The sequence below is a fragment of the Gigantopelta aegis genome, chromosome 4 (genome assembly GCF_016097555.1).
Source record: "Gigantopelta aegis isolate Gae_Host chromosome 4, Gae_host_genome, whole genome shotgun sequence".
In the NCBI taxonomy this organism is placed as follows: domain Eukaryota; kingdom Metazoa; phylum Mollusca; class Gastropoda; order Neomphalida; family Peltospiridae; genus Gigantopelta; species Gigantopelta aegis.
In genome coordinates this window covers 111652850-111724938 of record NC_054702.1, presented here as the reverse complement: position 1 = coordinate 111724938, position 72089 = coordinate 111652850, and the positions used below count along the sequence as shown (strand labels likewise).

The 72089-nt window shown below is 36.7% G+C and overlaps 3 protein-coding genes across 9 annotated transcripts in view; 1 reads left to right on the top strand and 2 right to left on the bottom strand.

The window, feature by feature from the left end:
- Positions 1–22499, top strand: part of LOC121371784 (syntaxin-binding protein 5-like) — a 93222-nt gene extending 70723 nt beyond the window's left edge. For 3 of the 4 annotated variants that reach the window (XM_041497923.1, XM_041497925.1, XM_041497922.1), the window contains exons 21-31: positions 10737–10856; positions 12762–12884; positions 14108–14248; positions 15179–15205; positions 16720–16820; positions 17478–17568; positions 18007–18115; positions 19497–19592; positions 20336–20460; positions 21122–21240; positions 21648–22499. In XM_041497923.1, coding sequence (XP_041353857.1) covers positions 10737–10856; positions 12762–12884; positions 14108–14248; positions 15179–15205; positions 16720–16820; positions 17478–17568; positions 18007–18115; positions 19497–19592; positions 20336–20460; positions 21122–21240; positions 21648–21785 — 1190 coding nt within the window. In that variant the 3' untranslated portion in view covers positions 21786–22499. The remainder of the gene's footprint in view (positions 1–10736; positions 10857–12761; positions 12885–14107; positions 14249–15178; positions 15206–16719; positions 16821–17477; positions 17569–18006; positions 18116–19496; positions 19593–20335; positions 20461–21121; positions 21241–21647) is intronic. The other variant, XM_041497924.1, reaches the window with a different exon arrangement.
- A 6882-nt stretch (positions 22500–29381) lies between these two features.
- LOC121371783 lies at positions 29382–53466 on the bottom strand. The gene is made up of 5 exons (XM_041497921.1): positions 51898–53466; positions 49863–49955; positions 49439–49467; positions 47478–48269; positions 29382–29549 (listed from the first exon to the last, which is right to left on the bottom strand). Exons 1-4 carry the CDS (start codon positions 53327–53329, stop codon positions 47850–47852), a joined length of 1974 nt encoding a protein of 657 aa, XP_041353855.1. The 5' UTR covers positions 53330–53466; the 3' UTR covers positions 29382–29549; positions 47478–47849.
- Positions 53467–69419: 15953 nt separating this feature from the next.
- LOC121371782 (adhesion G protein-coupled receptor L4-like) overlaps positions 69420–72089 on the bottom strand; it is a 57412-nt gene continuing 54742 nt past the window's right edge. For all 4 annotated transcript variants that reach the window (XM_041497916.1, XM_041497917.1, XM_041497919.1 and 1 more), the window contains 3 exons: positions 71794–71874; positions 71173–71229; positions 69420–69948 (listed from right to left, as the gene is read on the bottom strand). In XM_041497916.1, coding sequence (XP_041353850.1) covers positions 69703–69948; positions 71173–71229; positions 71794–71874 — 384 coding nt within the window. In that variant the 3' untranslated portion in view covers positions 69420–69702. The remainder of the gene's footprint in view (positions 69949–71172; positions 71230–71793; positions 71875–72089) is intronic.

The following is a 72089-nucleotide window of genomic DNA, read 5'->3' as shown; positions in this document are numbered from 1 at the left end:
ATAGTCAGTACATTTGACAAAAAATTACTATAATCCTCCTCTTCATTTGAACACTTTAAGAACATTTTAGTACATTTATCTGCATTTGTAAAAACTTATTAAAAATAATAATATTTTAATAGTTAAGACTAAGAGACTTCATTGTATGTTGACTGATTAAAAGGACCAAATTAGTGACAGTTTAAAAAAGGTTCTCTAGTTTCCAGGGGTAATACTCCAGAATTATTCAATGAGCATCTAGATTTGTTGGTAAACGGAAAGAAAGAAACAGGAAAGAAAGAAACAATTTTGGCTAGGAAAAAAAGAAACAGGAAAAAAAGAAACGGAAAGAAAGAAACAGTTTTATTTCATACTTTGTTGACAATTTTATTCTCATATATGAATTTCTTTGTATAATTTAGGTCATAAGCACTTGGTAATGTGACTGTTGTGTCCGACTCCATGCAAAAACTCAGGAATGGACTTGGAACCATTGACACGGTCCTGGCACATCATTGCATTTCAGAAATATAAAATATAAATAAAATCATATACAGTACAGGCACCCTTATACTAATGATTCTGAGGAATGGTGCTCCCTCACATCTTTTATATTGATATCATGGGTAATTAAGTTGGAAGCCATCTGGGAGGCCATATACTGGATAAAATAAAGGGATAGATCTGATTGATTTGATTTCAACTTATTGTCGTGCTTATATCCAATTAAGGTTCAAGCACGCTGCCATGAGCACACATCTCAGCTATCTGTGCTGTCTGTCCAGGACAGTGGGTTAGTTGTTAGTTGGTTAGTGAGAGAGAAGAGGGCGTAGTGACCTTACATCTACCCATTGAGCCCTTAAGAACTCACTCTGGGTTGGAGCCGGTACCAGGCTGCGAACCCTGTACCTACCAGCCTGTAGTCCGATGGCTTAACCACTGTGCCACCGAGGCCAGTGATAGATCTGAGGACATAAAGAGAAGGGATTATCCTTTGAATGGGTCAATTAGAGAATGGCTTCTTAAAGGGCTTCTTAAGGACAATGATAATTGAGACATTTAAAGAACCCATTGGATAGGTCAAGGACTCAATGTCAATTAAAACTCAATTGGGTAAGTTAATTGGGAAATATATATAAATAAATTTAAAAAAAAAAGGAATTTTAGTAAAAATGTAGTGTTTCTTTTCCGTTTTTTTTTTTCCTGTTACTTTTTTCCCGTTTCTTTCCTGTTTCTTTCTTTCCTACTCTTATTATTATTTTTTTTATTATTTTTTTTTTTATTACCCTTGGTCATTTTAGATCTTAGCTTGTAAAATTCTATTCCTGTGATATAATCTGTATATTCTTTTTATTTTGAATGTGTGTTTTGTTGATTTTATTGTCCATTTTTGTTTTCTTTTTATTTATTAAAATAGTCGTAGTTTTTCCATTTATTGTCATGAGATAATCATATTAAAAACTTGTTTCATTTTTAGTGTTAAATGATTTGTATATTATGTATAAATTTGTTATATTTTTACCCTTATCCGGCTAACTGGGGCCCGTGAAACTTGCGGGCAATTTTGTTTATAGACCTTTTTTTCATGGTCTTTTATAGCATTAGAATATTACATATATAATGTGTTTGTTGAAATGAAAAAGAATCTTTTCCAGTAAAGATATATGGGCATTGAATTTGGGGATTTGTTTTTAGGATTCTATTTGAGTCACACACATAATTTAATATAGCTATTTTAGAATTCTGTCTCACAATATTATGCTTCCGAACTAACATGTGGAATTTGTGGAAACACAGAATGGTGCTACATTTGCAGCCTGGTATTCATATAGGACTAGTAGGCCCACTGATATGTTCCATACAAGGAATAAATGATATTCTGATCTGACAAACAAATATTGTACACGTCCTCATGGGAGTTGTGGTGAGATGTTGCCACTGAACAACATGAATGACATTAATAGAAGTGTATTGTGGGTAGAAATTATATCACCAATTGGCAAACAACTATAAAAATGGTCTAATGTAAGTTTGCTACTGTTGTTGATAACACTTTCCCTTTAACAGTTGATGCAGCCATGAATTTGTCCATTTTGGCACTTTTATGTTAGGTGATTACATTATTTTTATACATTGCTAAAAGGTATGGAATTCAAATGGGTCAGCCAATCAAGAATATATAATGAAAAAAGCTGGATAAGGGATAAAAACATTTTTAATAACTAAATTAACATTTAAAATATAGTTTGTACCTGGTAATGTGAATATGGGGTAAAGATGGGTAAATAAACGGTACCTGATGTTTACATGAATAATGAACTGGCCCATCCTATCACAAATAAGGTAACGTGTAATAATACTGTAGTTTGTTTGAAAGCTGTATCAGTTTTAAGTGCTTTTAACTAAGCTGAGTAAATATTTTTCACAAAGTATTTATCTGTTTTAAGAAGATTTCCAAGTAACATGTATACCATTCATACAAGTATGTTGCATTATGTAACTAATTTATTAGTGTGCTGAAAAGAAAATGTTAATATTGCTTCCTATACAGATTACATAACAATGCTTATGAAACTATTAAACTGAAAAATGTATAATTGATGTGATGTTACATTGATGCGATGTACATCTACACGTATATGTAACATGATATAAACAGTATCATAATAGTGTATTTTGAAAGTTAATTTACAATCTAACTAAGCCAGAAGTAATGTCAAATAAACCCAAAGCAATACCACCCCGTTGTGAGTTCCTGGTTTATGCAGATGTCACTATGTAAGGGAGGCTATCACTCTGGTTTCCCATCACTCTCCTGAGACTCGTTCAAGGAGAGTAATTTTTACCTCCCCTTAACATATGAATTTATATTGTATAAGTATGGTAATATCTTATATAATTCCCCATTATCTAATTTGAATGGAGCAATTAATCACTCCCCTCAATTTGTTTGACAGCAAGGTCTGTTTATATGGTTATAGACTATAGCACAAGATGGTGTTTTAAGTTTACATTTCACACATGCTTTATGTGTCAGTTCAGAAGGTGAAAATTCATGTCAGACCAATAAGCACACGAATAGAACTGGAGCACTTCTTATAATTCTGAGTTCTTCTTTTCCAAGCACCTTGTATAATTTGTTTTGTTTTAAATCGAGATACGGACATTTGCCCCCAGTCCAAAAATGGATAGGTGGACATTTGCCCCCCAGTCGAAATGATGGCTAGGAAATTTGCCCCCCAGTAGAAATGTTGGCTAGGACATTTGCCCCCCAGTTGATATCTACTATATTGATAAAATTAAACAAAAACACTAAATATTGTGAACAACTTTATTTTAATTTTGTACAAAACAACTTTCATTTTGGATAAATATTTATAATCAGCTATGTAATTTTGGAATATATTTATTTCAAGCAGATAAATTAAGAAAATGTTATCTTAAGGTATTTGCCGTTTGTTTTATGTGACGTATGTTTTCTTGTTTATCAGAGCCTGTTCTCCTGTATTTTATGTATGTTATGTTTTATGTTTATAAACAGATGAGCTGTAAAGCTCAATGTTAATTAAGAACTTATTAAACAGTAATTTAAGTTGTTAATTAAACCAATTTTTATACTGGGGGGAAAATGTCCTAGCCAACATTTCTACTGGGGGGCAAATGTCCTAGCCAACATTTCTACTGGGGGGCAAATGTCCTAGCCATCATTTTGACTGGGGGGGCAAATGTCCTAGCCATCATTTTGACTGGGGGGCAAATGTCCACCTATCCATTTTTGGACTGGGGGGCAAATGTCCTGGATTCTTTTAAATCATCAGTTCCATTGTGCCAATAACTGGTCACCAATTAAGTTCTGCTGTTAGTTATTATCGGAAAAAGAAACTAGTCTACAATATTATTAACTGAAATGTCAAAGTAATTTCTTATTTTTCAGTGTTGTATTACTATGTTAACTTTGACACACACATTTAAAGTATGTAATTATGTGATATTGATACTTTCATTGGAGACAGCTGCTGCATTAAGTGTAAAGGTTTGAATATTTACATTTTATATTATTACATTTTGTTATCTGCTGATTTGTCTAGGCCTATTAAACCCCCATATTTGCATTACCATATCCATGAATTTGTACTTTTAATCATTACACTGTTTGTATGAGGTACTTAGATTATTCTAATTTTGTAGATTTGCACTATATATATATATAATTTATGTATAATTATTTATAACTGCAACAAACATTTAACATGGTTACATTGTTCAATTTACAGTGACATATCTCTCGGTGGACTTTTCAAGTTAGCATTACTTTAATATATAGTCACCTACTTATACTCAAAAAGGAAACCTTTGCTTGCATTGTTACCTGCATGGTTTCACGAAAGAAGATATTTAGGGCTAATTCATTTAGCTTTTTTCAGACTAAATAAGTTTTACTTTTTTCTTGTATCCAGATCGGATGTTATTGCTGTATATGTATCTGCAGTTTGTCGTGCCGTGCAGAGTAAAGATAACCAGCAAACGGTTGATTGAAAACTCAAATCAATTTGTTTCATACACATGAATCAGCTATATTTATTACTTTGCTATCTTTGTTGCTTAAATATCTGCTTTTTAAATATTGTTATTTGCATTTTGTTTTATTAGCAACTTATCATCTGCTAATGTCAAATGCCTTGAGATGTATTCAAATAGATACATTTCTCACATCGAAACATAAACACAAATTTGTCATGGAAATTTACAGGGTAATAAAATTAATGTTATTATTCAATCTAATTAAAATTATCTCCCCTATTACATGTGGATCTAACAGCAGCCAGTTGTAGCTCATGTCCACCAATCAAAACCTTACTTGCAGAATCATGCTAGTGATTTAAAAATAATTTGAAGACATTCCAAATTATCCTAAGGGTATACATGTTTCGTGTGAATTACGAATGCCTTAAAACATGTTTTATTTTATAAAATAAATAATTTGTAATGTAAACCTGAAGACTGATTTGCTTTTTTTTTTTTTTTTTATAAATAAATAAATAATTTGTAATGTAAAATTGAAGACTAATAACCCATCCCATACGTATTGGTATGGTTCGCTGTACTGCGGCCACTAAAATAGACTCGCCCGATATTTTTAGAATTTGTATGCTCCCAAATAACATTATAAAAGGCGAAGTGTGATTGGTCAATATTTAAATTAGTATTTACAGATGAAATGTTCCCTGGACATTGGAGACTACGCAGTGTTGTTAGCAATCTGATTAAAATTAGTTCTACTGGTCTAAATATGGCATTTGTAATTCACATGAAACATGTCATATACCCTCAGGATAATTCGGAATATTTTCAAATTATTTTCAAATCACTGGCATGATTCTGCAAGTAAGGTTTTGATTGGTGGATATGAGCTCCAACTGGCTGCGGTTAGATCCACATGTAATAGTGGAGCTAATTTTAATTAGATTGTGTTATTATTACATTTAGAAGAAAATTATGACCCAGAAGGGAACTAAATTTTGTACCCAAAACAACTAGTTTACTTTGGACTGACAACTGGTTACATTAAGGGTGATAATGATAATAGATACACAAGGATTATAATCATTACATTTTATAATAATTTTGTAATAGAACTGATGTAAAACTTTCTTGCTAAAAATCACAAATTTATAACTGAACTATGTCAGAAATGAACAAAAATAGTATTTTTTCATGAAAAGTGTTGAACAGAAATCAGTAATTTTAGTTTTTTGAGGAAAATTAACAACTAAGTGATGCAGTCTTTGCACACTAACCCAATAGAAGAATATACCGGAAGTAAAATTCTTGTAGGAGCCCATGGGCAAATAGAGGTTGGAACGAGAAATAGCCCAATAGGCATGCCAACAAGGATCGATCCTAGACCAACTGGGCTTTACCACTGGGCTACGTCCTGCCCCCCCAATTCAAGTAAAATCTAAATCAATAAATAAATGGTACTATTACTAATATTATTATGTTAGCCTTTGAGAGGATTAGATAGGGAATAATATTATTATGTTAGCCTTTGAGAGGATTAGATAGGGAATAATATTATTATGTTAGCCTTTGAGAGGATTAGATAGGGAATAATATTATGTTAGCCTTTGAGAGGATTAGATAGGGAATAATATTATTATGTTAGCCTTTGAGAGGATTAGATAGGGAATAATATTATTATGTTAGCCTTTGAGAGGATTAGATAGGGAATAATATTATTGTTAGCCTTTGAGAGGATTAGATAGGGAATAATATTATGTTAGCCTTTGATAGGATTAGATAGGGAATAATATTATGTTAGCCTTTGAGAGGATTAGATAGGGAATAATATTATTATGTTAGCCTTTAAGATGATTGAATAGGGAATAATATTATTATGTTAGCCTTTGAGAGGATTAGATAGGGAATAATATTATGTTAGCCTTTGATAGGATTAGATAGGGAATAATATTATGTTAGCCTTTGAGAGGATTAGATAGGGAATAATATTATTATGTTAGCCTTTAAGATGATTGAATAGGGAAGAATATTATTATGTAAGCCTTTGAGACGATTAGATAGGGAACAATATTATCATGTAAGCCTTTGAGATGATTAGATAGGGAACAATATTATCATGTAAGCCTTTGAGATGATTAGATATGGAAGGATATTAATATGTAAGCCTTTGAGACGACTAGATATTGAAGAATATTATTATGTAAGTCTTTGAGACGATTAGATGGGGACGAATATTATTATGTAAGCCTTTGAGATGATTAGATATGGAAGGATATTATTATGTTAGCCTTTGAGACGATTTGATAGGGAAAAATATTATGTAAGCTGTAGCTCTTGTGGATTTACTTTAATATATTTTCAGTGGTATAATGCAAGCATAGATTTCCTCAATTTTTAGTTATTGTCACTTGTATATTCATCTCACCTTAATAACCATGACTTGTGACTCACATAGATTACTGCATGAATGTCTTAACAACACATTCCAGCACCGGATGTACTCATATATACTGTGTTGGTTTTTTGTGTGTCTCATGTATACAGAAATATGACATGCTAATATCTAAATGTTTTCATACTTTTTTCCTTCCTCTTTATTAACTTGGATGTTGCATACCTTACCAAAATATAAGTGTGGGTTTAAAAACAGAAACGAAGCAAATCGTATGTAGGAACCTTTTTGCATACCAAATTTAAAATATCACGATGAATGTAACTTAATATGGATGACTTGGTATGATTAGATGAACAGCAATGACAGCAAAAAGGACATTATGGAAAAATAATTCAGTGATTTCTCTAACTTTATTTCGGTACATTTACCAAATTACATTGATGAAAGCCTCTATGAGTTTGTGACAGCATTTAATTTAATCGAGTTAAGGGAGTTGGGAGGTGGGGGTGGTGAGGGAACTGGTACATTTTAAATGTGAAGCCCCCCTAAATTTCTCTTCTAATTTGAAATGAAATATTTTACATATTTATATCAGGTAATACCAGTTGTTATATTTAAACAACAGAAAAATAGTTTGACAAGATTGGTAGCTTTTGTAAAACATTCAAACTTGAGGTAAACCCCCCAAAAGGCCATTGATGTTATAATAAACAATTGACTGAAGTTCTGTAACACCTTGTTCAACAGTCATAGCATCTGTGACACTTTTCATGACCTAAAAAGTGGATAAATACACAATATTGTGTTAATAGACCAGTTTAACTCATTTTACTTAAATATTAATATTTCAGCATTTGCATGCTGTTTAATCCCCAATTTCCTAGCACTTTTAACTATTGTATCATGTTTTATAAAAAAAAAAAAAAATTATTTAATGAAATTGAAAATCTTTTGTTTTCAACTTTATCTTGTTTGCACTCGATAAATATCTTCTTTTTTTTTTTTCTTTTTTTAATTTAATTTAATTTATTTATTTTTGAGTGATTTGAATGATCATTTAGTTTTTGAAAGAATGTCAAAAACATCATGTCTTTATATAGTTTAATGAGGAAATACAACTTGTTGTTCTATCTTGTTTCCTGGTGTTTAAAAGTTATCCTTTGGTGGATCCCCAGCAACTTGTGTCTAGAATGTATGTTACTATTATTTCCTGTTGTAAGGCATTGTTTAAAAAAACAAAACCCACCCAACAAGCAAAAACACAACCAAACAACAAAAAACAACAACATTCATTCATTAATAGAGAAGTGAATGGGTATATTTCTATTAAATTTGATTTTGCTAAGTTGAAAACCTTTAATCCATTTGAAAAATGTATTTGCTTGTCATATTTCATTACTTTCTCAAATCTGAATAATAATCCATGCTCCAATTCCAAACAGTGTTTTTCTAATTCTTGTTACATACGACAGTTTTTATATGTGTTTATTTTTTATGATACTGACACTAAAATATGATGGATGTTTATAACAAATGAACTAACAATGCTGAGCCAAATCTATCAAGTAATACATGTATTTGAACTTGATGAAAAATATGGCTTTAAAGGATTGTTCTGTGGACTGTCAAAACTGTATGTGCGCCAGGACACCCTACCAGGTTGAAGTGAAGTGGAACTTAAGAAAATGTTTTGGTGCATTGTTTTTAACTTCACATTTCTTTAGGTTTGAATTTTAATCATTGTTTGTCCATTTCTATGTTCACACAAAAGTGACAAGAAAGAACAACTTATTATCCAGACATGTTAGTTCATAAAGTTATTATATAAAATACTTTTCCACACAGCTCTTTGCACTGTGATTTTACATAATTCTGTAAATAATATTTCCATATACTTAACTTTTATGACACCCAATAGCCGATGTGTATTTTTGTGCTGTGGTGTCGTTAAACATTCATGATAAAATACAGCTAATTTATGTCAGAATTTAATGTGATGACACCCACTGAAATATTGAGCAAGTACTACAGGCTGCTATAAAGGAGTAATGAAGACATTTTACTGACTGGTGATGTATTTCATCACACAACTTTTTTTTCCAGTGTTAATAATGAATCTTTGAGACATTTCCATGTAACACATTGAGACAAATAGTGTAAATTTTCTGTCTTTGTTAGTTGCAGATAATCAAACCTCACTAGAGTGTCTACCAATATATTTGAAGAATCTACTTTTGTTTTAGAATTTTCACTGAACATCTGATTAAGGATGTAATTCTAGATGTGATAGTCCATGTTGCAGAGGTGCTGGTTTTCACAAAATCCTGTATAAGGCGTGAAGAAAATCAGTATTACATACTACCAGAATACTTTTTGACATGCATGTATATTCCCACCTGACAAGCCCCAATTATTTTTTTAGAATTTTTTTATAATTAAAACAAAAGTCTCTGTTTTAAAACCATCCACTTTATTCCAATTAAAAAAGAATATAAAACTCAACATTTCTTCTATATATTGCAGACATTGTCAAGAGTATACAAAATATAAAATCATATTTTGGCCTTTTTGAATTGTTTGTTGGGCTATAGGATTGTCTGAACAAAATCTGATACTGGTACATGACCAAACGCCGTATTGGTTTGGGTGTAATGTTGACTGTCAGGTGGTTTTAAAAAGATTCTAATCATTTATTAAATACTTTGAAAAAAATAATAACCGTTTAAAAGTATTTTCATTTTGATAAAGATATTTTTTTCTTCTCATTTGTTTTAAATAGTTGTAAACAATATTATCTCGTTACTTATGGTTAACAATGCAATACTTTTATCGGTGTTACATGCTTCATGTTAATTAAATGTGACTGATATAATCTATATGTGGTAGTAAGAAGCTTCAGAAATTGTGTTACAGCAGTTTCTGTAGAAAAGCGCACCTGTTAGTAATGCACTAGTTGGGTTGACGAGTGTTTACACTGGCCGGTAGTGCACGGAAATCACCTAGACAGACAGTAGACAGGTAGTCGAGCATTCGGCCTCATTTGTGTGTCGTCGCCATACAGATGTGTGATGTGTTACACCAGTTTGTCATTGTGCTGTTGATCAGTACTGGCAGATAGGTTTAGTTTCAAATTACATTTTGATTCACAGCTTTTCAACGGCTTGAAATCTGATGTATTTAATTGTCATTTCAAGTATTCTTTGTAGCATGTAGTCTAGTTACAATTATTTAAGTTCACTTGTGGTCGTTTGAATTACTTTTTTAATCATTTGTGACTGATATAATTTTACTTATTTTCATATTATAAACCAGTATTTTTATCATGACTTTACATTTGTACATTTGTTGGTTATACTATTACTAAACTAATTTTATTGATACATATTTTATTTGTGCAAATTTAGACATTAAAAAAAAAAAAAAGGTTTCTGAAGCCATTTAGGTTTAGCAACGTTTTAACATATATGTTGATTTGCAATATGTCTTCTGTTTTTGTGCATCCCTTAACTTTTCTTATATATTATCTTTAAAACTATTTCTTTTCTTTCTTGCATTGAACGTAAAAGTATATCTCGCTTTTATTAAAACATTCTTCTTAGAAGTGTGCGAGTTGGTTTCTAAGGGTTACTGTTAACATACAATAACACTGATCCTATAGGGCTTGAAAAAGTGAAGTATTGTAACATCCTAATCATTAACTGCTACTTATCCTTCTTTAACGTGATGTTTTGCGAGTAACTTGATACACAGTATGGTAGTGAGACAGCTGTGGGTGTTTTGCCTTACTGTATGATGTGGCAGTTGACTGTTTGTTCTGACTCTGTTTGTCTCGTCTCCACAGATCGGAATGAAGGGACGTCGTTCTCGCGCTCCCGCAGCTCCAGTATGTCCAGTCTGGAGAACGTCACCAAGGAAGCGATTCAGTCCTTAACGTTTGCTGATTCATACACCAGGAAAACAGGTGAACCTTCACACACATCTCCATTACAATTCAGTCCTTAACCTTGCCTGATTCATACATCAGGAAAACAGGTGAACTATCACACACTTCTCCATTACAATTCAGTCCTTAAAGGTAGAAGAAACTCGAACAAGAGATTTATGTGTTGGAAAGATGCATATCCAGACCACCGACACATACTGACACTTTAACAAATGAAAAACGCGTAATTTTAGAGTTAATAAAAAAAACCATGATTATTCCTGCTAACTGGGGGCAGCCATTTTGTTTTGTTTTTGTGATGTCCGGTGGTATAGCTTGGGGCGAAGTGACATCTGCTCCGTCCATCTGCTCTATGCACAGTGTAAACAAACACTCTAATTTACGACAAGGCGCTTCGCTTTCGTCAACCTGACTTGTAAAACAACATAAATGATTTGATGGTATAATAAACTATTTAACTAAATATATTTCAGTTTGCATCAATAGAACGAAATGGAGTTATAGTAATTTTCTTTTTTAAAAAATCCAAAGAAAAAAATGCATATTATTAGGCCTATTGGTATGCTACGTTCGAGCAAAAACGACCACTCACAATACCCAAGTGATAATTTTCTTTTCTTTGGGACTACGTAATTAGTCAGTTTTGTGATTTTAGATGGGAAAGTCTACTTAATCACGGGTTTTACAGAATTACTTACAGTAATAAAGCAGGACGGCTGATCGATTATGATTAGAGGGGTGTCCGTACTGTTAACACACAGAACCCTAGACACAGTGTCTGGGGACCGTCTAAATATACACCTGCCAATCAGGAACCACAGGTACGGGCCACAGAAAGAAAAGACCAATTAATTAAGAAAACACTCCGATTATTATTTCAGTCCATGGGTTAATTTATTTACAAACCATAATACAGTTATTTCAACACTTTGACAATGGTGCTTTATTTTGTATTAAAAATAATATATAAATATTGCTAGCTTACTGGGATGACTATTATTACAGAATATTGCGATGCATCTGCAAAAATCAGGTATGTTTTGTTTCTTCAGTTCGAAGACTAATCCCTGACGTGACATGTTAGGTATAACGTAACCACCAGCTCGCCAGAGGGCGTATTCACTGGGATGATACAAAATGGCTGCGCCCGTCATATATAATAGCCGTCACATTTAATCGTTTTATTAATTAACTATACGATTATACTTGTTGATATTAAGCAATAATGTGCATTATATATCGTTGAATATGCATACCAGGTCAAATGACTTGATTGTCCCTTCCTTTAATATTTGCCGATTCATACACCGGCAAAACAGGTGAACCGTCACTTATCTAGTCTTCTTCACAACTCTCCATTACAGCTGAGGTATAGCTTGTTATTGTTTAAAAATAAAAAGAGACCAAAAATATTTTTGTTTTAATAAAAAAAATCACGAAGAAGAATTCAAAATAAAATGAACTTTGTTATTATATAAAGTATGTTTCAAATTTAATTATTCACCAATTTGCACAGTTTTCGCTTCTTAAAAATTATTTTCTTAAATTATTATTAACTTTCTTTTACGTTCATCATGGTATGATTTTTTTTTGTTCATATCCAGATGAATGTAAAAGAAATAGCAGACAATACTTATCATTAAAGTGGAATCATACTTGCTAATAATAGTTCATATTTTATTGTGAATTATTTTTTGGTTCTCACACAATAAGTCTCAGTAAGACAAAGAACCAATATAAAGTGACGTCATCAGATATGACATTCCCTGACAACAGTATTGTGACGTTCATTGAGAAATTAGCCAACTCACGTTGCCGTGGCTGGACCAATGGGATGACGTTAAATTGTAACGAATGTAAAGGAAATATAATTATATCCTGATAACATGACTGTCCTTGAGTATATGTTTTGTTTGTTTTCAGACAACTTCACCTGCCCATGTCTATGGGTTGGCACTAGTCTGGGATCTGTTATTGTGATAGTGCTCAATTTACCCCCCTCAGGAGAACAAAGAGTTAGTCAGCCTGTTATAGTGTCACCTAGTGGTAAGTAATAGTGACAGTGTCACCTAGTGGTAAGTAATAGTGACAGTGTCACCTAGTGGTAAGTAATAGTGACAGTGTCACCTAGTGGTAAGTAATAGTGACAGTGTCACCTAGTGGTAAGTAATAGTGACAGTGTCACCTAGTGGTAAGTAATAGTGACAGTGTCACCTAGTGGTAAGTAATAGTGACAGTGTCTTATATATCCACTTAGGAGATAACCAAATAGAGTTTTTATTATCTCCGTATGTTACATCTATTTGTGGAGACAACACACCACCACTTGTCCTGTCGTTACTTGTTGTAGCAGCTTAATATATTCCGGTTTAGGAAATAGTTCCTCATAAAAAAAAATACTACAAAATTCTGATATGCTTTTTGAAATCTTTCTTTGATAATTACATGTAGGTTGACCTCTGTAGTATTTAAATAGCCCATTGGTTTGACGTTACTTGTAGGACTAACTGATAACAACTTCAAGTGGTATAGTACCACTTATATAACAGCAACACGAGGCGGTGCTCAGGTATTAGAGCTGTTAACTGAACAATTTTGTGATCGACCTATGTTGATTTTTTTACACGGTACTTTTCAGTTGTGAGCACTCACTAAAATGAGTAGTCACACGACCCTCTCGATAGTGTTGTATTTTTCACAGAATCTATTCTGACATAGAAATTGTGTTGAACTGCCTGAAGTAATTAATGGTGGTGTGTAACCTAAAGTGAGATATGATTCCGCCAATTGAATAGCTACAGTCTAACCCTAGACTCTTGAAAAGTTAACTTGACCTGTCCCACTTTCTAATGATGTCATTCATTCATTACAACTTATTTTCATGCTAGGGTTCTAGCATGCTGTCCTGTACCAAGCTGCAAACCCAGTACCTACCAGCCTCATGTCTGAAGGCTTAACCACAACACCACTGAGGCTGGTAATGTCATAAGCTTTGCTGGTGTTATTGTCGATTTGGTGCCCAGAAAACAATGTTATAACCAGTCACATGACAGAACAAACTCATCATTAGTTTACAGTGTATTTTCCCTAATATTTATGAATTGATTTTGATATTATGTCTGAATTTTTACATAATGTCAAATTTCCTGTTGATTACAGTCCTCTACAAAGTTGTTAGCATGCACATTTTCTGGACTACTGATTTGCCTAAGAAGAACCAAATACTACCAGAGCCGTTACAGAGCCTGAGTTATAATTGTGTTTTGCAGGTACAATATTTCGTTTAAAAGGAGCGATATTAGCCATGTCTTTTTTGGATTGTAACGGAGTGTTGATACAAGCGTCGTCGGAGGCATGGAAAGAGGCTCGAGACAACAAAGAGATGAATGAAAAACCTCCCAAGCTTAAAGGTAACCGCTCACCTTTCAAGCATGTCTTGTCATTTATCATCCCAAGAGTAAATTACAAATTATATACCCCCCCCCCCCCCCCCAATCCTCCAATGCCATATAACCGTAAATAAAATGTGTTGAGTGCATTGTTAAATAAAACATTTCCTTCCTCCCAACCCTCTGCCCAAAACCCCCAATGCATATAGGTTTAGTACATAAAGTACTAGTCTGGGCAATATACAGTTTAAGGATGTGAATGTATTCACTAGATAAGGCAATGCCACATGATTCGAATATCTCATATTAGAGTAGCCACAAGAATAACTGACTGCACATCAACCGATGAAATTGTAATGTTTGTCTAGTCAATCAGTTATTCTCATGGCTGTTCTCGTACCAGGCACCTGTATCGTGTGGCATCACCTTTAGTTCTTATTATTAGTATGTACAAAAGCATATAATTTATATTTATTAAAAAATTTTGTCTTCTATCACTAATAAAGTTTGTTTGGCACAAGTGACTAATTAAAAAGAAAGATAAAGAAGAGGACAATGAGTATTTTGAGCCAGGAACTAAATATCTCAACCCGACAGTATACAGTAAGAGGAACACCAAACTTGACCTATTTCCTGCTGATAACATGAACTGTAATTAGAATTTGTCATTTTCATTTACAAACTAGGCAGTTTTTCTCATCCAAATTGGAGCAGTTGTTATAAGTGGATATTGTATGAAAAATGGTGCTAGTTGATTTGTTATATTAGTTTACATTAATTTGTTTTTACTAGACATTATTTGGTTTTTATTAACCATTTGCTTAATTTTTTGTTACTATTTTCCTAATGTTACTATTAGAAATTTAGCTTTTTTGTTTTCATTGCATCATGGAATGTATGTTAGTTTACAAATAGTGTTCATGAATTATCTCCCCCGATGCTTGTTTTTAGTGAGCCTTCTGGACATGAGAGCAGGAGGTAATGTTGTATCCCTTTAGTTTATGAGCATAAACATTTTAATAAGTGTCTTATTAATGTTGTGGTTGAATTTCTCTCTATTGTTTTTTTTCTAGCACTTGATGACAAGTCACATTGTTTTGTAAAAACTATATGCACTTGGCGATTTCCTTTTAAAGATTTACTCTCTGTGAGGAGTTACTGATTGTTTTTTTTATTAATGTTGTAAACCCGATATATGGCGAGAATTTATAATATTAATAATTTTGAACTTCTTATAGAAAACCTGCCTGTTATTCTCTTTCTTATCTGTTGTCATTTTGGATCAAACCACCTCGGTGAATCCATTCAACTGATTGTGGTTTTTCTCGTTCCAACCATTGCACCACAACTGGTCAATGCCGTGGTATGTGCTTTCCCGTCTGTGGGAAAGTGCATATAAAAGATCTTTTACTACATTAGGAAAAATGTAGCTGGTTTCCTCTGAAGACTTATTTGTGTAAATTACCAAATATTTGACAATCAATAGCTGATGATTAATATGCTCTAGTGGTGTTGTTAAACAAAACAAACTTTAACTTTACCTGTTGACATTCTTAACTGTTTCTATTAATAAAACAGCATCTGCTATTATATCCCTATGCACATATTTACTGCTGTACACACAATACATCACTCATAGCTGAAATCCCAAGGTAAAATTAAACATAAAACCATAGAAATAAAAAGAAATTAATTAAATTTTGTTAATTTTTTTTGGTAGAACTGGCTGTGGTATGTGTTGTTCTGTCTGGACATGTACATAATAGTGTCCAAAGACCTGGTGGTGTTGTCTGGACATGTACATAATGTTGTCCAAAGACCTGGTGTTGATTTGGAGTAGGAGTTCTTCTCTTATTCTGTAAACTAAATGTCATATCATGTTTTGAGATGTTGTTCAAAACAAACTCTATTTCCTTTCAATCTCTGCTGTCATTTGGTGTTAACTTTGCAATGATCCTGCTCTTCTACGTTTGCACCATTCAGCTATTAATGGATATCAGTTTTTGTGTCTAAATTAAAATTAATAATACATTCCCAAGAATGGCTGCATTAAAAATTGGTTGAAATGTGTGAATGTTGTGGCAAGTTGAAAAATGTGTATTTGGTTTACTCACAGTAGTAATTTGTAAAGTAAAAGATTTGAACAAAATGTCTATTCCACAGAAAGAAATCATAAATGTTTACTCCAAGCTCATCAGATGTTGCTGTATTTTTAGTTTAACTTTATTTTTTTGTGAGTAGCTTCTTAGTTATGGACATTATTATTTGTGTTCTTATTTGAAAGTATATTATTGTACGTGATTATTAAAAAGTTCTGTTATGACTAGTATATCAAGACTTAGGTATGAATCTTCTGCGTATAAAAAAGAGCAGCTTTTGATCCTTGTTCACAATTACAATGTTTTACACTATGTGGCCACTAACCTTTGCTGGTATGTTTGACTATTTCTATGATCTTTATTGAGTTAAAAATGTGTGGTGTTTTTTCACAGGTCAAATGTCGACGGCGGGCAAACCACGGATCTCTCCCACATCATCAACTGAGGTGAATGACAGACAGTTTGCTATTATCTGCTCGGAAAAACAAGCACGGGTAAATAATGTTGCCTTTTTTTATCGAGTACTTTGTAAACAATTTGTTTTATAGTTGTGTTTCTGTTGTGCATCTTAATCAGCCAAATACTAATTACTATATTCTAGTCTATAGTCTTTGGAAGTTGTCAATACGAAACCGACAATTTATACTTTACTATACTTTTTAAAAATTTGAAAAACAGTCTCTATTCTATTATGTAACTAGTTATGGTGTATTTATTATTATTAAAAAAAACAAAAAAAACTAAGAAAGTATCTTCCAGTAAAATTGGGCTAGAAAACACCTCATGGTAATTTCTTTGAATTGGATGTTTGGCAAAATGAAATATTCACATTTTATAGTTGCCAATTTTCTACAAATAATTATGTAAGTGAGAGTCTTTCAGCTGTCACATTTTGTTTGGCTACATGTATTTGATATATTAGAATCAGAATAATGTTATTGAAAAGTTTTACCCTTCCATCAGTTTGGTTTTGGTTTTGTTCTAATATACATTAATTTAGTTTAAAAAACATAGTGAAGTAGAATTTGCCATCATTATCTGACTGTTTTAGTGAAACACTTTTGTATTACATCATTGTATGTCTTTAACATAGAACGAATTACTAATCTATCTTTGTTATGACCAGAAATGTATTGACATTTTGTTTACAGGTGATGTCTCTTCCTTCCCAAACCTGTGCATATAAAGTGAAAATCACAGAAACCTCTTTTGTGATCCGTGCTGAAGTTGTTTCCATTAGAGGTAGGTTTGTTGACCTTCATTACACCCATTTGATGTCCATTGAACTGTCTGTCAGGCCAGTCTTTGTTTCCGACACTAATGTTTTCACTTGCTTCTCGCAGAAAGTCATGTCTTCTGGATAGATTTCACTTAGAAGTGTTATCTTGTGACGGAGTGCTGCAAATACATGTTTATACCTTGAATTTATTCTAAAATTTGGTCAATGCAGCATACAAAGACAAGTTCCAATGACATGGATCAGGTTGAAAATGTAATGGCCTTTTTCTGGTTAGAAGTTTAGTTTATGCAGTATATGCTTGAACATTTGTATAAATCATTTATGTGTTATTCATTTTAGAATGTACTTACTCTGTTGTGTTATTAATTTCAAAGTGTGTTTGGTGAATATGTTGTTATCAGCTTCTGAGTATTTCTAATATGTTACATTATCTATTTCAGAGAGTGTTTGTCTTATGTGTTACGTTGCCAATGGTCATATCATGGCTTTTAGTCTACCGAGTTTGAAGCCACTATGTGATGTCACCTTCCTACCACTCACAGACTATAGGTATGTTATGCCGTCGCATTGTCCAGTCATATGTCACCTTTCTACCACTCACAGACTATAGGTATGTTACGCCGTCACATCGTCCAGTCATATGTTGCCTTTCTACCACTCGCAGACTATAGGTATGTTACGCTGTCACATTGTTCAGTCATATGTCACCTTTCTACCACTCACAGACTATAGGTATGTTATGCCGTCACATCGTCCAGTCATATGTCGCCTTTCTACCACTCACAGACTATAGGTATGTTATGCCATCACATCGTCCAGTCATATGTCACCTTTCTACCATTCACTCACAGACTATAGGTATGTTACGCCGTCACATCGTCCAGTCATATGTCACCTTTCTACCACTCACAGACTATAGGTATGTTATTCCGTCACATCGTCCAGTCATATGTTGCCTTTCTACCACTCACAGACTATAGGTATGTTTGGCCGTCACATCGTCCAGTCATATGTCACCTTTCTACCATTCACTCACAGACTATAGGTATGTTATGCTGTCACACTGTCCAATCATATGTCACCTTTCTACCACTCACAGACTATAGGTATGTTATCCCGTCACATTGTCCAGTCATATGTCACCTTTCTACCACTCACAGACTATAGGTATGTTATGCCATCACATCGTCCAGTCATAAGTCATCTTCCTACCACTCACATACTATAGGTATGTTGCGCTGTCACACTGTCCAGTCAGTGTCATTTGCTTTATAACAGAGTTCTTAATCTCACATATTTAAATGATTATTAGTTTTAGAACAATTGAATTAGATTATCTTCATTTTTTTTAAATATAAGAGAAATAGTAGAGGTCTCGATTTTTTCATCTATTCTGTTGTCTATTTAAAATCCTTTATTCAGAATTAACCTAGAGAGACTGAATAGCTTAGTGAAACCTTATTAATCTGGAGTTTTATGTTTGTGTACTTATGAATGATTTTTGATGACTTCATTTACTCAGTAAATATTTGACAGAACCTTTTGAGCTATGACACAGAAGCTCCTATAAAAATATACATTTGAGATGTGTATCCTGGAAAGCCTGCTTGAACCTTTGAATGCCTACATGTGGAAAATAGACTTTATTTTAATGAAGATCCAGATGAAAGTTGCATTAGTCCCCCTGCCTCAGGTGAACATTGTGTGTGTGGTTTCTCTGTATTTACATATTTAAGTGATTTCCATAACACTTTTTTTTTTTTTTACTTTCACTTTCAGATATATTTAGATAAAATTTACTCTTATTTTACTTGGATGGCAAAGCCATTTTTATACAATATTTGTAGAAATAATAATAGTTTTAATTCAGAATGGTAAGGACATTTAATATTTATGTATATTAATAATTTGTCACTTTTTCCTGCTTCAGAATGGCTAGGACGTTTAACTTCAGTAACAATGGCCATGCAATGTTTCTGTGCTCTCCAACAGAACTGCAAAAGATTACTTATTCTGCTGATATTAGGTAAGCTAAAATCTATTACATGTATTTGTTTGTAATATAGCATCCTCTAATCTTTCTGTTACCTGCTAATTACATACAGTTAATATGAACCTGCAGAAGGATACAGCTCACTTACAAATAAAATGTTCTTGAGGTACAGCATCTTGCATCTAGTTCCATCCCGATGGTAATGATTGCTTATTGGTTTTATTTATTTATTGAGACAGTGTCGGTTACATTAAATTATCCTGCAACCACTGTTTCTATTGACAGATTATGCTGACCGATTAAAGCAGTCATAAACGTATACTAGCAGATTATGACTTTTAACCTCACGCACATGACATCACATGCATAGATACATTACGGTATCGCTCAATTGACTTCTAGGTTATTGTACAATGTAGCTAAAATAAAATAAATAATAGCTATTCACCTTGGACTGCAGGATAAAAATAATAACTAGTTTATGATGTAGGATATCGGCTTTATCCTATGTCATTATTCTCTATGTAAATGTCTGTTTTTAGGTTTTTCTTGACTTTTGTTTTACAAGTAATATAATTGAAGACAGACATTTTCTATTTAAATATGATGACTTGTGGTAAAAACAAGAAAGAAAACCCCATCTAGATGCCAATATTCAGTGTTTCATTAATGGAGCATATATGTTTTTCATCAAGTTGTTTGTACTGAGATAATTGTATAGTTTGAGTTAGACACCAGTGGATATGCTTTGAACAACACATTTGTTCTACTTTCAGTGAAACTTTAAACGACATGCTTGGAGATTTATTTTTGGCATGTGATACCCCAGAAGCACCAAAACAAAGTTTTTTCAAAAACCTGTTTAGTGGCGGACAAGCCATATTTGACAGGGAAGAACTATGTAAGTAGTTTGTGGTTTAAAGTAACCAGTAAATTATAATAACATTTTTATGGACATTTTCTAAGGGGCTGTTCATAATTTTCACCATTTTCACGAGCATACAAACCGTACGCTGGGGGGGGTTAAGGGGCCAGCGTACACTTTTTTTGAAAATGAAAAATGTCGATCAACATTTTTCATTTGGGGATGTACACTTTTAGGGAGGGGGTGGTCAAAAGTGTACGGTTTGTACGCTCATGAAAATGTTGAAAATTATGGACAGCCCCTAATACTTACTTGAAGTGCAGACAAACGTTGATATCTTCAAGTTGAAATGTCCGAACAAACGAGCTAAAGATGTCAGTCGCTCGAAATAAAAATAATGGCTGTCGGTAAAAATTATCTCGTAGAACATTTTCTTGATTTTGAAATAACCTGGACTTTTGACAATAAACAAGTCAAGATAATAAGGTTTGTCTGTATTTATAAGGTAAATATTTTGAAATAACGTGAACTCTTGACAATAAACAAGTCAACATAATAAAGTTTGGCTGCATTTAAAAGGTAAATATATACTAAATGCATGAAATATTTTTTGTTAAATGTACATCCTAAAAGTCATTTATTTTTACAACAATGTCTACAAAATGATTTCGTCACTGAATGAGGTGTATGTTTTCAGTTGGTGAGTCCAGTGGCAAGGCATCGAAAGGCTTGGCTAAACATATTCCTGGCAGTGGTTTACAACACCTGCAGGGCCAGAGTGGCTCGGCTGCAGGAGAGGTGGCCAGGGCTCGACAGGTACAACGTCTGACATTCATTATACCATTTGTCATTTCATCACATTACTCGGCCTAGAAGAAAATGAGCTTCTGTTTATTATGTACTTGAACAAAATTTGATTAAAAGGGATATCGTACTAACCATTATTCATGGAAAAAGGAGACTGTTCTATGTTTTGAGCTAATTGCAAAGATTACTTGACATAGGGTTAGCTTTAATGAAAGGATCCAAATGCCAAATTGTGTATTCAGAACAGTATTGCTGACATGATCTAGTTTGTAAATTTATATACTAATAAAGGCCCCCTTTGTTAAAACAGTTGTTGGCAGAAGTCGTTGATTAGTTGATTTTGTTTTTGTTTTGTACTTGTGATTGTTGAGTTTGTCGGTATTTTCAGATGTTGTTAAGTGTATCAAAATTTTCAGGTGATGGTTGAACGCGGAGAGAAGCTAGGTGACCTTGGTGACAAGACGGAACAGATGATGACCCAGGCAGAAAGCTTTGCACAGGCAGCTCACCAAATCATGACCAAGTACAGGGACAAGAAGTGGTACCAGTTTTAGGCTGAAGCTAGCTTTCCTTGTGATGCACCTGTAGCACGTGTTTGATAGTTGTCACTCTGTCGGTGGCTGTTGTGGTCCCTTGTAGCACGTCTGGGCCTCAATGCAGAGCCCATTCCTCGGAGCGTTCACCGATATACTCGGGTGTTCTGCTGATAGAGCCGCAGGGCAGAGCGCAGTGACGCAGGGAGAGACTGACGGGCTGAACATGGCTGAACAAATACCTCTAGGCTAAGAGATGTTTACTGCTCAAACTTGTGTGATTCCTCTTTGTTTTGTCATTGACACAAATGATAAAAGAATTGTGATCCGAACCTCTTCTTGTTGCTGAAATATTGAACTGTCATTACTGCATAATTATCATGTAAATTGTATAGAATGTATATTATAAAAAAAAAAGATTTACGTTTACTTTTGTAATTATTGTATATCATTCAACACTGATTTAGGATAGACTCATTTTCAATCCTGGATTGTATTGGTATGTTGTCATCTGACTGATGATGTGTTATATATTTTCTCTTTTTTAATACTTTGTGATTGTAGACATACTTATTGGATCACCCTAGGATCCACTTGTCGTTTATGAAGGTGGAGGAGTAAAGTGCAATATTTGAAAGGAAACAGGTGATGTGACATTCATGCGTTTTTCTGATTATGTGACAAATATGCGAAACTGTTCTTGAATGACCTATTAATTATTCATTATCTGGAGAATATGTCTTTTTCTCTCTTTTTTTTGTGTAGCCAACCACAGGACTCTATATCTGTATACATGTGCTGAAACTTACTAACTTATTTCTGTTGTACATAGAGGCCTCTAGTTTTGTAAGTTGTATAGTATATAACTGCATTCCACAGTAGCACTTGGCCAGCTCACTGCCCCCATTCCTTGAGGACAGGTCGTGATACGTCTTATGATCTCGTCGTCTCCTTCAGTTTGTGTTTGTGTGTGTCCGATTAATTGCATTGTGCCAACAGATTGGGACCCTTGTCAAAGTTCATTGAAACAAAATGAGATTTATTAATTTAAATATTTAATGAAATTGTTTTTGTTTTTTTAAATATAAATATATATATATATATATATATAGAGTATATAAGATTTGTTAAATTTGTGCTTTGTGCAAGCTTTGGTGTTGTGTTTAGGTATTTAGTGTGATTGAGATATGTTGTTAATAGGTATTGAGAGTGACTGAAAGCTATTGAGAGTGTGACCATGATACATCATATACATTCTAGTCATGGGTAAGCCAGTATTGTTATATTTACACATTAATTAGTCATCTTCAATGTTTTCAGTAACTAGGAAATATTTTCCACACTGATCGAAATCAGCTTTCCACCATATTTTTGAGGAGTGATTTCAACTTGCATTCCAACACCTTGTTGTAATTTAAAGTTTTAGAGAACTTGAACACTGTACTATGATTTAAAGTCCCATTTCTCACTGACATTTCTATCAAAATTCATGGATGAAAATTGGATCAATTGAACTTTGAATGTTTTGTTAATGATGCAGTCTTGATCTCTACTTGATCTGTCTGAACTGATAGATTTGGCATGAGAAGCAATTTTTGTCACGATAAACATTTGCTTGAAAGCCACTGATGAGAAATGGGCCCGAGAGTTGTAGGCTATTGCTATACAAGCAATCTTCAGATTCCTATGGTGAGAGTACAGTGCTTAACTCTGGTGCAGTGGGTAATTTATCCTCTTTGGGCTGTGGGCTGTTTCCCATTGCCCTGTCTGGCAAACATTGTTTTATCCTCACTTCATGTGTTTCAAGTTAAGAATGTGTTACCTATGAAAATTTTGAAAGCAAACATTATTTTAAAGCACTAACATTTGAAATGGATAAACACAAAAAACTAAAAAATCCCTTCAACCAAAGACAATAATGTTTATCTAGTGGAGAAACGACTTGCCATTGGTAAAAGCCCTGACCTACAGTAATGCGTATCGCATCTATTGCAGTTAAATTGGTGCCACCTTTAAATGTTGGCCCAACACTAGTTGTTCGCTGTTACTGGACTGTGTAGCCATTAATTATGTAGCCCCGGTTATGTGTCGAGTTATTAAACATTCCTTCCTATGAGTTTTAGTCTCTAATGATTTATGAGGATGGGCTGAGGTCTTGAGATAGGTCCTGATGAGGATGTTGGTTATTTGCAACGGTTTCAGCGAGTCTTGTCATTCTGTCACAGAATGATCTTTTTGACCAAACACATAAAACTTTCTAGTGATATATATATATATATATATATAACTTCACAGATGTTGTTTTTGTTTCCTATTTATTGCACAAGTTTATTTTGGGCAAGAATATATACCACGAGGCCGCATAGCTGTCAAGTGGTATGTTCTTTTGCAAAATAAACGAGTGCAATAAATAGGAAGTGAAAACAATGTATGTGAAGTTCTGTATTTATTACATACCTTCTTTTATGTTTTACAAAAACATGTTTTAATTTAACGTCATAACAACACTTTGTTAAATCTATGATCAAAACTCCTTTCATGGATGTATTAATGTTAAGAATCTACTCTCTGGCAGCCTTGTGTAATGTTTCAAATATGATGTGACGTACTTTGTAAATCATATATGACGTCAGTAAATAAAAGACGCTAAGTGCAGTAAAAAGAAAAAGGGAATTCCCCATTTAAAAGTTCAAGTCCAGATTGCACGTATGTGCGATGCAAAATAAATTTATCACATGGTTTCAAAATGTCTTTATCACTATAGTAAGATTGAATAGGTATGTAATAAAATCTTGTAATGTTGTGCCTACTATTATTTGATGAATTGTTGGATTAAAGGTTATGTCTAATATTTAGGTATAAATTGTCAGAAAAATCAACGCATAAAGATCAGTTGTGATTTAATATGGTTAATACTGACTGTACATAAAGATCAGTTGTGATCTAATATGACTAATACTGACTGTACATAAAGATCAGTTGTGATCTAATATGACTAATACTGACTGTATTTTCTTGTTTTAAAGATCTCACCTCAGTACTTCGTTACATTGTTATTGTTTTAAATATTATTTTATTTTTTATATTTTGCTTGTGTGACATTTTTGTTGAAACAACTATGATGAACTTTAAAGTGTTATATATGTTCTTAAATGCATGCCATAATAATAAGTGATCCCTTTGAAAGGACTTGTCAGGTTGTAAAATAAATGATAGTAATTATCATAATTGTTAATGCATAATGCAGTATATTATTTACAAATCCTTTACCAATATATATGTTCATACACCTGATTTACCAGTATACATATATATATATATGTTCATATTCTTAATGCTAAGTACTGATATCTAGTCTTGGTGGACATATTGGAGATACAGGAGAATTAACCAATACGTATGAGTCGGGTTGAATATTTGTCACTAGAACTAACATCTTAGATGAACTTCGTGTGCTGGCTATTAAGTAACATTCGATGTCAGCATAAAAATAAAGCCGACTGTACCTACAATGTAGATACAATGTAGTTATTTTGAAAAAACGGATGACATTTTGTGATCAGGAAAATTGCAATTGTTACATATCAAGCCCTGAAATCTGTCACAACTGAAACTGTTAGTAAATATATGACTCACAACATTATTATTAGATGCACATAGACAACATGCTATGAATGTTTTGCTTGAGTGATTTCATGGAGTACATAGTTTTGTAAACGTTCCGGTCGGGGAGTTGTGCATCAAGTTGACAGTCTGGTGTTGTTGCAGATGTTATTATATTAACAACGAGCGTCGCAGGTTTCACCGATCAGGTTTAAAAACAAATAATTGTTTCTTGACCAATAAAATGTAAATGCTTCAAAAATATCACAACCGATTTGTTTACCTGATAGTTTTTCTCAACAGCTAACTGGAGATCACAGCAGTACATATACTTCTGATGGAGTGTAGTGCAGTAAATATGTAAATAAAGTGAAAATAAGGTTTTTTTACAAATGTATTAAAAAGTAAGAAGTGTTTCTATGGCTAATTATTGCCTGCAAATGAAATCATTTTAAATCATGATTTTAATTTTTTTGTTGTTTAAATCATGACCTTTTGTTTTAAAGTGCATTCATTTGTTTTGTTTCTTTGTCACCAAACTAGTTTATTGTAGGCGGCACATTTAATTCCATTGAATTCTTGTTACACTTTCTAGTCATTAAAATACCCATCTCTTCATTTATCCGATTGAGTTTGCTTGTGACAGCATGCTATGTGATAATAAGATATTATTGACATTTGTAAATCTAATCAGTCTTGTGTCATCAAAAAATGATGAGGTTCATATTTCTTATTTTCTGATAAAAACAAATAACGAATCACTTGGAATTATAGATCAAATTTAATTTATTACTAGCATAGTAATGTCTGTATGACATACAACAGTGTAATATGGGTCTGACTGTGGGTAACACTGTTAACTTGTAACATAACGGATGAGAGTCTTGGCTGCAGTCACTGTGATCTCTTATTTCTTTCCATCAATGTAGTGTGGCATGTTGAACAATTTTCTTTGTTCTTTGTTGATGGATACTAGATAATTGTACATGAATAAACAAAAGTAGAGGACTTTGAGGGATGATATCTACATATCTTAAAGATAGAAAACACAAATTTGAAACTAGAATACATTTTAGAGTGTCTGAAATTTAAAAGCTGAACATAACAGCATTCCACCATTCTTATGTAGATTGTGACCGTTATTACTTATAATTTTGCTCTGTCATTGAAAATTGTTCTCTATTGGGCATCATTTTTAACATTTTAAGTAGATCAAAGCTAATTTTTAAACTCAAAATGTCTTGAAAAGCAGTATGATTTTATTATCTTGTTTAAATTTTATATTAAAATAATAAATAAACATACATCTCTGTTTAAGACCACACCATTTCGTCAACTTAATGTTGACATTGTCAGGAGAAAATGAATATATTGTACTTTAAAAATAATTTAGTATTCTGTTTGGGTAGTTAGGTTTTGAATTGTGTGCGATGTTGTTTTCAAGTATGATAAGTGAAGTGCATGTGCATTTTGGGGTGTTTGAGCATTAATTAATAAGCACAAAAAGTACTGAAAATAGAAATTAATATGTTTTGTGTTTCGGTTAAAAGAAAAAAGTTGACATAGTATTACAGGGAATACAGATTGACTGTGAACTTGCTATGTTTGATGCAATGTAAGTAACCATGATGTCACAAGAATATTCGTTTGTTACAGTCAATCAGTTGAGAACTGAACTTAACAAAAAGTGTGTGGTTATATTGTTAGACATAACAGCCATGGTCGGTTGGTATTTACTGTAAATAATCGTCAGATTTTACTATTTTGAGGACAAAAAGTAAATATAATCTTTGTAGTGGTTCTATTGTAATACAAGTGTTATGTAGCAAGTATTTTGTTTTATATTTTTATAGACAATAACTTTTGACAGACAACCAGTAGCAAAATGTATGTTTTGTGATTGGTCTGTGTTGTCAAGGACAACTGTTACCATAGTCTAGTGTTGTTATTTGTTAAAGAGTAGCTTCAGGGGTTTCAGCTGCACTGTAACATTTTGTATTGTACATATAAACTTATATATAATATATACCTAATATATATGGTCGTCTGTTGTGTATGCCATGGAACTATGAAACTAATGAATGTGAAAAATGCATGTTCTTGACATATGAAGCAATTGGTATGAAAAATGCATGTTCTTAATTAAGCCTGAATGTGGTTGAAATCTCTTGTTTCTCATCTCGGCACTTGGGTGAGCTCTTTCTTGTGCTTCCCCACATAATGCCTTCTAAGAGTTCTTATGTCACGAGCTACAGGTGCTGGTTCCATCAATACAATCATTCTTAGCAACTGTTCTTGTGTGATAACAACAGTGGGCAGTCCTACCTACTGTGGCTACATACACACACAAACACACATGTTCACTTGGCATGTTGGAGTAATATATTTATGATTCTCTTTTCTATTGTCTCGTAGTGTGCAGTATTACCTTTAAGAATGTCTAGTCCAGTTATTCCAGCTCCCATAGAAAGATGGCACAATAGATACAACTGTGATTCAGGGTATGTTATTAATAAATATAAAAGTTAAATATTTCTACTGTAATATTAAGACTGTCATCATGTAACATGTTTTCAGCTATAGAAATCTTTGATCTTTAATTAACAAAATCTCATAGTAAAGACGTTCTTTAAAATATTAGTGTTGGTATTTTCAAAGTGCTTGTTGTTGCCCTAATGTTTGTAGTTTTACAAATTGGTTTGGACTGCAGAAGAATTTCGTACATATAGGAAAATATATAATGAGACATAAGTGAAGTTTGAGCAACATCAGGATAATCAAAAACACTGAATATAAAGGCACTGATATTTTAATGAAGAAAATTAATTTAATATGTAACTTTAGTAATTAAAAGTTGTCATCACGATAATATCAAGTCTTTTTATGGTAAAATTGTTCAAATTATGTGGGGGTTTTCCTAGCAGCTGGTTATGAAATGTTCCAGTTTATTTTTTCAGATAAAAATGAAGCATAATATTTTGATAAACATACCTTTTGTTCCTTGTTAATATTGTTCATCATACCTATATTACTGTATAATTTGTGTTAGGACAAATGTTGCAGGTTCGTTTGAAAGGTAGCTTGTTTTATGCATGTCATTTGGTATTTGGAACCAAATAGTTAGAACAAGTGTATTTTACACTAACAAGTTTATGCCACTTTTTTGTACACATCAGTTTAAACATAATATTATACAGTCTTTTTAGAATAATGTCATAAATGAATCTTTTTCAAAGCTTTGAAGATGTTTTGACCAAGTTTTTAATTTCATTTCTAGAAAGGTTGCAGTTGGTCATGACTGCTATAAATGGCAAATTTTCAGTTTTCATGTTTGATTACAGTGAGATCTATATAGAAAGGCCACCTTTATAACACATGTGAGCAGGTGACCTTTACACAGGTCAATTACACGAGAGAGTTGTTTACAGAAAGGACCACTGATCATACGAATACTGATGGATTCTACTAATTATCGTATTGTATGCAACAGGAGACTACTGCATTGGTGATATGTAGTGGTGTGGAATAGGATGTCTTCAAGTTAAAACGTGTGGGGTAAGGGGACAGACTGTTTGTATGTTTACAAAGCAATATTACCTGATCTCATTTCGGTCATTTCTAGCTTTCAAGTTAGATAGATGTGCAATTATTTGGTGTATGTCTGCCTTCAGAATACCACTGAATCGAAACAAGCCGATTGGTTACATTTTAAAAAAACCTTTTATTTAAGTAAATGCATAATGTAGCCAAGTTTTTCTCTTCAATACAATATTGTGTGTGTTAAAGATTACTAAATGTTTTTGTTAATAGTGGAGTTGTACTTGGCCGACAACAAGGCGACGTGTTAGGACGAATTCGCTTGTCTTGTTACAGTTGTTGGTTCTTTCATAGTGCTGGCTCGTGGCCCTCTTGTTAGATTTTTACCTTTCCATTATGCCGTGTCTGTGTCACATAATACATAATATATTGTACAGAGCTGTAGAAGAACATCACAATAAAACAACTTGAACAATCTCATCTTTAGTTCCCTTTATTTTTTTTATATCTGTTTAATTTTTCTTGATTAAGAAACGTTAACAAGTTGTTCTAGATACTGTGCTCATGGCAGGATGAACGGACCTTTTATGAACTCCAACACCATTGTTTTCACAGTGAATCGTGTCCTCACAACTGTGCACTGAACTGCAAGTTTAGAAAGAAAGAAAGAAGTGTTTTATTTAACGACGCACTCAACACATTTTATTTACGGTTATATGGCGTCAGACATATGGTTAAGGACCACACAGATTTTTTTAGAGGAAACCCGCTGTCGCCACATAGGCTACTCTTTTACGACAGGCAGCAAGGGATCTTTTATTTGCGCTTCCCACAGGCAGGATAGCACAAACCATGGCCTTTGTTGAACCAGTTATGGATCACTGGTCGGTACAAGTGGTTTACACCTACCCACTGAGCCTTGCGGAGCACTCACTCGGGGTTTGGAGTCTGTATCTGGATTAAAAATCCCATGCCTCGACTGGGATCCGAACCCAGTACCTACCAGCCTGTAGACCGATGGCCTGCCACGACACCACCGAAGCCGGTTGCAAGTTTAGATTCGTAAAACTAGTCATGAGTGGCAGTCCTCTTAACAAAGTAGGAAGGATGTATCCTGGGAAGTGTTGATCTCTTAATAACGTTTTTTTTAAATTGTTTTAAAATTTATTATTATTTTTTTTAATTAAATCATTTGCCATTTTGGACATGTACACTTACTAGTCCATGGGCCAGATACTGAAACCCTCCCCCCCCCCCGGGATTTTTGGAGACAGGTATTTTTAGATCCCTCATTATATATGAATTTAATATCTGCTTGTCTGCAGCAAAAATGTTGGTGGATTAAAAAAATATCGCCATTTGAATGGGGGTACCATTGCACATTTTGTGTCCCCAAAACACTATATTGAAAAATTAAATATAGTGATAAAGTTGTCATCCATATAAATTTTTAACAGATATAAGGCCAAAATGAATGATATTCATCCTATACTAGATGTTAATAGTAACAAACCAAATAACAATGCAATATGTGGTATGAATAATGATATACTCATCGGTAAAAGTTAAGCAATGCCTGAAATGCATTATTTTCTATGTTTACACATATTTTGGGCTGCTTGAACCTTTTACTATTAAAAATTGCACTGTATTGAATATATTAAGGCAACATTATTCAAATATGGTTCAGTATATCTGCCTATACTATACTCGACAAAATTAATTTTAGCATTTTTCTTTAAATATGGGGGAAAATACAACTTCTTCCGTTGAAAGTTGTTAGCATTGTGGCATGTTCTTGAACTTAATGACTTAAATAACAATTTTGAAGGAACACAATAACAAAAAACATTCTGAACAAATGTGTAACAAATACTTGCCTAATGCTCATTTCAATATTTTTCATAAGTATGTGAAATACCCAGTGTTTTTTGCATGTATAACCAGTAAAAGTTTAATGAAACAATGTATAGAAGCCATATATATGACCAAAACATGCTAAAATAATATGACAGTAACAAAGAATTGTATTATAATATAAGAAAGTTTACTAGCCCTTAATTAATTTTGTTGAGTATACATGTATGTGCATCAATATTATGAATATGTCCCTCTTTACTAAACACCAGTGTTAAAAATTTAAAGCATCAGTTTTGTGTACCTACCATAATTTCTTTTGCATTACATCTATCTCACAAAAGTTCATCTTATACTAGTCTGTGTTTGTAATATTTTTAGATTTGCCTTTATATTTATATTGTGCTTAACTTATGCTCAGGTGTATATAATTAGTTTCTACATCAAATATTGTCTAGGAAAGTTTTGACTTCCTTTCATATTCTTTTGCATTTTCATGCAATTAAAATATGTCTGTCATGTTCACAATTTCTGGTATTCTCCTTCTCCAGACTCTGCTCTGGTTCCTCCATCAGTATGTCCATCAGCGCTCATAGTATAATATCACTATTTCATCTCTAGTGTGCCTTCTAAAATTTCTCAACCATATGACAATTTGGTTGAGGAATAGGCTGGACTGCCTGCCATGACTGATACCAAATGACAATTTGGCAATTTGTTCTCTTTATGTGCATTGTCAGAGCATTCTCAGTGAATACATACATGTAGAGTAGAGTGGAGAAGGCTGATTTACACTCTACTGTAGTTCAATATTATCATCCTTTGTTTGGCAACAAACATTTCCAGATATTTCTCAAGTCATGATGTTTTTGTATGTTATTCGCACCTGCACTCCCATAGAGAAGGTATATGAAAAGATCTGCTTCTTAAATATATGAACATCAATTTTTGCTGAACTTCATGAGCTAACAACATTTCCAGGAAGTCTTGGTGTTGCTTGAGAATATTCAAAACCTCCAGTTTTCCATTCTGCATAAAAGCACTGTTGGTATCATAGCCAGTAATGGCAAGCACAGCTGGAATTGCTAGTTGGCGTCTTCCCTGCATCCTTAATGATGCTATGCACATCTATAAGATGCCTCTTGTTGCCAAGTTGAGTGTATACAAATTTTCGTACCGGGGATGGTGAACTGGCAGCAATGTACAGACATTGAAGTATAATCTTTGTTTCTGCATCTTCTTGTGTATTTTACAATACCCCCAGACATGGTTTGCATTTGAAACATGTACTTTGTCTCACAAATAGAACCCTCTTCCCAAGAAGCTGAGGGCAGAGTTTTCTTTTTTTCATTTAAAAGGTCTTCCAGTCTCTTAAGACCTTTGTAGGGATTTCTTGATCAAGTAGTGCTTGGAAGAACCCCTTTCACATGAGAAATTTAGTGCCAAACCACAAATGCTGTTATTATGCTACTGTGGATTAGTTGCAAACCTTCCATCCAGTAGATATTCCCTGAAAATATGCTGTACCAATAGAGCAAATTGGAAGAGAGCAAACTTCCATGGTCTCATATTAGTCATATTACAAAGTCCAGGGTATTCCTCAACCACATAGAAATGGCTGAGAAATGTCCAAAGAAATATTGAAGCTGAATTGTATGGTTTATGATCTGGTAATGCAAGAGCTGTTGACATATTGAGGGAGGAACAAGAGCAAAGGCCCAGAGGATTTTTTTTTTTTTACAGATATTGTGAACATAATAGACATATTTGAGTCGGATGATGAGACTGAAATAGGAAAGAAAGTCAAGTGCTAGATATGCCTGATGACTATATCTGATGTTAATTATATAAACCTAAGCATAAATTAAGCACAATTTAAATACAAATATGTTTTTAAAAATAGTACAAGCTTCTGTGAGGAAGTATATAATTATTTATACCTCATATTATATTGTTTTGTAATTGTTATTAACATCTACTTTATAGAATAAAAGAAAGGATGTAGAAATAGAAAATTGTAAACTTCACATATATCATATTTGGGTCACATAAAATGATTGCGAATTGGGAATGAAAGTTACATTTTTATAGTGCTAGATATTTGCCTGATGACAATATTCTATGTAGTCTGTAGATATCAATTATATACACCAAAACATAAGTTAAGCATAATATAAATAGAACTGCAATTCTAAAATATTACAAAAAGCAACAAAAAAACCTAGCTATTGTAAGATGAACTGTTGTGAGACAGATAAATTGTATATGTAATGCCTAGAATGGTATGTAAATTCACTTTTTATCTTTGTAAGACTTGTGTGTAATCTACAAATATTCAAAATATCCATGTAAATGGTTTAGACAGCATGTACTGCACCATATTTAAGTAATGCTGCCCTCAGATATTAAATACAATACAATAATAAAAGGATCACAATGTTTTAGGTACGGTATGTATATATACACATGTACACAGAGAATAACGTATATCGGGAACTGTGTAACTTTTTCTGATGAGTATACCCCTGGTACTATATCCATACCACATATATTGCATTGCTTTGTGGTTTGTTATGAACATGTAATTTAGCATAAATAGCATTCATAATTTGGTCTTAAACCTGTTCAAAATATGTATGCATGTTAACTTCAACATTGCCATGCAGTTTTTTCATATACTTTGTTTGTAATACTTAGGACATTTCAAATTCATTGACTCACTATACTTAGATGCCAAAAATGTATTAGTTTTTGGTGGAATACATTCACCAGTAACCCAGCTTTAAAGTAAAAGCAGTGATATAGTCCAGAATTATTTTCAAATATTTTGAAAATTAGAACGGTATATTGCGTGAATAGATTAAAGTGTTACACATGTGCACTATTGCAGAGGTAAATAAGTAATTCTATAGCGAATTCACTTCAAATTCCCATTCATTCATGGGTGTGTTTGAGCAATAAGAAAAGCATTTCAAAACGCTACCCAGATTGTTTATTACCCACGTCAATTCAGTGCACTTTTAAGAGTAAAATCATTAAAAAGGAAACCTCTAGATAAAAACCTGCTTCAACTAGTCTTATTCATGTGTGGTATTGACGGTTTTTAGTATCGTTAATGGGGTATTGAGACTAGTACCAATATATTACTGTAGTTTTTTTTTAAATAATTGATACAGTGCCATTATGCGTGATGACAGTCTCATAAATTGGGACAGTTCCCAATGCATTTGTATATGTTTATCCAAACAAAACACATTGGGACCTTTAAAATGCATGCCTGCACAAAGTTTTCCTTTCCTTTTAACTTATTTTCGTGCTTATATCCAATTAAGGTTCAAGCACGCTGCCCTAGGCACACACCCTAGCTATATGCGCTGTCTGTCCAGGACAGTGATTTAGGGGTTAGTTAAAACTCGCTCTGGTGTTCATGTTAACTAGTTATTACTTTAATTGTATAATGCAGGTAAATGTCTTTATATATAGGCTATGCCTGTTGACCAATCGCATCTGTTAATATATAAACAGAGAAAAAATATTGTTTAAACCAAGTGCTTAGCCTTTAGAAGAGTCGCCACTCCCAAGACCGATTAGAAAACCCCAAACCTACACAAGACCGAGTTCGGTGGAGTTCAAACAACCGTGTTAACGTGCATCCATGAAATACCGTATATCATGGTACAGTAAATTGAGACTATAGAGGATAATTACATTGCGAAGGTCGAAGTTAGGGGGCAACCTCGGGAGACCAACCACGACGGCCCCCAATAGGCAAGGTCCCAGTATGAGCTACAGTTCGACAAACTAGGTCACAATTACTCAGATAGCTTCATTTTTTTCGATGAACCCTTCTAAATTATGCGTCAAATTAGCTCAGGAAAATTGCGCAATCTGTTATATTTTCGACTTAATCCTACGGGACATTCAGAATTCAATAGCACCACGATTTGAATTCAGTTGTCCCCGCCCGCTGCCGACCCTGGTCGGGCTACTAGTACTCTCTTTCAGTTGCCAGTGAGGGCGGTCCATCCTCCCACCCAAAACCCTTTCCTGTCCTGGACGGAAGAGCCGGCATGGGTTGGCACCTGCGCTCATGACAGGCGTGCGCTACAACAGCTTGGCCTGACCTGAGTTTCATGTATACAATATGGAGACTATTTTAGGGAATAGTTACAAAGTACGTTTCGGATAACAGGCACCCATGACCTACCGTGCTATATGTACAATGCGTAGAGACTAGGAAATATTTATAAATTACGTTTCTGTGTTGACAAGCATCCATGACCTACTGTATGATATGTACTACGAATAGAGACTATTTGGGGAATAATTACAAGAGAAAAAACCCCAATGTTTTATTTAACGACGCACTCAACACATTTTATTTACGGTTATATGGCGTCGGACATATGGTTAAAGACCACACAGATATTGAGAGAGGAAACCCGCTGTCGCCACTTAATGTGCTACTCTTTTCGATTAGCAGCAAGGGGTCTTTTTTATGCACCATCCCACAGACAGGATAACACATACCACGGCCTTTGATATACCAGTCGTGGTGTACTGGCTGGAGCGAAAAATAGCCCAATGGGCCCACTGACGGGGATCGGTCCCATACCGACCGCGCATCAAGCGAATGCTTTACCGCTGGGCTACATCCCGCCCTCGGAATAATTACAAATTACGTTTTTGTGTTAACAACATCAATGTCCTACCGTATTATATGTACAATACGTAGAGACAAGGGGACATTGCGTTTCGTGGTTTATTTTAAATATAGGCATCCACCTTATTTTTCAAACAAGACACCAGTTTGGGAACAAAGATGTACAGCAACACCCCCACCCCACCCTTAAAAAGACTGCACCCAATACCCCCCAAACCCACCCCCCCCCCCAAAAAAAAAAAACACCGCTAAAATTCGAATAAAACAAAAACAAACAACACCCACCAAAAACCACAAGCAACAACCCCCATAAACAACAACAACAAGAGTAATAACAAAAAATAACAACAGCAACAAAAAAACAAAAAAAAAAAAAAAACCCAGAAAACCCCCAAACGACACAGTATCAAAAATGATACGTTAGTTTTTTCATGCCTGTATAACTTACAATACATATTATATTGGCAATAAAATGTTTTCAATAAGTACAACCAAGTTAAAACATTTTTTTTACCTCTTTTAAGGTTAAAAGGACAACAAACATCAGCTCGTTTAGAACGTTTTTATATATACATAAATACTGTGTCAATTAATTGACAAGATTCAAATTACTGCACCGATTGGCGACATTAATACACGGACACCGAGTTGTCGATAAAAGATAAATTCAGTTAACATCGTTAACGCTACTGTCAAACAAACGTTCGAAAGTAATATAACACAGGCCAGTAGGAACTGAAGGGACAAGGGGGAGGCAGGGGGGATACTATTAACTTTATAGTCAAACTATGTATTTAAAAAGTAAAACAAATATTATTTAAAACATTTCTGTTTTGTTTTGCAGATGATAACAAATTTCGTTTGAGGCCGTTTAGTTTTTACAAAAGTCTCGCCCTGCACTCCCTTCAAATATCCATCCTACGGGCCTGTAACAGTACTGCATATGTAATATGTAAAGCGAACAATAAAGATATTTCATTATTAAAATATATACAAAATAAAAGCAAATAAACGTGATAGAAAAATAAAATAAATAATTATTACAAAACATTCTTGTTTTCTAGAGCAAGCAATCATAGTTGTACAACCTGTTCTGTCTGATGAAAGCGAAATATGCATTATAAACATTATCAGGGCCTATCTGAACTGAACTGAACTGAACTTTATTTACACTCTGGCCGTAATTCAACGGCATATGAGGTACATTGTAAAAATATAATTAAATAAATAAATGACAAGATGGCACATTCGTCATAATAATGTACATCAAATAAAACAAGTGTATATCTATGGATTCATACTTGCACTTGAAGACATACATTGCATATACAAATAAAATGAAATTGTAAAAACAGATTTCAGCCATGGGACTTAAGAATATGTATAATTTGTTTACAGAAAACTGCTAGCTTTCTGAAAACACCAGGGTTTTTTTTACTGTCAAATAGCATTCTAAATTTATAAACATTTGGTCTAGACTGGCAACACTTTGACAGAAGTCTTGTTCTTTCATCTTTAAAAAAAGGACAACACATTATAAAATAAAATTCATCACCAATTTTGTTATTTGTACACAGAAAGCATGTTCTATTTGTTAAAGTTATTTTTTTCCATTTGCCTTTTTCAATGGGAAGATAATGATTTGAGAGTCGAAAATGTAATAGTGGTAACCAATATTGTTTCTCTAAATTGGTTAAATGTGTCTCGAACAATATTTGATTTAAACAGTCTGTAACAAGAAGCTTTAGATAAGTTAACAATTTCATTGTTCCATGTATGTAAGAACTGATCCTGTAATCTTAAAAGAATTCTTTGTTTTAATAGATTTACATCTGGTAGCTGGTTACACTGTGCAGTCCATACATTACTATATCCAAAGTCATCCAAAACAGATTTGATAAACTTTAACCATTTATGATCACATATTCCATTTTTATAATCATTCAGCAATAATTCATATATCAAGAATGATAACTTTGTGTGTTTTTCAGTTATTAGTTTAAACCAAAAAGTGATCATTCTTAATTTGACACCAAAGGGACTGGGTAACGCCCTAATTACGGTATTGTAACGGAAACTTTCGCCTACGTCTCGATGTCAGCGCTACATTATCGTATCTAGGTAACGCCCCAGTTCTCCATATAACATACTAGTATTCACAGGCGTTGACTTCTTAACTGACCACAGAAACTTCATGAATTTATTTTGTAACGTTTCTAAATAAGTTAAGTTCTAAGTGGTAGAGGTGGCAATAATTGATCAAGGCCATATCTAAGTGGTAGAGATGGCAATCATTGATCAAGGCCGTATCTAAGTGGTAGAGGTGGCAATCATTGATCAGGGCCGTATCTAAGTGGTAGAGGTGGCAATCATTGATCAAGGCCGTATCTAAGTGGTAGAGGTGGCAATCATTGATTAGGGTCGTATCTAAGTGGTACAGGTAGCAAGTGAACATTCTCCCCCAATATAAACAATGAACCGATAAATGTGCATGTCCCCTATCCTTGTATTTCATTATAATCCAAGGGGGGGGGGGGGGGGGGGGAGTGGTGGCTCTGAAAAGACAAGACGTTGGAAAACATTAGATTAGGGACATAGGACAATAGGAACAACCTTAACACCAAAGTAGGACTCGCATACAGATAGCATGCGGTCAAGGCCGGCTCTTGTGCCCACGACAGACGTGCGCTATAACAGCTTGTTCTGAATGTGCACGTAAAACCCTGACATGACATGACATAAATGTAATTATATAATGAATAAACATAAATTCACATAAAAACTTTCTTAAGTTCCTATTCGAATAACTTTGTTTTTTGAAAAAAAAACCCAAACACATCTTAAAGTTTCTTCACAAAGTACAATCAAATTGTAAGGTTAAATCTCATTGTTCAGTACAGGCATGAAGACAGCTGATGGAACAGCCTTTAGCCACTACTTGTAACAATGCAGGTGAAACTGCAGACCTTGGCTGTTCCAGCATATTGTGTCTTCACACCTGTATTAAAATTAGCTTTAATCTGCACAATTTGATGGTAATTAGTAAAGAAACGTATTTATTTTTTATGTACAAATATTTTGGTTTTTTTTTTATTGGATTTGGTATGGGTTTAAAACTTAATATTATGTTTTATACGAGTTTTAGCATTATTTAGTACATGTATATAGTTATATGTCAATAAAAAAAATCCCTTTTATACGCATCCTTTTTGTCCACCGTAGAATATTTAATTTACTGTTCCCCCATTTATTGTCGGCTAGGTACGACCCTACTAATTAAATTTGTCATTCATGCTTATTAAAAATTAAACGAAAATTGCAAATTCGAAATACAGTGTATGGGCGATTCTCCAAAAATGTGTCACTTTGCGTTACCTACCTTAATATTGATAACAGTATGAAGACGGAGATAAACATCACTTGGATAATTATATATTAATCAGAAACTCAACAAAAATGTTTATAGCACAAAGGCAACTAAAATTATTATCAATTGTTTAATTAAATAGGGTGAAAAATATACTGAAATATGTTCATGCTATTTTGCTCTTTGATGGGCTACTCAAAAACATGAATCGGTAAATCACATATCGCAGTACTCAAACACTTCATATTTGTAAGAATATGCTCTATAGGAATTACATTAATGCATAAAGTTTGAGCACTGTCAGTGTCTTCTGACGGTGCGACACATTTTGGTGGGTGTAAGCATTTGTCAACAACTCGAAAAGATTTATTTAGACAAAGAAATGTGATGGAATCATTTCGATTCCATCCAGAACTTTTATTGCAGTTTTTACGTGATACTGACTTTTATTCTACATTTTAATATTATATATCTGTGATATTTGTATTTTTACACAGTTCTTTACACTGTGTTTTTATTTAACTGTTGGATTTTTATATCGATGTTGATGATCACTTTAGATTTGCGTTTACCATAGTTTGACACCCAATAGCCGATGTAAAAATTTGGTTCATAGTCTTTGATAAAAATTATCGATGACCCACCAAGTTGATAAAAATAATAAAATCATGTGTAAAGATCGCTGCTTAACTTAAAATACATTCATTTGACCCCAGAAGTAAGACACGACCTTGAAATATCATATTTTAAAAACATTATTTTCGACAAAGGTGCTTCAATGCCAAGTGACACATTGTGGGAGAGTATATATATGTTGCAACATACCCTGGATATTATATCTACTGTAGTGATAAAATGAACTAATAAAATAGGTCTAAATGTTAATTAAAGCAGCAACTCGTACATGACCAGACTAGCTGTTAGACGACCTATGACCAGACTAGCTGTTAGACGACCTATGACCAGACTAGCTGTTAGACGACCTATGACCAGACTAGCTGTTAGACGACCTATGACCAGACTAGCTGTTAGACGACCTATGACCAGACTAGCTGTTAGACGACCTATGACCAGACTAGCTGTTAGACGACCTATGACCAGACTAGCTGTTAGACGACCTATGACCAGACTAGCTGTTAGACGACCTATGACCAGACTAGCTGTTAGACGACCTATTAACCAGGCGCTATCTCCATTTTGGTCCAAATTGACTTAAAGGCGCAGTTGAGTAGACTGAGATGAACTTGGTACTCGTCTCCCACGGGGCTGATTCTCATTCCAGGCAGTTCATCATGAAAATAACATACACCTGGAAATTGATAAAGCACCACCTAGTTTTGACCATGTACCTTATACTTCACAAACCAGACCAGTCCGTGGATATAAAGCTCTCAAATTAATGTTGTGTATGTACAGAAGATATTGAAAAACACGAACAGCAAGAGACACTGTCGTTACATCGATATTTAATGTATTTTGGGGAAAAACCCAGAAACCGTAAATCTGCATCAATATGTATGGTAATTAACTCTGGAGCTGAAATCACACTGTAATGTATTCATGCTATCTCAGTAAATACTAAGCAGAGGCCTAATTCACTAAAGTCTTGCAACGTTGCGATTTCGCAGTGCAATGTTAAAAGACTTGCAAAGAGGATGCTTTGTTGTCTAGCAGAGCCTAAGAGATCTTTGTGAATTAGGCCCCAGATACAGAATATGTTAAATTGCAACTCGATAAGGCCTACAGGTTTTAAACGACGTCGTCACAGACAGCAACTACTTCTAGGCGCCTTTTGGGCTGCAATACAACTCAGATGGTGCTTAATTCATTTCCAGGTGCATACCTATATTCTACCTTTTGACATTAGAGGGCGATTAAAAAAAGAAGAAAAAACCCCCCAACAAAACCACCCAACTCCAACCTCCCAAGAAGAACAACAACAACACACCCGCCCCCACCCAACAACAACAACAACAACAACAAAACCCCATCTGGAATGAAATCTGTTACTGCCACACGGACTGACGTAAGCGTAGAAAAGGCTACTTCTAGGCTAGCCCGAGTACTCTGACTGTAAGAGAGCTAGACGGACATTTGGACATAAACACGCTCTCATTACAGTCAGAGACCAACCTATGTCTTTTTTTGGCAATTCCTGACTACCAAACGGTAGGCAACGAGTCCCGCTCTAATACCACAACAATCCTATGTTTGACGTCAAATACCTTTACATCAATCATTTTCGAGTTAAGTGATACAAAAAAATCCACATATTAATCACTAATACACATACTACAGAAAGAAACCCGACAGCACCCACATTCAGCTACGCTTCGTGACACTCCGTCGCAACAATTACAAAGCTCGGCGATCTATTTCGAGACTGGGCGATTCCGCCTTGTGCAGCAGTTACAGGGGTCGTCTCATAAGAGGAGGCAGTACGTAGCACATACTTTTGCCGTATCCTGTCGATAACACCCCAAATGTATCCTTCAAATTCAAAATGGAATCAATAATGTGTAATTGTTTTGGTTTAATGACGTAATGAAATCCAAATTCATCCAAAACGACATTAGCCAACTCTTCCATGTTGTAACTTCGCTTGATATGAGACGGCCCCTGTAACTGCTGCACAAGGCGGAATCGCCCAGTGCGCGATCACGTGGTCTACGTCTCGAAATAGATCGCCGAGCTTTGCAATTGTTGCGACGGAGTGTCACGAAGCGTAGCTGAATGTGGGTGCTGTCGGGTTTCTTTCTGTAGGAAGTGTATTAGTGATTAATATGTGGATTTTTTTGTATCACTTAACTCGAAAATGATTGATGTAAAGGTATTTGGCGTCAAACATAGGATTGTTGTGGTATTAGAGCGGAACTCGTTGCCTACCGTTTGGTAGTCAGGAATTGCCCAAAAAAGACATAGGTTGGTCTCCGACTGTAATGAGAGCGTGTTTATGTCCAAATGTCCGTCTAGCTCTCTTACAGTCAGAGTACTCGGGCTACTTCTAGGCCTATCTCCTCGAACCTCGTTAGTTATTCTCTCAATTGTTACCCATATGGGCTAAAATGTCAGCGATATGTATGTATGTGCGTGTCTGCGTGTGTGTACGTGTGTGTCTGCGTGTGTACGTGTGTATGTGCTTGTCTGCGTGTGTACGCGTGTGTGTGTTTCTGCGTGTGTGTACGTGTGTATGTGCGTGTCTGCGTGTGTGTACGTGTGTGTGTGTGTGTGGAAATGTCCCTTGTATTTTAACGATTCTATAATATTACGTTTTGATATACATTATTAAAAAACCCTAAATAAAACATTTTCCGATGCCATGAAAACAACTATGTTTACACGAAGAGCTAGTGAAACAAGAGAAACAAATCAGAGATCATTGTTTTGCCCAACACGTGGTTAATATTATGTTGCATTTTATGCTATTAACAATTTGATACCTGCAAAAAACAGAATTCGTACAATTATTTCATTACAATGGCGTACACCCAGAAATTATCTCCCTCTTAGAGGTCGCGTCGTTACTATACACCCTACAGTCTCGCTTTAAACAGCTGTTCGGCAATGTGATTAGAAGCACCTGGTCGTATAAAATTACTTTGTCCACCTCTGTACGAACAAGAAAAGTGGTCATATTTTTTTCAAACGATGAGGCATTGCACAAAGAATGTCTGGACTGCATAAAGGATCTAGTATATGACAAATTACAACAAAAAACCCAACAAACAAACAAACAATGAATCGCTGGAAAACGAGACGTTTGCATGTCATTGCCAAAAACCTATCCATGGTCGGTGTGTGGATTTTTAAAAATTTAATTATTTATATATTATTTGAATAAAATCTGGTTGAAATACTATATTTTCTTCCTTTTATGTATGCCATATGGACATTTGTTTATTTGAGTGTTTTGTTCACTGCTTTTTGGTGAGGGGGAGGGTTTTGGTGGGTTCGTCCAACCCCCCCATGGCATTGATCATGTTTGTTGTCGATTATTAATTTATTAATTAATTAATTTATTTTTAATCAATAATTTCACATACTAAAAGAAAAAATGTTTTAGAAACAACACACTTTTAAAATTTATGTACAGGGCCAGCGGAGTGTATTTGAAAGTGGGGATGGGGTGGGGGTACTAGTAGTGGTATGTGTGTGTGAGAGAGAGAGAGAGAGAGAGAGAGAGAGAGAGAGAGAGAGAGAGAGAGAGAGAGAGAGAGAGAGAGAGAGAGAGAGAGAGAGAGAGAGAGAGAGAATATACATGTATAAATATCGGATGTTAACATAGGGCCTATGACATCTCCAGACTTTTGAGCACAGTAACAGAAAAAAGAGGAGACCATGGCCCTATCGGCCCTCACGTCTACCACAGCCCCTAATACACATTTTCTTTAGGTACAAGGCAGAATAAAATTGTCTTTTCTTCATTTGTTAAACTCTATATTTGATTATTCCTTTGATAATCTGTCTATAGGGGGCCTACTAGTTGGGTATCTCTTTTGTAAGATGTAATATGTATGTAGGATGCCTTTTCTTTTTATACTAATCATATCTGAAATTACTGACAAAAATACTACCAAAGGTGGTGTAAACAAATAACTCCAATGAAAGTGAAAATGCTGAAATTAAAGTAATTGGTAGGAGTAGCCTGTGTGGTGGCCATGGGTTTACCTTCTCAGTGAGTTGGCATCTATGCCAAGTGTCAAAACCATGGGTCAAAATTATGAAGGCTGTTTTTCTGAAACAGATGTTAACACCAAATTTAAAATGTGCTGAGATGTAATAAAAATATTAATTACTTTTCATTATTGTTATTCTAAAGAGACCGAAGAGCTTGTTTTGCAATGTGAGATTTAATTAAATACTTGAGGCATAACAGAACAAACTGTTTTGTTTTTGATACTGACCCAAAAACAAACTGACCATAAAATACTTTCCAAATTATAATCTAGAAAGAAAGAAAGAAAGAAATGTTTTATTTAATGACACACAACACATTTTATTTACGGTTATATGGCGTCAAACATATGGTTAAGGACCATACAGATCTTGAGAGGAAACCCGCTGTCGCCACTACATGGGCTACTCTTTCCAATTAGCAGCAAGGGATCTTTTATTTGTGCTTCCCATAAGCAGTATAGCACAAACTATGGCCTTTGTTGAACCAGTTATGGATCACTGGTCGGTGCAAGTGGTTTACACCTACCCATTGAGTCTTGCGGAGCACTCACTCAGGGTTTGGAGTTGGTATCTGGATTAAAAATCCCATACCTCGACTGGGATCCGAACCCAGTACCTACCAGCCTGTAGTCCGATGGCCTAACCACTACGCCACCGAGGCCGGTTTATAATCTAGAATTTATTTACTTAAATATCCTAAAACTGGAAATTTTAATATTTGTTCAGTTTATTTATTACCTTTTAAAATTATATATATTATATATATATGTATTTTTTTTTTTTTTTTTTCGGGTTGTGGGGGGTGTTCTCTTTTTTCTTCTTTTTTTTGCCTAACTAGACTATTTTGGACAAATGTAGCAAAATCCCAACATTTTATTCTGCAGTGACTGTTAAGCCGTATAACAGTTTATAGGCCACTTTTACTTTTTGGGGAAGTATGTTGACTACATCATGATAAATTCTAACATGGCACTGAAAAAAGCCACACTGTTGGATTGAAAATATAAATAGCAGATAGTTATTGTTTATGTACTTACCAAATACATGTACATACTAAGCAAGTAACTCTGATCATCCGAACCCCCCGACCCCACATCCCCAGCCTACGCCCCTGATTTTGTTTTTTTAATTTATAATTTATTACTCTTACAGCCTTTGGAGAGAAAAAAAAAAGTATGTCTAAAGCAGTTTTCAATTGCTATTAATTTCATTATGAGTGGAAATCATGGAAAGTCATGAATTTTCTTGGTAAACAAGTGTATGAACCATGATTATGATAATTTACAGTGGACTTTTCTTAATATAAGTACTGAAAAGTATAATATTTAGATACCAGTATCTCAAATAGATTTATGTTAAAACAGGCTCAGTGAAATCAGAATTCCTATCAGATTATGTCATTTTGTACACACAAATTAAATTATTTACATTAACAAATTATAAATATTGCAAAACAATACCGCTATCATTTCTAACTTCATGTAAATGTGCATGAAAAAGCATTGTTATATTTCTACTTGTAAAAAAGAAAAAAGAAAATTAAGAACAAAAAACGGTATATTTAATATTTTAAATTTCCTATTTATTTTTCATCATTTGAAAATATTTATTTCTGTATTTATATGTATGTTATTGTTTTTTAAATTTTTTATTACATGTATAGACGTAAAAAAAAGAAAAGATTTTTGATTTTACACTGAATATATATATTTATTTTATTAATGTTACCATAACTTTAATAATTTTGTTTGGGTTGGGTTGGGTTGGGATGGGTTGGGTTTTTATTTTTTAAAATTATTTTTGTTATTTCATTGAAATAATTTATTAAAAATAATTATGTTGACAAATTTGGATGAATTTACACTACACTGCAAACGAATAATGTATATCTTCATATTAAATCGCGATAACAAACATTGAATAGAACCCGGAAGTAAACAGCGAAGAATGGAACGTGGTGTTTTACAATTTAAAACTTTAAATGCTGTGAAAACACTCAAGTGTTATCAGTCAAATATGTACACATTTAATGGTTTTGGCATGGTGGATATATGATAGAAAGTTGTAAGGACGGTAGGGAATAGCCTACATGGTTGGGGAAAACCCACGATTTGACTGAACATTATTTTGTTCTTTTTTATTCTTCCATTTTTTTTTTAACCACCAACTGCGGAATTTCGTAGATTTTTATTATTTACTTTAATTTTTAGCCGTTCTACGCTTCAATCACATACATGCTCACAATTAGGTTGAGAATAATAGAGTGGATATAAAAAGTAAAGTTTGTTTTATTTAACGACGCCGCTAGAGCACATTGATTTTTTATCTTATCATCGGCTATTGGACGTCAAACATATTGTCATTCTGACACTGTTTTTAGAGGAAACCCGCTGTCGCCACATAGGCTACTCTTTTTACGACAGGCAGCAAGGGATCTTTTATTTGCGCTTCCCACAGGCAGGATAGCACAAACCATGGCCTTTGTTGAACCAGTTATGGATCACTGGTCGGTGCAAGTGGTTTACACCTACCCATTGAGCCTTGCGGAGCACTCACTCAGGGTTTGGAGTCGGTATCTGGATTAAAAATCCCATGCCTCGACTGGGATCCGAACCCAGTACCTACCAGCCTGTAGACCGATGGCCTGCCACGACGCCACCGAGGCCGGTTAGAGTGGATATATGCCGATCGGTGCGTTACGACAATACAAATTTAGAAACCGGAATAGTGTATAGTGCACGAGCACCACCTGTCAGAAAGTCTCTGATATAATCCTAGTAGAAACAATATATAGTCCTACAGCAGAGGCTAAAAAAGATTCTTATTTGTTCAGGTAACCGGGACCGGAAGTATAACGTTTGTCACTGTGGCTGAAATTAATCTCTGGGATGGCCTCAGACCACAATTAATTTCGCTATATGTTTCTATATAGCCTTAGTGGCTATAACATTTTTATTAATATCAGCAGGCCCGCGAAGTTTTGTATGTACCTTTGCCTGCATGGGGGACACATACCCTGAAAAGGACAACCCCTGTTGTCCAGCTCTTTCTCCCAGCATATTGGTTTAAACAGACACACCCTCTAAACCAGGCCGGAGTACACCCATTTTACACAAAAAGCACTACTTTTGCATGGGCCGGAATTACCACAAACAAGTCTTCAATGTCAACAAGTTACACATGTTTACAAACTACATGCTATCCCCTGTCACTTCAGTCAAACAGTTGCCACTTCATAGCTGTCTGCCATGAAATAATCACAGTCAAACAGCAGACTACTTGCGCGGTCAAACTTCCGGATTTTGGACAACCAAATGGGAAGATAACTGTAATCTGAGGCCGGATGTAGAGGTTTGAAGATATAAAATTTCGATTATTGGTTGGTGGCCATTTTGGAAAATGACAGCCATCTTTTTCGCACCGACTTTAGAAAATGTCATCTTATATTTTCATGGACTCTACAACCCATAGATTAATATCAGCCTAGTGACAAATGTTATACTTCCAGCCGCGGTACACTTCACGTTGGCTGGCGTCTGCTGTACGACTGTTGACAATCTAATCTATCTATCTCTATCTCTCTCTCTCTCTCTCTCTCTCTCTCTCTCTCTCTCTCTCTCTCTCTCTCTCTCTCTCTATGTGTGTGCGTCTCTCTCTTTCTCTCTCTCTGTGTGTGTGTGTGTGTCTGTCCGTCTGTCTCTCTCTGTATGTGTCTCTCTCTCTCTCTCTCTCTCTCTCTCTCTCTCTCTCTCTCTCTCTCTCTGTGTGTGTGTGTGTGTGTGTGTTTATCCATTGTCTGTCTCTCTTACTTCCTAGTTTTGTATTCCTATCAATCTATCAATCCCTCTCCATCTGAGTGTGTAAAAAATTAACTGGTAACTATCGTTATTCGTTTAGTTTCCTGCTCATACAAACAGTCACACAAACATAGACACCAATTAATACTCGCAAAACTTCTGAGTCTTGTAAAAAAGGAAAAGACATGTGAAATCTTATTTGCATTACCAACCTCTTTCATGCAGCATATTCTCCGAAAATCTGTATTACAACACTTTCAAAACCGGATTCACAGTACCCCGAATCACTATGATCATATGGTCAAACTGAAGAACAGTGGCGTAGCGTAGCAAAATTCTGGTCTGGTGGAAGGACTCGGGGAGTGCTAACGGTCTACCGGTTAGGGGGCGCAATACTTGCCTTGCCCCGGGGACTGACAACCAACGCTACGCCACTGCAGGAAAATAAGAGGTGATATTTGTAACCAGCCTTCCTTATGGTTTTATCACCAAACAGGTTTGCCAATAACACATTTCCCATTAATCACTTTTAAATATTTGGAGTCCAGCCTTTTTGGATTCTGCGAACCTTTCTGATGTCCAAGTTATTCAAGAAAAAAGGTTCCTTTGTGAGATCGTCGTCGCTGAGACCAGAAAAGAGATCTCCGTCGAGTTTGTTGATCCTGATGATCTGGGCGAGACTCTCCAGCGCACAGCCGTCGAAACACTTCTGTAGCTCGTGGACGCTCATATTCTTCAAGCCGGTTCTCCGGAGACTTGACGCCCTCCTGCTGGAAGGGCTGGACGACTGCGGTTTTGTGATGTGGATCTTGACCTTCTGCCCTCTTCCTCGCATCTATGAGAGTCTTCTCATCCACATAGTCATACACAGGGCCCGAGTCCGCGTTCTCACTTACAGGCCTGCTGCTTTCCTGCTCCTTATCACTGCCGCAATGTTTAGGATGGAATGTCTTTTTGATCTTGTTCATAAATCCTTTTACTGTGACGTGTTTCTTTTTCTCATCCTGTAAAATAACATATTTAAAAGTTTATTGTTGATACCAAACAGCTCATTTATAAAGTTTTCATCCGTACCTGGGGGTGGGTGGGAAATACGACATGCATAGCTATGAAAAATGTCTATGGTAGGATTCTATAGGCCTTGTAAAAGACATCCGATCCAGACTCTTAAGGAAGAGAAGTGAAGTGCAAAGAGGTGGGTACGAGGGACAGTAAGTGTGAGGAGGATAGGCTTTTTGTTTGTTTTATCCCCGTATAGTTTTAAAAGCAATTTCCTGCCATATGAAGAAGATAATTGCAATGTTTTAGTTCAAAATAAAATAAAACCTTTATTATACTCCTGAAGAGAGGCCTGGGTTTGTCTGCAGTCGTTAATGTGCTAACCTGAAACATTTTCACCATATATTTCCATCATTCTAACCGCAAAATTAGTTGTAATCTGTGTAAAAACGAGTAGTGGTTAGTTTGCAACTTGATATAGCTCTTTGTTAGAAATCTGACATGAAAACAAATGTTGTTATCCAGATTCGAGCATTATCGTTTAATTTGGGTAAAAACAAGCCTGTCCCCACTCTCCCCTTGCAAAAAATGGGAGCCCGTACGCCTATGTCTATTACTGTGCATTTTTGTACTACTCCCACCCAAGTCTAAAAGAAGGCTTGAACGTGTATTATAGAAAATCAACAAACGGTATGGTGGGATATGAAAGTATCATGACGTTCAACGTTTAAACGCCACAATGCACTTCGTGACACAGGCAAAGTGTTTGTATGGTGCTTTCTATATTGGTTCCTTTTAGTTAGCAACAATATTTATAAAATTATTTCAATATTATGTTTGTAAAGTTTTTTTTGGACGTCAATACACACACACACACACGCACACACACACACATACATACACGCATACATACATACATACATACATATATATATATATATATATATATATATATATATATATATATATATATATATATATATATATACACACACACAAAAACAACAACAACAACAAGAAGACCCAACAAAACAACAATTGTAAATTATATGTGTATGAACCAGTTACGTCAGGCTACGTATTAATGGAATGAATGAATCCCAGCACAAAAATACACATCGGCTATTAGGTGTCATACAAGTATATGGAAATAAGTCAAAGTACTGTTACTTACTGAAGTATTCATGTAAGCGACTCCCGAATCTGCAAAATTAATTCATACTAGTAAAACTGTGAAATAAAATTGCTAGGAAAGTAAACTGACGCTAATATCAAAGTGAGTATTATCAAACATATAACCTTTGATAATTTGTAATACCTTGAAGAGCTTTTCTCACAATCCTGATAAAGGCAATACTTGGTTGCTGTCTTAAGATATCGGCTGTAACAGTCGAACGTATACATTTTTACAATGTCTGATAACTCGAATAACTTGTGTAATTAAATTCTCCATTATATTAAGGCTAAATCAAGCAGTATGTAATGGGGACTTTGTTATGTATTAATCATGTATTCCATATTTTAAACATAAGAATCGTGTAAATAACCTCCCCATTACACTCAAGGTATATCAATCAGTATTAGAAACAATTCCATACCTGGCTCCGATTGTTCGTCGAAGTTGTCCATACCTTCGCTGAAGTTAACGAAAATATCCCCTATTACAAATTCAGAACCTTCTTCTTCTGTCTCTGAACATAAAAAGAACGAGAGTAAAAATATGATAATAGTTTATATGTTCATATAATACAACACAAATTGAAAAACAAATATCATTCAGATATATATCTATATCTATATCTATATATATATATATATTTACTATTGGAGGGCCGTCTGCGAGTAATTAATTTTCTGGAATTAGTCTATGAACCAGGATAAAGAAATCCGAGTCCTCGGTATCATTCAGCGAGACGAGAGGTCATAGTGATTTTGCAATATTTCATAATGTTGTTTGTGTGTGTGTGTGTGTGTGTGTGTGTGTGTGTGTGTTTTGTTTGTTTGTATTCAGTCACCCTGTTAGGAATTCCGATGAAATGTGGCTGCCTTATAAATGAGACAGGATTACAAAACGAGTACCTACAGACAGAAAGCTGCCTGTTGTTGAATGCTGAAACATATTTCCGTCTTTAGAAAGTTTAATAAACATTCTTAGGCAATAAGAATCTAGAAAAAGAATAGTTTTAAAGATTAAGGGGAAATTAAAAATACGAGAATTTGGCATGTTAAGGGAAACAAATATACGTGCGACTTTCTATATAGTCGGGGGCGGGACGTAACCCACTGGTAAAGCGTTCCCTTGGTGCGCGGTCGGTCTGTGGGCCCATTGGGCTATTTCTCGCTCCAGCCAGTGCACCACGACTGATATATCAAAGGCCGTGGTATGTGTTATCCTGTCTGTGGGATGGTGCATATAAAATATCCCTTACCGCTAATCGAAAAGAGTAGCCCATGAAGTAGAGACAGCAGGTTTCCTCTCTCAATATCTGTGTGGTCCGATGCCATATAACCGGAGATAAAATGTGTTGAGTGCGTCATTAAATAAAACATTTCCTTCTGTACAGTCACCTCGTTCGCAATTCCACAGTGGTTTCTGCAGATGTAGAATAGGGGTGAAATAAGGAGAGTAACCTCAACACCAAAAGTTGTGTTTGTTGAATGCTGTCACAATCTTTGTATGAATGATGCCCAGTTAAAATTATCTTCCAATAAAAAAGTTCAAAAAAGAATATGTGCGATTGCTAGTCAAAACGTTTACGACATTCTTGTTGAAAAATAAGGATTCTGGAATTTGGTCACATTATAGGAACAAGGGCGGACCCAGGAAAAAGTTCAGGGAGGGGGACCAAGGGCAAAAAGCACATGGAGCAACTCCCTGAAAAGGGCACTTCAGTGAAAATTGTAAATAAATTCTTCAAAAAGGGGCACTTTAATTTTTTTAAAGATATGTGACAGGTCCCCCTGGTCCCCTCTCTTGGATCCGCCCTTGAGGAAAAAAAGTTACATGACATCTTAACCACGAAGATATTATGATAATGTTGACACACATACATACGCCCGCATGCACGCGCGCACACACACACACGTTTCTGCATGTGTGTGTTGTATAATAAAAGATAGCTTTACTCCAAAATATGACCGTATTAATGTTGATAGGTAAAGTTGGTCGATACATTTTTGAAATTACAAAGGAATAGTTTGCAAGTAAAACACCAGTAGTTGTACAGACAGTAAGTTGCGTTAACCGTTTGTCGCTAGCGACTTCCATACCTTGTTTTAACGTTATACAGAAAACCGAATAACCACAGTGGGAACCAGTTGAAATAGTTTGCAGACATTTTGCGACAAAACGTCTGACTGACCGCATGCCTGATTCCATCGTCACTTTTGTGACAGTAATGCTAGGATCAGACTACCAACTGCTAGAAGAAAGTTGACAAACTTTCTGCTCGCACGATTTCTTTGACTGTGCGCTCTTACAACTTGATTCTCGTCGTATAACCCATTAGATGTTTTAAAACTGAGTCACCCGTCGTAAGGCGGGGGTTGGGGAAATTACAACGAAACGTCGAGTTGGCTAACTTCTTTTGTGACAGTTGACAATCTGAGCCTAGCATGCCATTGCTTGCTTACCTTTCTGAATAGGTACGACTGCGTGGGTTGGTTTCTTCCCAGCAAAAGCGGCTGGAGATTTACTAGGACCTGTAGATTTGCTAGGACTTGTAGATTTACTCATATCTGTTGATTTACTAGGACCTGTAAATTTACTCATATCTGTTGATTTACTAGGACCTGTAGATTTACTCATATCTATTGATTTACTCAGATCTGTTGATTTAACCGTCTGTTTGCTATCATAACTGCCAACAGCTCGCTGAACGCCGGAGTCTGGTTCCGAGGCAGCCCGACTTGTCATTAGTTTTCCTGTGTGATTCTCGTATGAAGGAATAGCACGTCGCACATTTACACCTTCTGATTGCGTGTTTCCCTGTTGCTGGGTTGGTTTGGACGGTCGAGGTGGACGAGCTGGGGGAGTGCTGCTCGTACTGGTAGAGCCTCGGTCCGTCCTGGGAGGAACAACTGGCGGGTTATCACCGAGGTCCTGTGGGAATATCACGCCGGGGTTCTTGGAAAAGTCGATGTACAATAAACCTTCAACCGTTTCGTTGACGTTGCATTCGGAAAAATGATTTAAGACGAATATTTCGTAGTCGGCCGTGTCCGTGTACATGGGGACCTGCACCTCAATGTTGGCGATGTCGTCGTTGTCCATGGGAAGGACGACGGCACTCCGACGATGGAACTTGGACGAAGGATTCTTATCCATAGCCTTATAATGACCAACCAACACCGTGCGCGTCTTCTTTCTCCCGGATAGCATGATGTAACCGTCATAGTGTTCGAGGTTGGAAGCAGCTTCCTGGATGTCCTTTGACGTGAACAGATTGATATCCTGCCCAATGAATTTCACACACTGCGGCATCTTGAACTTCATCACATCATGGACGGTGTAGTCCACGTCTATCTCCTGTGTAATGAACAAACCTTTCAGACTCTTTGGAAGCACGACTTCAGATTTGTTATTCTGAAGAACCCGCAGGGCTAGAACTCCCGTCTTTTCGCTGCCGATCAGCCTCAACAGTTCCAGCGTGTCGTCTGCTTGTAGTGAACTACATTCACCCTTGTATGTGAACGACAGACTCTGTCCGAGCTTGACGAATTTCGGGAAGTGTGTGACGAGTTGTTCCACCGACGTGTACTTGTGACCGACGCCGTGGATAGGACACACGCGCACCCTGCCCTTGTAACTGAGCGGAACGAACAGCTCATCCCCGTGTTTCTGATAGCAGCCGTTAGCCCATACGGCGAAGTGAGCCGCCACCATTTCAATCGTCTCACACCCGTCTATTTTGATGATGTCTCCCTGCGAAAACGTGCTGCAGTCGTGGACGCTGTATATCCCCTCGGTAACCCGCACCAGTGTTGGTATGTCCACTTTTTCAGGAATTTCACTCAGTTTGTAAGTGTCGTCTGCGAAGAAACTGTCGTCGTCTAGGTACGCCATGTTTGTTATCAACGCCCAACGTACGGCAGTACACCTCGACCTGCTGATACGGTCCGCAGAGCCGTTATAATACTACCCCAAATAGAGAGCTCACGAAAGAAATACACTTCTGAAAAAAAGAAACGCCGCAGCCTTAGCTTTAATAATTTTAATCACTGTTCGATGCTTGTGGTTGGTTTTTGTTTGTTTGTTTTTTTGTTTTTGATATTGTTCTGTGTTTGTGTGTTTTGTTTGGTGTTTTACTTTGTTTGTTTGTTTGTTTTTGTTTGTTGTTTGTTTGTTTTGACCGTTACAAACGATTAGCAGGGTATTTTGCATGTATCCTATTTTTGATTTTTTTTTTACACCCAATAGCCGATATGTATTTTTGTGCTGGGGTGTCGTTAAACATTCATTCATTCATTCATTCCGTATCCTATTTTTCAGAAACAGTATCACATCTATACTAGCTGTGTTTGTAAACTAAGGCCCAAACACACTGGATCTGGGTCTGGACCTGGGTCTGACGAGTATGGCACCAGTCGAAAATGAAACGCTTTGAATCGAATGTAACAAAAACACACCGCGTCTGTGCTGGCGTCAACTACAGATTTTTGCTATATTTTCACATTACCAGGCCGGCAGCTGCGCAATGTTGAAGCCTTATTTTTTTCATTTTTGTTAATAAACAACAGGACTATTAAGCAATATGGTAATTATCGTAATTATTGTTTATGTTTATAGGAAAAAATATATCCAAAGATATGAACGCAGTAAGTTATATTGAAATACTGATAATACGTAACAGATACAGGCGCAGACGTCAAAATACACCAGACATTTGCCACACTCACCAAACCCAGACGTCAAAATACACCAGACGTTTGCCACACTCACCAGACAGGCGTCAAAATACACCAGACGTTTGCCACACTCAACAGACACAGGCGTCAAAATACACCAGACGTTTGCCACACTCGCCAGATCCAGACGTCAAAATACACCAAACGTTTGCCACATTCGCCAAACCCATACATCAAAATACACCAGACGTTTGCCACACTCGCCATATCCAGACGTCAAAATACACCAGACGTTTGCCACATTCGCCAAACCCATACGTCAAAATACACCAGACGTTTGCCACATTCACCAGACCCATACGTCAAAATACACCAGACGTTTGCCACACTCGCCAGATCCAGACGTCAAAATACACCAGACGTTTGCCACACTCGCCAGATCCAGACGTCAAAATACACCAGACGTTTGCCACACTTGTTTTGGGCCTTACGCATATTTAATACGTAATGCGATTATTAGAGAAGGAGCAAATACAATTTTCTGTTTTTAAATGTATGTGATATTTTATATGGTGGTAGCCGACACGCTGGTAAACAAACACCCTCCCATCTCACTTCGTTTCGCCTTGCTAATAAAATATCATTCTTTTTTTTGCATCCTAGTCTCGAAATTAAATTGTTTGTAAATATTTATTTTTAATCTTGAAACAGCTTTCACAAGAAAAGATCCACCCACCCTAACAAACGACCCAACTGCTATGAAAATAATTATTAAAAGAGTTTCAATTTTAGAAGTCACCGTAACGGTAGTTGATAGGTAGTTTCTTTAAGACAAATAGACGGCAGTAACGGACCTGCATTAGTAAACAGCCGACCACACATTCCACCGAGAGGCACTGCAGGGACATGTAACAGTTTGTGAGTCGTTGCAGCTGCGGACTTTCATTAAAAAAAAAAAAAAAAAAAAAAAAAAAAAAAATATATATATATATATATATATATATATATTGGGAGGGTACTGCTATTCATAAGCGTACGAGACGGGTGGGGTGGGGTGTGTGGCATTAGTTGTAATCCATAAAAAAAAAACCCTGCGCGTGCTGTAACCTCACCGTGGTGCAGGGGTGTAGCATTCTCTTTGGCCAATACAGCACGAATTGAAATTTTGAGTAAAATTCAGTATCTATCTGTGATATTTGCATTTTTAGACAATTCTTTACACTGTGTTTTTATTTAAATCTTTTTATATTGATGTTGATCATCATTTGGTTGCATTTACCATAGTTTGACACCCAATAGTCGATGTATTTTTCGTGCTGGGGTGTCGTTAAACATTCATTCATTCATTCATTCATTCCATAAAAAAAATGCGTAGTGATTCGTTAGCAACCCTATATAGCTGTTTGATAGTAATGCTAATATGACTAAATATTGTCATCCAGATTCGGGCATTTTTGTTGAAAATCGGGTAAAAGCCAGCCCGCCCCTCTACAAAAATGGGAGCCCGTAACCTATGCTACTGTTTATGATCATTATGAGGTAAGCATGTACCCGCTAAATCACATTTAATTACACAAACCTCTTTCGTAATGGTGTATTTATCTTTTCCCCGTTTACAAATACACATACTATTGTCACTTTATTTTACATATATATGTATGACAATGATATTACTTATCTGTATAAGTATAGACCGATATGTCAGTGTTGACTTACGTTGTATATTTAACTTCCTGGTTTTTATTGGAAAGTCAAGTGTAGAAGTTCATTCACGAATAGAATGCTCCTATTGGCTGTCAAAGCTAGTCACGAGACCGTCATGCAACTAATATGCAGTTGTTGGGCTCCTCGACGCTTCCTCGTTGAAAACATGTAGCTAACAGCCTTAGGTTTGTTATGTCTAATATAATAAATTATGACCGTACAACACCTCATTTTAATATCGCGAGTCAAATCACTTGTACTAACATGTTGATACATGTCTAAATAGTTTAGAACAAGATTCATTTTCTTTTTATCGTACGGCAGTCTGTCGATTTAAAGTTAAAGCGCCCAGTTATTTCCAAACACATAACATTTCTGAAGTTGAACACTAACAGGCTGGCGTGAAGATATGAGGAAGTATTAAACACGAATGCTAATGTTTTGTTAAACGACAACACTAGAGCACATTGATTCATTAATCATCGGATATTAGATGTCAACCATTTGGTAATTTTGACGTATAGTCTTAGAGAGAAATCCACTAAATTTTTTCCATTAGTAGCACCATCCCAGCCAGGATAGCACATACGACGACCTTTGATATACCAGTCGTGGTGCGTTGACTGGAACAAGAAATAGCCCAATGGCCGGCCGCGTACCAGGCGAGCGCTTTACAAGTGGAATTGTGATAAAAGCATGCGACGCATTTACAATTGAACATAATACACAGAACCAGTTTGTTATGTTGTGTAGTGACGGTAATACAGGTATTTTGTGTAGTGACGGTAATACAGGTATTTTGTGTAGTGACGGTAATACAGGTATTTTGTGTAGTGACGGTAATACAGGTATTTTGATAACGATATATGGCTTACTTGTAAACTGACTCTCAAGCGAACTAGCAATGAGATTAGACGTGGATTCGTGCTCTCTCAACCTACCCCCCCACCTGGGGGGATTGATAGCTAGCTATGGCTTGCTGTTGGAATACCGTGTCGCGTACACCGGGTCACGGGCAACCGTGACCTTGGTGTACGGGGACGCGGTTTCGAACAAGAGGAAGAGGACAAGGAAGAAGAAACGTGCGCCAGGGACAGCTCAGGCGGGGACAAAGCTGGTGGCTCAACCGCCAGCGGCGGTCCCGTCTGCGTCGCTGCCCCCACCACGACCAATCCAGACGGAGCGGAAGGAGGCGACTCGCCAACCGACCGCACCGACAGTACAGAAGCAGAAAGAGGAGCATCTACCCAGTGCTCCACGGCCTGCATCACCTGTTCTCGCCCGTCGCTCATCAGCGTCGAGACCCCCACCCACGGGGGACTCCGCGATGGCGACATTGGATGTTGGAGTTGCTAAGCGGAAGGCCGTGACCCCCCGGGGGACCAACCAGCCAAGACGCGGCCTCCTGCTTCTTCCAGGGATGAATGGCAACTCGCGAAACAGAAAATCAAGAGTCAGTACGCCAAGTACGTGATCGGTGACGTCTCGGATCCCTACAAACTGCCAGGCGGGATCCAAGAGGAAGAGTTTAAGACCTTCCCGGATGGCAACCAGATCGCCATCCACCCTGGGAATCTACGGGGAATCGGACAGGTCCTGGTCATCACCTCGCGCCGGGATGGCTTGTACAGACAGGGGATCCTCTACAAAGAGATGGACAACCACACCGTCCACAGGATCATCAAGATCATCGCCGGCGCCCAGTACCTCCCACTGGCCCAATGCCTATGGGCGCACGACTTCAGGAAGTTGGTGCCCCACTTCAACCAGAGCTACATCATCTCGTCCCCGTAGACGCCAACCTTAACTAGGACAGGTAACCTCCTTTTTGGGCTTAGTTGGACTTTAAACATTTTCGATCGAGCTTCAAAATTCTTATGTTTATTTTTTTATAAATAGTCCAACGCATTTTACTTTGGCGCCCGTTCAATAGCTCAAATCACCTTAAAACCGTTTCGGCCGAGCAGTCAAACTTATTTTTGGGTTTAAATTCTTAGTCTGGACATGATGTTAGGTGCAGTTATTCTCCGTAGACTTTTCCAGGTAGGTTTTTCCAGGTAGAACCGAAGGAATCGAAATTCAGCCAATCAGAGCCCGGCCCATATTCGGTGTCTACTATTTGGTCCGCGCAGTCGCTGGACTCTATTAAATACTTGTATTCCAAATTCTGTCCACTTCCAGCTCACCCCCCCCCCCCCCCCTTCTTGTCCTAGACTTAGTCACTGGCGAAGTCAGAGATTAAGCCCATGACAGGCGTGCATGAAGCTTTCGTGGCATATATGCACGTTAAACCTTTACCACCACCACTTGTAAACTGGCGCAGGGGCGGGACGTAGCCCAGTGGTAAAGCGCTCGCCTAAGGAGCGGTCGGTCTAGGATCGATCCCCGTAGGTAAGCTCATTGGTCTATTTCTCGTTCCAGCCAGTGCACCACGATTGGTATATCAAAGGCCGTGGTATGTACTACTAGATCGTTCGCGCATCAGGCGAGCACTGTACCGGAAAAGCAAGGAAGAAGAACACTTCCGAGTGTGTTAGAAGGTAGTAGTCTACCAAACAGCATCTCGTCCAGGTCAAAGTTCGAGGTGCACCCACTTTTGATACAGCACTTCATGGCTCCTCGAATGCCACTGGTGACATGTGTGACAGGACTTGTTGTAATAAAGTGTTGTTTTATGTGACCAAAACCTTGCTGTAATTTGAGTTGAACCAGTGTTAGTGTACCATGTACTGTGATGCTTGAAAAATAGGTGGGATGTCATGAAAATAAGCTTGTACATTTCTGTGCGGGACAGCGGTTGTGAAGGACGCTTCGTGTTATCTCAGAAACTAGCAGCTTGAGCCGTGATTTTCTATGATTTATTTCAAGGGTGGGGTGTTTTAGTATTTATATATGTTGTGGGTATGTTGATTGATACATTGCATGTGACAGTTATAGCCCCATATGTTACTATGGTCGTCTATGGGATTTTATTTGGTGTTCTGTACCCAGAAGATGGTGGGCCAGTCGAGTATCATTTTTACTGCACACATTAGATTCCGCGTGGCTGCTCAATGGTATATTAACATTTGTTTAAAATTAACTTTTTCAAGAAAAAAGTTTGGTTTGTTTAACGACACCGCTGAGCACATTGATTAATTAATCATCGGCTATTGGATGTCAAACATTTGGTAATTCTGACTCGTAGTCATCAAAGAAAACCCGCTACATTTTTCCTAATGCGGCAAGGGATCTTTTATATGCAATTTCCCACAGACAGGAAAGCACATACCACGGCCTTTGTCCAGTTGTGGTGCACTGGTTTAACATTTTGAAAGTAAGCAGTATATATGTAGCCTATATCAAAATAGATTGTTTCCACCAATACACAACAAAATAAGCTGGTTTTGTGCAGAATGTCAGTGTTGTTGTTGGGTGTTTTATTTTTTGGTGTTTGTGTTTTGTTGTACAGTAGATATGTTTGTGGTCCAAATGTTTACAGAAGTCATTAGAGTACCGGCTATTGGTGTGTTTTTGTTTGTACAGTAGATATGTTTGTGGTCCAAATGTTTACAGAAGTCATTAGAGCACCGGCTATTGGTGTGTTTTGTTTGTACAGTAGATATGTTTGTGGTCCAAATGTTTACAGAAGTCATTAGAGCACCGTACAGTAGATATGTTTGTGGTCCAAATGTTTACAGAAGTCATTAGAGCACCGGCTATTGGTGTGTTTTGTTTGTACAGTAGATATGTCTGTGGTCCAAATGTTTACAGAAGTCATTAGAGCACCGGCTATTGGTGTGTTTTGTTGTACAGTAGATATGTTTTGTTGTGTACCGTAGCACCGGCTATGGTGTGTTTTGTTTGTACAGTAGATATGTTTGTGGTCCAAATGTTTACAGAAGTCATTAGAGCACCGTACAGTAGATATGTTTGTGGTCCAAATGTTTACAGAAGTCATTAGAGCACCGGCTATTGGTGTGTTTTTGTTTGTACAGTAGATATGTTTGTGGTCCAAATGTTTACAGAAGTCATTAGAGCACCGGCTATTGGTGTGTTTTGTTTGTACAGTAGATATGTCTGTGGTCCAAATGTTTACAGAAGTCATTAGAGCACCGGCTATTGGTGTGTTTTGTTGTACAGTAGATATGTTTGTGGTCCAAATGTTTACAGAAGTCATTAGAGCACCGGCTATTGGTGTGTTTTGTTTGTACAGTAGATATGTCTGTGGTCCAAATGTTTACAGAAGTCATTAGAGCACCGGCTATTGGTGTGTTTTGTTTGTACAGTAGATATGTCTGTGGTCCAAATGTTTACAGAAGTCATTAGAGCACCGGCTATTGCATGCCAGTATTTGGTACTTCTCAAATGTAGTCTTCAGAGGAAACCCGCTATATTTTCTCACTAGTAGCAAGGGTTATTTCATACGCACTTTCCCACAGAAAAAACAGCACACACTACGGTCTTTGATATACCAGTCGTGGAGCGTGGGACGAGAAAGAACTCGAGCTATGGATACTGGCATTACAAGTATATGTTTGAGAAACACATCGTGTTGAAGTGTCCGCATTGGAGACAATGCAGACAGGCGTACTGGCTCCCATTTTTGTAGGGGGCAGGCTGGCTTTCGCCCGAATTAAACGAAGATGCCTGAATCTGGAAAACAACGTTTATTAATATAAGGATTATTACCAGACGGCTTTACAGGGTTGCAAACGAATTACTGCGCATTGTGACATGAATGTACAAGCCGCTGAGAGTTGGAAATCAGACATGAACACAGAGTACTTCAGCGACCAGCACTTAGCTTTCTCTAGACAGGACTTCAAAACTTTGGATCCTGGAATCCTGGGCGGATATGGAGGTGGTCGGGGGGGGGGGGGGGGGGGATGCCACCTATCGCATCTTTGATTTCCTCCATTTTGTATACTGCCCTATAGTAGTAACGTAGTCGGGGGGGGGGGGGTGCCACCTATCGCATCTTTGATTTCCTCTATTTTGTATACTGCCCTATAGCAGTAACGTAGTCGGGGAGGGGGGGGGGGAATGTCACCTATCGCATCTTTGATTTCATCTATTTTGTATACTGCCCTATAGTAGTAACGTAGTCGGGGAGGGGGGGGGGGAATGTCACCTATCGCATCTTTGATTTCCTTCATTTTGTACACTGCCCTATAGTATTAACGTAGTCGGGGAGGGGGGGGGATGCCACCTATCGCATCTTTGATTTCCTCCATTTTATATACTGCCCTACAGTAGTAACGTAGTCGGGGGGGGGGATGTCACCTATCGCATCTTTGATTTCCTTCATTTTATATACTGCTCTATAGTAGTAACGTAGTCGGGGGGGGGGGGATGCCACCTATCGCATCTTTGATTTCCTCCATTTTGTATACTGCCCTACAGTAGTAACGTAGTCGGGGGGGGGGGGGGATGCCACCTATCGCATCTTTGATTTCCTCCATTTTATATACTGCCCTACAGTAGTAACGTAGTCGGGGGGGGGGGGGGCGAATGCCACCTATCGCATCTTTGATTTCCTCCATTTTATATACTGCCCTACAGTAGTAACGTAGTCGGGGGGGGGGGGGGGAATGCCACCTATCGCATCTTTGATTTCCTCCATTTTATATACTGCCCTACAGTAGTAACGTAGTCGGGGGGGGGGGGGCGAATGCCACCTATCGCATCTTTGATTTCCTCCATTTTATATACTGCCCTACAGTAGTAACGTAGTCGGGGGGGGGGGGCGAATGCCACCTATCGCATCTTTGATTTCCTCCATTTTATATACTGCCCTACAGTAGTAACGTAGTCGGGGGGGGGGGGGCGAATGCCACCTATCGCATCTTTGATTTCCTCCATTTTATATACTGCCATATAGTAGTAACGTAGTCGGGGGGGGGGGGGGGTGCCACCTATCGCATCTTTGACTTCCTCCATTTTATATACTGCCATATAGTAGTAACGTAGTCGGGGGGGGGGGGGGGGAGCGGATACCACCTATCACATCTTTGGTTTCTTCCACTTTATTGATGCGCGGTCGGTCTGGGATCGATCCCCGTCGGTAAGCCCATTGGGCTATTTCTCGCTTCAGCCAGTGCACCACGACTGGTTTATCAAAGACCGTGGTATGTATTATCCTGTCTGTGGGATGGTGCATATAAAAGATCCCTTGCTGCTAATTGAAAAGAGTAGAGCATGAAGTGGCGACAGCGGGTTTCCTCTCTCAATATCTGTACGGTCCGTAACCATATGTCCCACGCCATATAACCGTAAATAAAATGTGTTGAGTGCGTCGTTAAATAAAAACATTTCCTTTATTTCCTCCACTTTATATACTGACCTATAGTAGTAACGTAGACGGGGGAACATGGACCCCCTCCCATCACATGATTGGTTTCTTCCACTTTATATACTGGCCCGTCTTAGGATCGTAAGTGTAGGATGTGCCCCCTCCCACCCGCATAAAATCATGTCTACGCCAGTGTGTCAACTGATCTGGGGGCAATAAAAATCATTAAATAAAAAAAAAAAAAAAAAATAAAAAAAATAATGTCTACGCCAGTGTTAGAACTATTATACAGTGTTAAAAAGTAAATATATACATTTAACAGGGGATCTGAAAAGCATGGTGATGGAGTGGGGAGGGAGGCTTCGTTTTCTCCGTTCCTGGTCACCCATTTGTTTTTATGTTTCTGGCATTTTAAAACTTAATGGCTCGTTTGAAAACCAGTATTATGCTAATTACTTCTTTTTTTTACACAAACATATAATCAAAATATTTCTTGATATGCCTCATAAAATACCATAATACAATTATATTGAAAACATCGATTTTGTGTGTGTTCCTTATTCTTTATTATACTAATTGAAAAAAATAAAAACCCATAAAAATTATAACGGGTATTGGAGCTATAGCCATTTGTATGTGTTAAAATAACGAAAAATCACTTTGTACTGAAACAGCCTGGTGCCCAACATTTAAAACATCTTATCTTTTCCATGCATTATGTGGAAATTCCTTTGTCATTTTATTGTCATTGTTTATTATACCGAACATATATCCCATTTTTATGACAATAGTTGATATGTTCTGTATTAATTTTACCAACATTACTTATAGTATCCGCAAAAACTCGGTTAGATCATAATGGCTCTTTTAAAACTAACTCGCTGAATAATTAAAAACATACATGCAAAATGATCGTATGCTTAGGCTGGTATTAACCCAATACTGACCTCCAAAACTGCGCCGAAATAAGGATGCGCGGGACGTTATCCTTCAGAATGTTTCCGATATGGTGGATGTAACTAGGTCTGTGCCAGGATTTCCAGAACAGAAACACGTTATTATCATGTTTACTGTTAGCTTGTCGCACCACAAACAGCACGGAAAAAGCGCACTCTGTCGCTCTTCAACGGAAGAACTATCACCATTGTTATTTAAATGATCATAAACAGGACAGGCACTTGTCAGAAAGTGTTTCCGATGTAGATCTAAAAATACACGAAAACATGTTTGTTCCTATAGGTTGCACTATACCAATTAATTCCCGGCTGGGTCGAAGTTCGAGGTGTACCGAACTTTTGATAGAGAAGTTAACACCACAAGTCCTGTGATTGGTTATAAATGTGAGTGTGTTGGTTGTAAAAAAAAATTAGTTTCATCTGGGCTAAAAATGTATGCAATTTTATTTGATGTAGTACCACCGTGTCAAGTAGCCTTGTGCTTGGAACATGTATGGGGTACCTGTAAAAAAAAGTACTAAAATTTTGTGCGAAACTAGGGGTGTTGCAGAAACATCTGGTTATACCGAAAATGAGCCATGAAAGGTACCATTTTCTGCAGTTAATACTTTGAGGTAGGGGTTGTAGTACTGATATTTATGGGTCACAGTTTGGTTGATATATTGCATATAGTGTTTTTAAACACAAACGTTAACATGGTCGCCTATGGGATTTGAATTGGTATAGTCCAACCTAAAGAGCATAGCTTACGTCTTCCGTACTTGTTACACGGTATTCTTTTGTCTCTGACTAATTTGTTAAACCACGCCCATTGGCATAGGCGTACAAGACAGGGTGAGGGTTGAGGGTGGATGGGGAGCAAATCCTCAAATTCGGGCTAAAACAATAGAGATTTTCGGGCAAATTCAGCTGGCCTGAAACAATTTCACCACGTATTTGCAATATTCTATCCACAATATTAGTTGTAATCCAGGTAAACATACATTTTTCTTTAATTCGGGCAAAAATCAATCTGCCCCCCCCCCCCCCCGCCCCCCTCCCTACAAAATCGGGAGCCCGTACGCCTATGCCCATTGGTGGTTTACATTTCCATTGAATTATTACATTCTTCATACGTTCTGTAGACCATATGCGATTTAAAACCCTTGTTGTCAAAATGACGGACGTTTAATAACAAACTTAATTACCTGTTTAGTGTAAGTGAAGAGTTTATTTTGACCCCTGCCCCCAGCACAGCAATTAAGAAATATTAAGTATTTGAAAAGAAATATCTTCATAAAGTAAATTCAGATAGACCTGTATTTTAAGAAAATTTCCGTATATTAAGACCATTTGTTCAAACATTTTGCCAATTTTTTGTGCAACGCCCCCTCCTCCCCCCCAAAAAAAAATCAAAAAAAAATCACACCTTTCCTGCCTAAAAAGTTTATAATAAAAAAGTTTATAAGTCTGTACGTACGTACGTACGTACGTACGTACGTGCGTATGTATATATAATGTATACCATTTATTAAAACATCAAACAGCGAGAAAGGGACATTTTTATTTCAGTGAGAGACATCAAATATTCGTTTTTATTATTGAACTTTCAAATCAATTATGAAATAAAAACACTAAACGATGTATGTTTGTTGTTTTATTAGTTAACAGAAGAAAAATGCTAAAATACACTGTGTAATCCTCAAATCTGTGAAAACCTGACGGATATTTTAGTCCCTAATTAGTTTACTCAACTAGCGAAACTGCCTAATATAGCACCCTGTCTAATCAGTACACTGTATGTTATCCATAATTACAAGGTATGTTTCTGTTAAGACGATGTACTGCAATGTAGATTGTTCGTGGAGACAACATCTCTGAATTGTTGACAGACAACACAGTTTAAAATATTCACAAAAACAACACATATTATTACAAATTTAATTAATGGACATTTTGCTCTGTTCAGAATTATAACATATTTTAAAATAGTCACAAAAACAATGCATATTAAAATATTCACACAGACAACACACTTCAGACAGTTCAAACACACTTTAGACTGTACATAAGTAACACATTTTAGAAAATTCACAAAAAGCACATTTTCGAAAGTTCGCAGATAACACATTTTCGAAAGTTCACAGAAAATAGCGTACAGACTATAGACAGATGGCACATTTTAGACAGTTCACAGATAACATATTTAGATTCTTGTTCACAGATATTACATTTTAGACATTTCAAAGATAACATATTTTAGAATATTCACAGTTGACATTAAACACATTTGAGACTGTACACAGATAACACATTTTAAACAGTTCACAGATAACACATTTTAAACAGTTCACAGGAAACACATTTATGGCTGTTCACAGATAACACATTTAAGAGAGTTCACAGATAACACATTTTAAACAGTTCACAGCTAATATATTTTAGAATATTCACAGTTGACATAAAACTATACATATATAACACATTTTAAATAATATACAGATAACACATTTTTAGACAGTTCACAGATAACACATTTTAGACTGTTCAGAGATAATACATTTTAGACTGTTCATAGATAATACATGCTTGTCTATTCAAAGAACAACCCATTTTTAATAGTTGAAAGACAACACATTTCTAGACAATTCACAGAGACAGCACAGTGTAAACTGCTCACAGAAGAAACGTTTACACTGTTCACGAAGATATTACTGTCTCTGTATGGGAGACCGGCCTCGGTGGCGTCGTGGCAGGCCATCGGTCTACAGGCTGGTAGGTACTGGGTTCGGATCCCAGTCGAGGCATGGGATTTTTAATTCAGATACCGACTCCAAACCCTGAGTGAGTGCTCCGCTAGGCTCAATGGGTAGGTGTAAACCACTTGCACCGACCAGTGATCCATAACTGGTTCAACAAAGGCCATGGTTTGTGCTATCCTGCCTGTGGGAAGCGCAAATAAAAGATCCCTTGCTGCCTGTCGTAAAAGAGTAGCCTATGTGGCGACAGCGGGTTTCCTCTCCAAATCTGTGTGGTCCTTAACCATATGTCTGACGCCATATAACCGTAAATAAAATGTGTTGAGTGCGTCAAACATTTCTTTCTTTCTTTCTGTATGGGAATGTTCAACGCATAAAATAATCATTGGGCACCATGACAACAACCATAATATTTCTCACACTGACTAGCGCTTGCACACAGAAGCCAATTTCACAAAATATCGTAAGTTTACGTCTGCGACTAATAGTTACACCGGTCATACACGTGTTTGGCATTTATATCACACATAAAATTACATCATTACGGAAGACAGAGCATTTTAAAGATGAAAGAAAGTGAAATACGTGTACTTAAACTATATTTGTTGTACTGTTAATAGTAATAAGAATTGTGGTTTTGTCGCAGATTTACGTTTACGTACAAAACTAGGCTTACGATATTTTGTGAAACTGGGCCCTGGTATCTGGCCTCAGATTACAATTATCTTCCCATTTGGTTGTCCAAAATCCGGAAATTTGACAGCGCAAGTAGTCTGCTGTTTGACTGATTATTTCATGGCAGACGGCTATGAAGTGGCAACTATTTGACTGAAGTGACAGGGGAGAGCATGTAGTTTGTAAACATGTGTAACTTGTTGACATTGAAGACTTGTTTGTGGTAATTCCGGCCCATGTAAAAGTAGTGCTTTTTATGTAAAATGGATGTACTCCGGCCTGGTTTAGAGGGTGTGTTTGTTTAAACCAATATGCTGGGAGAAAAAGCTGGACAACAGGGGTTGACCTTTTCAGGGTATGTGTCCCCCAGGCAGGCAAAGGTACATACAAAAATTCACGGGCCTGTTGATATTAATAAAAATGTTATAGCCACTATGGCTATATAGAAACATATAGCGAAATTAATTGTCGTCTGGGGCCATTTAGCTGCAAACATCACGTGTTATCCGCGGACTTGGCGCCATTGTAAGCAAAATAATTTCACTTTAACCGTTTAAATGTGACGGTTTCACCGATTACAATTTGGATTTTTAAAATGGGTATTTTGTATTACGCAAAATGGAAGTCATGACCCAATATTTTAGCTTAGTGCAAACAGTTCGCTCAGTCTCTTCAATTTCTGATACACATCTACAATTTTAAACAGATAACATTTCAGTATTAAGATGGAAGAAGTATTGTGCAGAAATCCTCAACGTTGACAGTGTGTGTCCTTGAAACCTATCCTTAACATCACTGGGATATGGCAGGCAGTTAATGCCAGTCAATCATTTGGTTACGACCAAGTCTGACAGGTCGGTCATCCTTGACACCGTTTGATTGGTCGATTGCTTTGATTCAAGTCTGCATGGTCGGTCATCACTTCGACTCTAGCTCACGATGAGACAAGACGTCACGACTTGCGCTATCGCATTACCCCCCCCCCCCCCCGCCCCACCTGGGGGGAATGATTGCGTCTTTTGGGGCACTTTTGGAGTTCCGAGTCGCGTACACGGGGTCACGGGCGACTCGGTATGGCGACTCGGTAAAGAAAACGAGAAGAGGAGGGAGGAGGAGACGTGCGCCAGGGGCAGCTCGGGGGGGGGGGGGGGGGAGAGATCCAAAGCCGGCGGCTCAACCGCCAGCGGTGGGTCCTTCTGCGTCGCCGCCCCCACCGACTTCACCGAAGAGGACGCGACTGCCATCGGCGCCCGCATCCCCGGATGAGCCATACTCGAGCCTGGACATTGCGATGTGCCAGGCTCCGAGGACGGTCTCAACGACCTCCACTCTACGGGCGCCGACTCCGGTGCAGCGGTCGACTTTACAGACCGCTCCCGTTGAGTCGGCACCAGGACTTGTTATTACACCACTGAAGAGGAAGGCAACATCACCGACCGTCCAGCCAGCCAAGGCGAAGCCACCAGCGCCGGTTGCAGTTAACGGACTGAGGAAACATCTTCATCAGTACATGCAGGGGGACACGACGGACCCGAAGTCGCTTAGGGACAGTTACCTCAACGCGGACTGGAGAACCCTGGAGGACGACAGCCAGTACGAACTGCACAACAAGGTGTTCGGCACTCACCACACCGTAGTCGTCACGCACAAGAGGGAGATGACCTACAGACAAACCATGCTTTACAGCAAGTTGGACAACCGGAATCTGCACAAGATGATCCGAGCGGTCTGCGGCCCCGACTACGGTACGGCAGTTCGTACTTTGTGACAACGCCAACATCTGCTGCCGAACCTCCAGGATACTCCAGTCTCGCCGACGTAACAACCTAGGACAGGTAACCTCCTTTTTGGGGCTCAGTTGGACTTTAAATTTTTCGGCCGCGGCTCAAAATTCTTATGTTAATTTTTTAATAAATAGTCCAACGCACTTTATTTTGGCACCCGTTCAGTTGCTCAAATCACCTTAAAACCTTTTAGGCCGAGCACTCAAAATATGAACTCCAATTGTGTTCAACGCGATACTTGGCCAAAGGACCCCGACGTTCGCTGAAAATAACAGCATTCTTCGCTGTCTGAGTAGAAATGTGATGACTGACCAGGTCAGGTCGGGTAAAGTTTTCCATGTGCATATATACCACGAAGGTTTCACGCACGCCTGTCACGGGTTTAATCTCTGACTTTTGCCAGTGACTAAGTCCGGGACAGGAGGGGGATGGGGTAAGTTTGAGGTGGGTGGAATTTGGAATAAAAAATTTGTGGTCGGTCAAAAACCTAAGTCCTACGGAGAATAATCTGCTGTATCCTACACATGTCCCTTCTGCTTCGCCGCCCCCCACTACTCGGAAGCAGCAGACGCCAGGAGCGGCAAAGGTGGGGCCTAAACTGTCAGCTCAACTGGCAGTGGCGGCCCCTCCCCCTGCAGCACCAGCGCCGATGGACACAGGACATGTTAAAATGTCGTCAGCACCAGCCAGCCCACCGGCGTCTCCACGTGTTGTTGCGATAGCTGGTGCAGAGCGTGACGCCAAGAAGAGGAAAGTGTCGGTTCAGGACCCGTCTGACACCCAACCCACTACTTCGCAGATCGCCTGCGACAAGCTTCCTGGACGGTACCGCGAGTGTGTCAAGGGGGAGTTCGCGGTTACCTCCCAACTGCCAGGCTCCTTCATCCCCAAGAGTTGGAGACCAACACCATCTGGTCAGGGGCGGACTTTAAACTTTTAGACCTCCGTTAAAAACTTTATGTCAAAATTACTTTTTTTTTTTAATATTATTAAATAGTCCGACCCTCTCTTCTTTCTCTTATTTATTTTTGGACTGTCCTTCTAAAATGCTCCAAATTATATAGATATTTGGCTTGTAACTTTTTATTATTATTTTTTTTTTATAATTCTATTAACTTTTTTTTACTAATTGCTATTTTCTAAATTCTGCTCATTTTCAACTCTATCCCCCCCCCCCCCCTCCCCCATCCCGAGTCAGGCCACCGATCTTATCGGAGGTCGGACTCTGGATGGGCGTGTTCGAAACCCTAGTGGTATATGGGCACGTTAAACTACTTATCTATCTATCTATCTATCTGGTCGGTCATTCAGGACCTCGTTTAATTGCTCAGTGAAGACAAGTCTGATTAGTTGATCAGTTAAGACAAGGTCTGACTGGTGCAATTGTACATTTTTTTTTTTGGGGGGGGGTGTTAATTGTCATTTTTAAAAAACGTATTTTTGTTACTGAGTGACCGACGTTAATCCCAGTGTATTATGCTGCCCTCAAAAGGACTCTCACTCCAATTGAAAACACCGTGTGGTCCCGTGGGACTGGGCAGTCTGATGCCTCCAAACGGATGGAAGGTGCCGTGCATGGACAGGTCCCTGAGAGTGGGCGCAGCGTCCCACTGGTGATCCACACTGTACCGCCCCGAGTCGCGAGATCGAAACAATAGACGTTTCAACTTCTGCCAGTTCGCTCTCGCCTTTATATGCTGCAGAGTCTGAAATAAACACAAACGAAAAAGAAAGAAGTGTTTTATTTAACGACGCACTCAACACATTTTATTTACGGTTATATGGCGGGTGACATATGTTAAGGACCACACAGATTTTGTTTTTTTAAATATTGATTTTCCCCAGTCCATTCTGACCATGTCAAGGTTGGGGAGCCTTGAATTCATGGCCTTACATATCTAATTGGTTGTATAATAATGTTATATAGTCATATATAACAATTTAATACATGAAAGCATTAGTAGTGTTTTTGCATAAATTAAAGATTGGCAAAAAAACAAAACAAATTGCTATGACTCATAGAATGGAAAGGACTGGGAAATATAGGAGAAGAAGAAAGAAGGTATAATGGTTAAAACACATAATACTAAATTGATAAATAAATAAATAAACAAAACAAATAAATAAACAAATAAATAAAATAAATAAATAAATACGTGGGGGGATTTAAATCTATACTAGCGCGAAACGAAAAAGATCTGGAATTTGAAACAAGCTATTGTTAGGAAATAAGTTTCAATTAAAGAGATTAAGCCATGGTGTCCATTGTTCATTAAAAACTTCGTAATTGCAATCTGTATACAAAATAAACCTTTTTATTTCAAACTTGTTTCGCAATATAATTTTAACTCCATTGATATTTATTTAGTTTTTCTGTACTTTCATACAATAGATACAATATTTAATGTTGATAATGAACCAATTTACTAAGTTACTATTTTTGTTACTGATGATACCAAACATAACAATATCTTGACTAAAAATAATGTCAATTCCTGTTTCAGTCAATATCCATTCTCGTATTGATTCCCAAATGTGGTTAACCTTGTTACAGTCAAAGAAAAGATATAACGTTTCACATGAGGTTTTGCAGAAGTCGCAAGCATTAGAATCCACGTAATGTATCAAATACAAAAAATTATTAGAATTAAGATTATGTGTACTATTCTATACTGAAACCATGCTAATGTTGTGTCTTTTACACATCGAAAAGGAATAACATAATACTTTTTCCCATTTCTTTGTATCATACATGTATCCTTCATTTGCATATTTCAGTTGTGCTTTTGGAATGACAGTTTGTGAATTTAACATATCATACATATATTTACAACCGTTTTTTTGTTTTTAATAAATGCCTGTTAATTAGTAACAAAAGAGAATCAGAATCAGCTTGAAATTAGGGTAATCAGACGTCAATTTGTACATACCGATAAATGGCTGAGGTGTTGTCTGTGCACGCCTTTAGCGACCGTCACTGCATTGTCCTATAAAAAACAAACCAGTACCATAAACACCTGCGTATAAAATATACTAGAAGATTTCGTCTGTCCACACCTTTAGCGGCTGTCACTGCATAGTCTTGTGTCTTGTATATATATGTATTTCTGTGTGTATGTGCATTTTTACATGGATTACAACTAATTCTGAGGGTAGAATTATGGAAATGGTGAAAAGGTCTCAGCTTAGCACAATTTCCCCCCAATATCTGTATCGTTTTTGCCTGAATTTGAGGCTTTGCTCCAGCATGTGTGTGCGTGCGTACGTGCGTGCGCGCATGCGTGTGTGTATGATTACATACGTGTGTGTGTGTGTGTATGCTTACATACATGTGTGTGTGTGTGTGTGTGTGTGTGTGTGTGTGTGCATCATCTGGCTTAAGACAAATTGCTGAACACCATTTTCCAAACATCCAAACTCGTTATATTGCATGTACATCTGACCTTGACCCACTAGGGTTTCAGGCATGTCCGCCCCGGGTCCGGTCTATGACATGGCCAGGGATCCGACCCGGGACAGAATGTACAGTTGAAAGTTAAGCTAAATGTTACCCAGTGTGCACGTTTGGGCCAAATCGTCTCAGCGGCTCCATATATCTGCTCCAGTCGCGTCATTCTCTCTTTTACCTTTTGCTGCAGTGATATATTTGAAATATTAGTTTGTACTTCTAATCTTTATTGAAAACTATTATATTACATAGTAAACAAGAACATTATTACAAGTAACAATATGAAATTATCAGTAAAAGATAAAAACCCAACAAAACAAACAAACAAAAAAGCAACAAAACAAAGAAAAGTGAAAACGAAAACAAAAAACAAAAACAACAACATCGAAACACTTAATT

Bases quoted from the DNA above. Each gene is read 5' to 3' on its own strand.
- LOC121371783 (XM_041497921.1), bottom strand. From the start codon at position 53,329: ATGGCGTACCTAGACGACGACAGTTTCTTCGCAGACGACACTTACAAA. The intron at 49,956-51,897 runs GTAAGCAAGCAA...TTTTATGTTCAG, and splicing joins AGTCGTACCTATTCAGAAAG to AGACAGAAGAAGAAGGTTCT. The intron at 48,270-49,438 runs GTAAGTAACAGT...GTTATTTTACAG, and splicing joins TCGCTTACATGAATACTTCA to GATGAGAAAAAGAAACACGT.